The 72,089-nt window shown below is 42.4% G+C and overlaps 1 protein-coding gene across 1 annotated transcript; it reads right to left on the bottom strand.

The window, feature by feature from the left end:
* Positions 1-20,656: 20,656 nt before the first annotated feature.
* Positions 20,657-56,261, bottom strand: LOC311119231 (butyrophilin subfamily 3 member A2-like). The gene is made up of 18 exons (XM_084193957.1): positions 56,173-56,261; positions 51,453-51,527; positions 49,779-50,129; positions 49,353-49,634; positions 46,740-46,856; positions 46,542-46,574; positions 42,314-42,334; positions 41,515-41,544; positions 37,382-37,402; positions 36,493-36,525; positions 35,286-35,306; positions 35,112-35,144; positions 33,972-33,992; positions 33,791-33,823; positions 32,550-32,570; positions 32,223-32,243; positions 31,320-31,340; positions 20,657-20,898 (listed from the first exon to the last, which is right to left on the bottom strand). Exons 2-18 carry the CDS (start codon positions 51,520-51,522, stop codon positions 20,861-20,863), a joined length of 1,167 nt encoding a protein of 388 aa, XP_084050083.1. The 5' UTR covers positions 51,523-51,527; positions 56,173-56,261; the 3' UTR covers positions 20,657-20,860.
* Between the last annotated feature and the right edge of the window lie 15,828 nt (positions 56,262-72,089).

The raw sequence follows: 72,089 nt of genomic DNA, 5'->3' as shown, positions 1-72,089 counted from the left end.
GACAAATCCAACATGGCATTGACCTTCCGAGTCAATAACTCTCAGATAGGCTACCGCTCCTATGGCTACTGTAGAGGCATCCGAGAAGATGTGCAGCTCTCTTCTTTGAGTGGTAGACAAGGAGACTAGGATGTAGGGCCGCTGAATATACAGATGTTCCAACTCCATCAAAGATTCCTTCCACATTTTCCATTCCTCTTCTTTTTCTGTGGGAAGGGGGGCATCCCACTCACTCTGATCAGAAGAGAGTTCTCTGATTAAGGCTTTCCCTTGCATTGTTATTGGAGCCACAAACCCAAGGGGGTCATAAAGACTATTCACTGTGGACAGGATGCCTCTCCGTGTAAAAGGCTTCTCATTGTGGGACACCTGGAATGTGAAGCTGTCTGTTTCCAGGTTCCAGGAAAGTCCCAGGCTCCGTTGAAAAGGGAGAGGATCTACTCCGAGTTCCAAGTCTTTTAAGTCCTTGGCACGGTCCTCCATGGGGAAGGCTTCCATAACTGTTTTGCTATTGGATGCAATCTTGTGTAGTTTCATGTTGGACTCCGCTAACATTGCTTGTGTTTTTCTCATAACGTTGATAGCTTCTTCTGGAGTAGCTACTGATATCAGCCCATCATCGACATAAAAGTTCCTCACTACAAACTGCTTGGGTTCTGACCCGTATTCCTTCTCACCCTGTAGAGCTGCTCGTCTCATGCATTAGATGGCTACGGCTGGTGAGGGGCTGTTCCCAAATACATGGACTTTCATCCTGTACTCAGTTATGTTTCTATCTGGGTTGTTGTCTTCATACCAGAGAAACCTTAAGTAATCTCTGTGATCCTCACGTACACCAAAACAGTAAAACATTTGTTGCACATCTGTCGTTAGTGCAATGCCATCCTTGCGGAAGCGCATTAAGACGCCCAAGAGTGTGTTGTTTAAGTCTGGACCCCTGAGCAGGACGTCGTTCAGTGACACGCCTTGACACTCAGCGCTGGAGTCAAACACCACTCTTATTTGTTCAGGCTTTTGTGGATGGTAAACACCAAATATTGGCAGATACCAGCGTTCTTTGTCTCCCTCTAGTGTCGGAGAATGTTCAGCTTGGTCGTTATCCAGCATCTTTTGCATGAAGTCAATAAATTGAAGTTTCATGTCAGGCTTTTTGTCTAAAGTCCTACGAAGTGATGTGAGACGCTTCATGGCCTGCTCCCTGTTATTAGGAAGACGACGTCTAGTGGGCCGAAAGGGTAGTGGAGCCACCCAGTTGTTTCCATCATCCTGGAAAACCTGTTTGTCCATAATGTCCAAGAAAGCTTTGTCTTCCACAGATGGTGCTGGTTTATCATCGTCTTGTGTTTTGTTGAACACTGAACATCCCAGGCTGTCTGTGTTCACAGTTGTGCTTGGATCTCTCGAGTGCCCTGTAGAGAGAGAAATGTGTTGCTGAGCTACGCTGCTGTAGTTCTCTTTCACCTGGATGATGTCAGGGCAAGGGCTCAGATAGGACGTGCGACCATTTTGAAGTATGTTTGTCCTGAACACGTTAACACTGGCTGGTCGGTGAGCCGTTCCCAGACAAACTTCACCCACGATGACCCACCCGAGGTCGAGTCGCTGTGCATAAGGAGTGTCGTGGGGCCCATTGATTTGTTCTCGTACCTTGTGTACCCTTAAGATGTCTCGTCCTAAGAGCAGGAGGATGGGAGCGTCTGGGTCCACAGCTGGAATTTTGTCCGCCACTGGTTGCAGATGGGGATGATGATGCGCAATGTCTGGGGAGGGAATCTCCATTCTATCGTCTGGCATCATGTCACACTCTATCAGAGTAGGGAGAGTGAGCTGCTTGTGTCCGTCTATAGACTCCACCATGAAGTTGACGGCTCTCCTGCCTGAAGTCTCTGTTACCCCAGAACAGGTCTTCATGGTGTATGGAGCAGAGTTGTCATTGATGTTGAAGAGATTGAAAAACTCTGTCTTGGCCAGAGATTTGTTGCTCTGTTCATCAAGCACTGCATACATTTTGACAGCTTTCTCTCTTTTCCCAGCTGGATAAGCTTTGACTAGGCATATTTTTGAACATGATCTTGGATTGGCTGCCTCACCACAGATCTCGGTACACTTTGAGGTGACTGATAGAAGAGCATCTTCACCTTGCTCCCCGCCATGCTCTTTCTCTGCTGTAGCGGTGTCTATCGTTGAAGGAGCTGGACCTGGATGCAGAGCAGCAAGATGTCTGTCGCTGTCACACTCGGAGCACTTGATTGACACCTTACAGTCTTTAGCTCTGTGCTGAGTTGACCCACAACATCGGAAACAAATGCCATTCTCTTTGAGATATGATTTGCGCTCATCTAGAGTTTTGTATCTAAACCCGCGACACTTTTTAAGAGGATGAGGCTTGTTATGTATTGGACAGTGATGGTCAGGGCTTTCAACCTTTGTCTTACTGGGTTTGGTTTGGTGGTCTGAGGGCTCAGATGACACATCTGTTTTGTGTACAGTCACTGGTGTCTTGCTGCTGTACCTGACAGGTTTCTCACTTTTCACAGACACCTGGGTAGTTGAGGTGTAGAGGGTGAAGCTGGGGTCGTTTCTAATTTTCGCCTGGTTCCTGATGAATCTCGAGAAAAACGAGAATGGTGGGAATGCTACCCGATAGTCCTCCTTGTATTTGGATCCCTGTGCTATCCATTTCTCTTGTAAACTGAATGGAAGTTTCTCTACTATAGGGTTTACCCCACGAGATGTGTCCAGATAAGCGAGGCCTGGAAGGTACCCTTCTTCTTTAGCACACTCCAGTTCGAGAAGAATGTCACCCAGTTCTCTTAGTTTGTGATTGTCTTTGTTAGACAGTTTTGGAAATTCATCAATTTTCTTCAACAGTGCATTCTCGATCACTTCGGGTGTACCATAGCACTCTTCTAGTCGTTGCCAGACCATTTTAAGCCCTGCTGTTGCATTGAGAATATAGACAGATCTAATTATCTTTGCTTGCTCAGACGACTCTGCCCCTAGCCACTTGGTAATTAGATCTAACTCTTCCCTGGCTGATAGATTCAAGTCTCTGGTCGCATTGAGAAAATATGCTTTCCATGCCCAATAATTTTCAGGACGATCATCAAACTTCAGGAGTCCGGAACTCACCATCTCACGGCGCAGGAGGTACTTGGTGAGTTCTGGTGCCACTTGTGACTCAGGGAAGCTTTGTGTCGGTGACTGGAAGTGGGTCTGTTTTCCCTTTCCACCATGCTGCTTTTCATTTCTTTTGTACGGAGAGTCTCTGCTCATGCTCCGTTGTTTGCTACTTTCTGGATTGTGGCCTGTAGCTGGGTCAACACTAAGCTCTTGTGTCTCTACTTCAAATGGCATTTCAGCAAAGTAGGGCCTAGCATGTTGTTGCACATACTCACAAGTACGTTGGACTGGACTTAAGGGCTGTGTCCCTGTGTTAAATTCTCTGTGTAGCTCTCTGCGTTCAGACTCTACAGCTTCTTCAAAGGCTACAGCTTCAGCCAACGCAGCAGCAGCTGTTCTCTCAACTTGGAGAACATATAAACTTGCATCCAGTTCCGCTTTTTGTTTCATCACAGAAGCTTCCTTTTCAGCATAGGATACTCGAGCACGCGCTGCGTCCGCCTTGGCACGTGCTTTGATGGCTGCACAACTCGCCGTTGAGGATCTGCTTGACTGTTTTGATGACCTTGATCTTGCAGACTGAGACTTGGTCTCAATGTGCTGAAGAGGCTCCTCCATCTCTCTTACTCGCTCCTCTTCCTCTTTCTGTCGAACACTTGCCTCTGGTTGCTGCATCGTAGACTGCTGGTCATCCCTAGGATCAGAGGCTTTGTTGGCTAATGAACGTAGAATCATAACCACCACGTGCGATTATTCTTGTGCTTGAGCCCGCCGTGATGATGTTTTTTCACTATTCTGCCCTGGAATTGCGTTCCCGTGCAAAACTAGACAGATAGCTAACAACTGAGTCTTCAATAAAACTTCCAAGGCGTGACTTTTCTTGAACGAATGTATTGAAAATGTTTATGTTGTGAAACTGCAAATACAGAAAATAATATACTTTAGTATTCAATTCACATTGACATACTGTAGCTGTACATTATACATTTCAAGTTGAAGTTGCATAAATACAAAGCACGTGCCAAGTTACCATGTATCTGGCATGACGACAAACCAAATAGATAATTACTCTATGAGTAACAACTAGCCAACTCCTTTCATTACTCTAATAATGTACAAACACCTCTGTACAATAACAAAGCATATTACACTAGAAACAGTAACAAACTATAGTATGTTTTACACTTCTTTTACATGACGCACGAGCAAACTAATACAGCTGACGGCATCCATGAAAGTCAATGCAATTTGCGTGAGTAAATGTAACCAACTAACATTGATAAGTAAGCAATTCTGTCAATAACAATATTATCATCACTTGCAATATGCTTGAATTGAACTTACAAACAAATATTTTCCGAGGCTGAAGCGTAACAAGAAATAGTTGCACTGAAAGAACTGTACAGTAGCGTTGTTTCTAGCTGCTTGTCTGCGTGCAGAATGACTACTTTACTTCCGGTTTTTGTACATTATTCTAAGTACCAGAAAGCTCCACTAGGGGGCGCTAAACACCATGGAACACAATGAAAGTCACTCTTAATCACTATAATAAAATAATCTGTTACCTTCTAACAAGATGGCAGCACAAAAGGAAAATAATTTATGGCTCTGGTTCGCGGGGAAAAGAGAGACAGTCAAGCTAGTACGAATTGAGCTGTAAGTCTAAATACTTGACTGAAAAACAGTTATTTGACAAATTATAATTGTTATTACGTTATTTGATAGGTTGCTTAACACCAGTGGTGTATGCAAATGGGTGTTGAATTCTAAAACGATAATTTGTTTTCGTTATGTGAACAAGGGGATGCAAGTAGCTTTAGCTATTATGCTGAGGGAATAGCACCAATTTATAGTGGGTTCTAGATTTGTTGAATAAACAAACTTATATTTTAAACTGAAGTAATGCAATAGGCTACAATTATAACATTATCAGAAAAAGGCACAATTTAATGCGAAATAGTTATTACAAGTGTCATTGATCCAGTATTGATAGAAGGGTAGTAGAGGAAAGGCAAGGGATAAAATCTCATTTAAGGAAAGAAGAAGAGTATGAAGATATATTAGGGAGTTAAATACCATTAACTGAGGGATATAAAACGTTTAGCTGAGAAAGACAACAGGAATAATTTACCTTACACCCTAATATAGACACTGGACTACACAAGAAGTAGAGATGGCAGGAACACCAGTAGCAATCATGAAGAGAAGGTTCCCAAAAAATAGTAATATTGGTAATATCTCTGACAAATGGGGAAAAAAGGACCAGGAAAATAGTAACTAAATGGCCAAAGGAGGGAACATTTGGTGTAAGAATGGATAAGATAAGGGAACAAAGAATAACAAGAAAATTAGAAGAGAGAGAGAGAGAGAGAGAGAGAGAGAGAGAGAGAGAGAGAGAGAGAGAGAGAGAGAGAGAGAGAGAGAGAGAGAGAGAGACAAAAAAGGCTGGTTCAACTACACCACCACCATACGCAGAAGGGGGGCAGTATTTACAGGTGTAGTCTCAATAACAGGGAATATAGAGATAGAAGAGGAAGAAAAGGGGAAACAACAGGTTTCCACGCCTAAAAGAGGAGACAAATCACATTTATATACAGTGGGGGGAAAAGTATTTAGTCAGCCACCAATTGTACAAGTTCTCCCACTTAAAAAGATGAGAGAGGCCTGTAATTTTCATCATAGGTACACGTCAACTATGACAGACAAAATGAGGAAAAAAAATCCAGAAAATCACATTGTAGGATTTTTAATGAATTTATTTGCAAATTATGGTGGAAAATAAGTATTTGGTCAATAACAAAAGTTTCTCAATACTTTGTTATATACCCTTTGTTGGCAATAACACAGGTCAAACGTTTTCTGTAAGTCTTCACAAGGTTTTCACACACTGTTGCTGGTATTTTGGCCCATTCCTCCATGCAGATCTCCTCTAGAGCAGTGATGTTTTGGGGCTGTCGCTGGGCAACACAGACTTTCAACTCCCTCCAAAGATTTTCTAAGGGGTTGAGATCTGGAGACTGGCTAGGCCACTCCATGACCTTGAAATGCTTCTTACGAAGCCACTCCTTCGTTGCCCGGGCGGTGTGTTTGGGATCATTGTCATGCTGAAAGACCCAGCCATGTTTCATCTTCAATGCCCTTTTAAAAAAAATTTTTATTTCACCTTTATTTAACCAGGTAAGCCAGTTGAGAACAGGTTCTCATTTACAACTGCGACCTGGCCAAGATAAAGCAAAGTAGTGCAATAAAAACAACACAGAGTTACATATGGGGTAAAAAACATAAAGTCAGAAATACAACAGAAAATATATATACAGTGTGTGCAAATGTAGCAAGTTATGGAGGTAAGGCAATAAATAGGCTATAGTGCAGAATAATTACAATAGTATTAACACTGGAATGCTAGATGTGCAAGAGATTATGTGCAAATAGAGATACTGGGGTGCAAAATAGCAAAATAAATAACAATATAGGGATGAGGTAGTTGGGTGGGCTAATTTCAGATGGGCTGTGTACAGGTGCAGTGATCGGTAAGGTGCTCTGACAACTGATGCTTAAAGTTATTGAGGGAGATAAGAGTCTCCAGCTTCAGAGATTTTTGCAATTCGTTCCAGTCATTAGCAGCAGAGAACTGGAAGGAATGGCGGCCAAAGGAGGTGTTGGCTTTGGGAATGACCAGTGAGATATACCTGCTGGAGCGCAGACTACGGGTCGGTGCTGCTATGGTGACCAATGAGCTAAGATAAGGCGGGGATTTGCCTAGCAGTGATTTATAGATGGCCTGGAGCCAGTGGGTTTGACGACGAACATGTAGTGAGGACCAGCCAACAAGAGCGTACAGGTCACAGTGGTGGGTAGTGTATGGGGCTTTGGAGACAAAACGGATGGCACTGTGATAGACTACATCCAATTTGCTGAGTAGAGTGTTGGAGGCTATTTTGTAAATTACATCGCCGAAGTCAAGGATCGGTAGGATAGTCAGTTTTACGAGGGCATGTTTGGCAGCATGAGTGAAGGAGGCTTTATTGCGAAATAGGAAGCCGATTCTAGATTTAACTTTGGATTGGAGATTCTTTATGTGAGTCTGGAAGTTGAGTTTACAGTCTAACCAGACACCTAGGTATTTGTAGTTGTCCACATACTCTAGGTCAGACCCGTCGAGAGTGGTGATTCTAGTCGGGTGGGCGGGTGCCAGCAGCGTTCGATTGAAAAGCATGCATTTAGTTTTACTAGTGTTTAAGAGCAGTTGGAGGCTACTGAAGGATTGTTGTATGGCATTGAAGCTCGTTTGGAGGTTTGTTAACACAGTGTCCAATGAAGGGCCAGATGTATACAAAATGGTGTCGTCTGCGTAGAGGTGGATCTGAGAGTCACCAGCAGCAAGAGCGACATCATTGATATACACGGAGAAAAGTGTCGGCCCAAGAATTGAACCCTGTGGCACCCCCATAGAGACTGCCATAGGTCCCTTGCTGATGGAAGGAGGTTTTCACTCAAAATCTCACGATACATGGCCCCATTAATTATTTCCTTTACACGGATCAGTGGTCCTGGTCCCTTTGCAGAAAAACAGCCCCAAAGCATGATGTTTTCACCCCCATGCTTCACAGTAGGTATGGTGTTCTTTGGATGCAACTCAGCATTCTTTGTCCTCCAAACACGACGAGTTGAGTTTTTACCAAAATGTTATATTTTGGTTTCATCTGACCATATGACATTCTCCCAATCCTCTTCTGGATCATCCAAATGCACTCTAGCAAACTTCAGACGGGCCTGGACATGTACAGGCTTAAGCAGGGGGACACGTCTGGCACTGCAGGATTTGAGTCCCTGGCGGCGTAGTGTGTTACTGATGGTAGGCTTTGTTACTTTGGTCCCAGCTCTCTGCAGGTCATTCACTAGGTCCCCCCGTGTGGTTCTGGGATTTTTGCTCACCGTTCTTGTGATCATTTTGACCCCACGGGGTGAGATCTTGCGTGGAGCCCCAGATCGAGGGAGATTATCAGTGGTTTTGTATGTCTTCCATTTCCTAATAATTGCTCCCACAGTTGATTTCTTCAAACCAAGCTGCTTACCTATTGCAGATTCAGTCTTCCCAGCATGGTGCAGGTCTACAATTTTGTTTCTGGTGTCCTTTGACAGCTCTTTGGTCTTGGCCAAAGTGGAGTTTGGAGTGTGACTGTTTGAGGTTGTGGACAGGTGTCTTTTATACTGATAACAAGTTCAAACAGGTGCCATTAATACAGGTAACGAGTGGAGGACAGAGGAGCCTCTTAAAGAAGAAGTTACAGGTCTGTGAGAGCCAGAAATCTTGCTTGTTTGTAGGTGACCAAATACTTATTTTCCACCATAATTTGCAAATAAATTCATTAAAAATCCTACAATGTGATTTTCTGGATTATTTTTTCTCAATTTGTCTGTCATAGTTGACATGTACCTATGATGAAAATTACAGGCCTCTCTCATCTTTTTAAGTGGGAGAACTTGCACAATTGGTGGCTGACTAAATATTTTTTTCCCCACTGTAGATTGTAACTTCCATCAATGTAATTGTCTGCATCACTTCCAATCCCCCATATGTTTTTTTTCTCTCGCAAATATATATATATACACACACATATATATACATACATATATATACACATATACATACATACACATACATACATATATACACATATACATATCCTTTAAAAAATATATATATTTCCCTTTATTACTTTCCAATCCAACCACCCCTTCCCTAATTGGAGTAAACTAGTGAACAACAATGCTTAGGCCTCTACTTCCAGCTTATACATACTATATACATTTTATGGACACAGTCAATTGTACAATAATTCTATTTTGTTTGTTTTTACTCCTGAACTTCCTCTACCCTCAACCTCTCCGATCATTTTCATGATGTCCATCCGGTTTGCTTCTATATGCCATATCTTTCTAACTGTGCTCTTTCACAAAAGCTCTCAACCTATAACCTATATACTTATTATGGACACAGTATGCTTTACATTATTAGTTATCTTGTTGTTATTAGTTGTTGTTAGTTGTTATTATTCCCATCCTTCAACTTCCACCCATCTATCTCTTAACATCATCCATATTGGATTTCTATTTGCCATATCTTTTTCAACTGTACTGTGATGTTTTACAAAAGTTCTGAACCTTTCTGTTCTCATTGTTTCTACAGATTGTAAATTGAAAATATTTTTTTTTGCTAAAAGTATTATTATACACTGCTCAAAAAAATTAAGGGAACACTAAAATAACACATCCTAGATCTGAATGAATGAAATAATCGTATTAAATACTTTTTTCTTTACATAGTTGAATGTGCTGACAACAAAATCACACAAAAATTATCAATGGAAATCAAATGTATCAACCCATGGAGGTCTGGATTTGGAGTCACCCTCAAAATTAAAGTGGAAAACCACACTACAGGCTGATCCAACGTTGATGTAATGTCCTTAAAACAAGTCAAAATGAGGCTCAGTAGTGTGTGTGGCCTCCACGTGCCTGTATGCCCTCCCTACAACGCCTGGGAATGCTCCTGATGAGGTGGCGGATGGTCTCCTGAGGGATCTCCTCCCAGACCTGGACTAAAGCATCCGCCAACTCCTGGACAGCCTGTGGTGCAACGTGGCGTTGGTGGATGGAGCGAGACATGATGTCCCAGATGTGCTCAATTGGATTCAGGACTGGGGAACGGGCGGGCCAGTCCATAGCATCAATGCCTTCCTCTTGCAGGAACTGCTGACACACTCCAGCCACATGAGGTCTAGCATTGTCTTGCATTAGGAGGAACCCAGGGCCAACCGCACCAGCATATGGTCTCACAAGGGGTCTGAGGATCTCATCTCGGTACCTAATGGCAGTCAGGCTACCTCTGGCGAGCACATGGAGGGCTGTGCAGCCCCCCAAAGAAATGCCACCCCACACCATGACTGACCCACCGCCAAACCGGTCATGCTGGAGGATGTTGCAGGCAGCAGAACGTTCTCCACGGCGTCTCCAGACTCTGTCACGTCTGTCACGTGCTCAGTGTGAACCTGCTTTCAACTGTGAAGAGCACAGGGCGCCAGTGGCGAATTTGCCAATCTTGGTGTTCTCTGGCAAATGCCAAACGTCCTGCACGGTGTTGGGCTGTAAGCACAACCCCCACCTGTGGACGTCGGGCCCTCATACCACCCTCATGGAGTCTGTTTCTGACCGTTTGAGCAGACACATGCACATTTGTGGCCTGCTGGAGGTCATTTTGCAGGGCTCTGGCAGTGCTCCTCCTGCTCCTCCTTGCACAAAGGCGGAGGTAGCAGTCCTGCTGCTGGGTTGTTGCCCTCCTATGGCCTCCTCCACGTCTCCTGATGTACTGGCCTGTCTCCTGGTAGCGCCTCCATGCTCTGGACACTATGCTGACAGACACAGCAAACCTTCTTGTCACAGCTCGCATTGATGTGCCATCCTGGATGAGCTGCACTATCTGAGCCACTTGTGTGGGTTGTAGACTCCGTCTCATGCTACCACTAGAGTGAAAGCACCGCTAGCATTCAAAAGTGACCAAAACATCAGCCAGGAAGCATAGGAACTGAGAAGTGGTCTGTGGTCACCACCTACAAAACCAGTCCTTTATTGGGGGTGTCTTGCTAATTGCCTATAATTTCCACCTGTTGTCTATTCCATTTGCACAACAGCATGTGAAATTTATTGTCAATCAGTGTTGCTTCCTAAGTGGACAGTTTTATTTCACAGAAGTGTGATTGACTTGGAGTTACATTGTGTTGTTTAAGTGTTCCCTTTATTTTTTTGAGCAGTGTATATTATTGATCGATTGACTATGACTTTTCAGATCACCCAGTAATGCTATCTGCAGGGTTAGCTCCAGGTAAATATTGCAATCCTTTAGCCATTCCTGGACCTGTGTCCAAAAACAAGCTACAAATGGACAGTACCAAAACAAATGATCTAATGATTCTGTCTCTTCGCAGCAAAATCTGCAGAGCTGGGAAGATTGTATCCCCCATATCAATAACATTATATTGGTGGCAAGAATTGTATATAATAATTTAAATTGAAAAAGTATACATTTTGAATCCGGCGTCGGTTTGCGTATCAGTTCATAAACACTATGCCATGGAATCGGTACATCAAAAATCTCTTCCCAACTATTTTGCAATCTATATGAGACGGCTGTCAATCCTTTGGTCCTTAAATGAAACTGGTATACTTTTTTATTTATCACAGTTTTCTTTAACCAATTATGTTCTTTAATGCAAGGCCGACAGACAAGTTCCTTTCCTTTTCCCCCTTCCACTTTCCTCTTCCATTTTTGCGGTAATGCTGCAATTATTTGGTTGTAATTTTGGGTAGAGCAGACACTTCCATATGTTTTTGTTAGCTGCATGTGCGACATAACTCCACCAGTCCGACCGATGATATCATTTACGAAGATTATACCTTTTTTAAACATTTTGTCAAAAAAAATGTTTTTTGATCAATTAGTGTATTTGAGTTTAACCACAATATTTGTTGCATTATTTGTTCTGTCATTTCTGGAGGATTAAATTGAAATTGCAACCAACTTTCTATGGCTTGTTTTAGAAATAGTGATATTTGGGAGATTATTTCCTTTTCAAATAACTGAAAGTGAGAGGTTGTAATCTGAATAAAGGGAAAAAGGCCATTCTTGAACATTGGGTGTGTCACGCCCTGGCTCTGGGGACTCTTATATGTTGAGCCAGGGTGTTAGTTTCTATGTTTAGTTTTCCAGGTTTCTGTTCTAGTATGTTGTATGTTCTATGTTCATGTTCTAGTTCATGTGTTTCTATGTTGGCCGGGGAAGTTCCCAATCAGAGGCAGCTGTGGCTTGTTGTCTCTGATTGGGAACCATACTTAGGCAGCCTGTTTTGTCATTTGTGGGATCTTGTTCCGGAGAGGTTTGTGTTTGTTAACCTTAGGACTTCACGTATCGTTTATTGTTTTGTTATTGTCTTTTAAGTACTCATTAAAAGATGTACGCATATCGCGCTGCGCCTTGGTCCGCTTCTTACGACGATCGTGACAGGGTGAGACAATCTTACTAATTTGCTAGAGAACCAGTTCGGATTTAAGTATAACTTTTGTATGACTGAAGCGTTTAGTGATAGGTCTAATGCTTTAATATTTAATAATTTATGTCCTCCGAATTCATATTCATTATATAAATAGGCCCGTTTAATTTTGTCTGGCTTGCCGTTCCAAATAAAATTGAATATTTTTTTCTCATATAATTTAAAAAACTGTTCGCTAGGCATAGGCAAGACCATAAGCAAATAGGTAAACTGGGATAATACTAAAGAGTTAATCAGGGTGATTTTTACACAAATTGACAGGTATTTTCCTTTCCATGGTTGCAAGATCTTGTCTATTTTTGCTATCTTTCTATTAACATTTATTGGAATGAGATCATTTATTTCATTTGGGATATATATTCCGAGTATATCCACATCACCATCAGACCATTTTTATTGGTAAACTACATGGTAATATAAATTTTTTATTTTTTAGTGATCCAATACATAATATAGTACATTTATCATAATTTGGTTGTAATCCAGCGAGGTTAAAAAATGTATCTAGATCCTCTAGTTGTGGATTTAAAAGAAAACATGAATCATCAGCGTACAATGACACCTTTGTTTTTAAGCCCTGGATTTCTAATCCCTTGATATTATTGTTGGATCTGATTTTAATAGCTAACATCTCGATGGCCATAATAAATAGATATGCCGATAGTGGACAACCTTGTTTCACTCCACTTGACAGTTTAAAACCTTCTGAGAAATAGCCATTATTTACTATTTTACACCTAGGGTTACTATACATGATTTTAACCCACTTTATACGAGATACTCCAAAATTGAAATGCTGATTAGAATGAATAATGTCCGACAATACCTTTTTAATTCTATGCGCTATACATTTTCCTCCAATTTTTTTAATGGACTGGATCTTTATATTTTCCTGTTTCAGTAATAATGAAATCAGACCTTCTTCTTAAGGTTTTACATAGGAGTGGTTAAAACATGCTAATAACGGTCCTCTGAGTATATCAAAAAAGGTTTGGTATACCTCGACTGTTATGCCATCCAACCCTGGAGTAATCCCAGACTTAAAGTCTTTAATTGCATCCAGAAGTTCCTCCTCTGTAATTTCACCTTCACATGAGTCTTTCTGTATGGCTGTTAATTTGACATTATCAATAGAAAAAAATCTCTACAATTAGCTTGAGTTAGAGGAGATGGAGGCGACTGAAAGAAAACATATGCTTAAAGTACTTTGTTTCCTCTTTCAAAATATAATTTGGTGAATCATGGGTGACTCCGTCATTTGTAGCCAGTTTCAGTAAATTATTTTTGGTAGCATTCCTATGTTGAAGATTAAAAAATAATTTGGTGCATTTTTCCCGATATTCCATCCAGTTTGCTTTATTTTTATAATATATTACACTTGATCTTTCTTGAATAAGTTTCTCCATTTCTTTTTGTTTTTCCTCTAATTTATTCTGAGCCTCTATGTTACAGTTTGTATTGCTATCTATCTGTTCTGTTAGACATTCTATTTCCTTTGTTAGTATGGACTCTTTTGACCTAAATTGCTTTTGTTTTCGAGATGAGTACTGAATTGCATGGCCTCTAAAGGCACATTTATAGGTGTCCCATACAATAAGGGGATTTGCAGTACCTATGTTATGTTGGAAAAAATCAGTTATAAATTCCTCTGTCCTAGTTAAAAACAAGTTATCATCCAATAGGCTTTGATTAAATTTCCAATATCCTCGCCCACGTGGAAATTCAGTAAGAGTAATGTATATACCAATTATATGATGATCCGACCCCTATCAACACTTTTTAAACTTTCGGTGCCAACGAGAATGACATAAGAAAGAAGTCAAGACGACTAGCTTGATTGAGTCTCCGCCATGTATATCTCACTAGATCAGGATATTTAAGCCTCCATATATCTACTAGTTCTAATGTATCCATGACATTCACGATTTCCTTAAGAGCATGAGGGTGATTGTTTGTAATGTGATTTCCTTTACGGTCCATTGAGCTATTTAAAACGGTGATATAATCTCCCACCATAATAATATAGTCTTGAATTGCTTGCAAGGTTGATAATTTATTATATATATTGTCAAAGAAGTGTGGATCATCATTATTTGGTCCGTAAAGGCTCATGAGCCATATCTGTTTATGGTCCAATAACATATTTAAAATAATCCATCTACCTTGCGTATCTGTTTGGACAAATTGCACATTCGGATCGAAATTACTGTTAATTAATATCATCAACCCTTTTGAGTTTCTTTGCCCATGGGAGAAGTATATTTCACCCCCCCCCCCCCCATTCCTTTTTCCACGCAACTTAATCTAGAATTGTTGAATGAGTTTCCTGTTAACAATAGATATTATATTCCTTCTCTTTGAGCCATGTAAATATTGTTCTTCTTTTGTTATTAACTGCTAAGCCATTACAATTATAACTAGCTATACTTATTTCACCACATACCATAATGAGATACAAGTTTCAAATCTATTTATCATTATATATATGTTTGTAAATTTACCAATAAAAAATACCATAATGATTGAGTGTCCATATAGCTGTACCATGATATTTGCATTGCTACTAAGTAACCCTCCAATTGTTCTCCACTAATTCCCCCGCTAAAGCCCCTCCCCATCCCAAGTTCGGCCGTCATCCCAGTGATCGGCATCCCACCCCCGCCCCGAGAGGCCAGGACCCATCCATCGAAAACATCACACAGTGCCACCCACAAAACAGAAGCAGGTCAACCACCAAAAGCATTTCCAATGCTCTCACCTCAATATATATATATACAGTGGGGAAAAAAAGTATTTAGTCAGCCACCAATTGTGCAAGTTCTCCCACTTAAAAAGATGAGAGAGGCCTGTAATTTTCATCATAGGTACACGTCAACTATGACAGACAAATTGAGAAGAAAAAAATACAGAAAATCACATTGTAGGATTTTTAATGAATTTATTTGCAAATTATGGTGGAAGATAAGTATTTTGTCACCTACAAACAAGCAAGATTTCTGGCTCTCACAGACCTGTAACTTATTCTTTAAGAGGCTCCTCTGTCCTCCACTCGTTACCTGTATTAATGGCACCTGTTTGAACTTGTTATCAGTATAAAAGACACCTGTCCACAACCTCAAACAGTCACACTCCAAACTCCACTATGGCCAAGACCAAAGAGCTGTAAAAGGACACCAGAAACAAAATTGTAGACCTGCACCAGGCTGGGAAGACTGAATCTGCAATAGGTAAGCAGCTTGGTTTGAAGAAATCAACTGTGGGAGCAATTATTAGGTAATGGAAGACATACAAGACCACTGATAATCTCCCTCGATCTGGGGCTCCACGCAAGATCTCACCCCGTGGGGTCAAAATGATCACAAGAATGGTGAGCAAAAATCCCAGAACCACACGGGGGGACCTAGTGAATGACCTGCAGAGAGCTGGGACCAAAGTAACAAAGCCTACCATCAGTAACACACTACGCCGCCAGGGACTCAAATCCTGCAGTGCCAGACGTGTCCCCCTGCTTAAGCCAGTACATGTCCAGGCCCGTCTGAAGTTTGCTAGAGTGCATTTGGATGATCCAGAAGAGGATTGGGAGAATGTCATATGGTCAGATGAAACCAAAATATAACTTTTTGGTAAAAACTCAACTCGTCGTGTTTGGAGGACAAAGAATGCTGAGTTGCATCCAAAGAACACCATACCTACTGTGAAGCATGGGAGTGGAAACATCATGCTTTGGGGCTGTTTTTCTGCAAAGGGACCAGGACGACTGATCCGTGTAAAGGAAAGAATGAATGGGGCCATGTATCGTGAGATTTTGAGTGAAAACCTCCTTCCATCAGCAAGGGCATTGAAGATGAAACGTGGCTGGGTCTTTCAGCATGACAATGATCCCAAACACACCGCCCGGGCAACGAAGGAGTGGCTTCGTAAGAAGCATTTCAAGGTCTTGGAGTGGCCTAGCCAGTCTCCAGATCTCAACCCCATAGAAAATATTTGGAGGGAGTTAAAAGTCTGTGTTGCCCAGCGACAGCCCCAAAACATCACTGCTCTAGAGGAGATCTGCATGGAGGAATGGGCCAACAGTGTGTGAAAACCTTGTGAAGACTTACAGAAAACGTTTGACCTGTGTCATTGCCAACAAAGGGTATATAACAAAGTATTGAGAAACTTTTGTTATTGACCAAATACTTATTTTCCACCATAATTAGCAAATAAATTCATTAAAAATCCTACAATGTGATTTTCTGGAGAAAAACAATTCTCATTTTGTCTGTCATAGTTGACGTGTACCCATGATGAAAATTACAGGCCTCTCTCATCTTTTTAAGTGGGAGAACTTGCACAATTGGTGTCTGACTAAATCCTTTTCCCCCCACTGTAGCTATTTAACAATATATATCTATTCAAATATCTTGCATATCTTATTTTGTCGGCAGTTCATGCGTAGGATTTTAACCTATAACCCGGATTGCCATTGTATTACATTACATTTTTGACAAGCAATTATTATTTTAGCAAACAATTATTGTGGTTCATCCTATATTCTCCCTAACATCCTTACCCCCTTGCAACAGATGTGGGATAAACACACACGCACATACTCCAACACCCTCAACCCCTTTCCTCCACAATCAACCATAAGATCAGATGGTCAACGGTTGTTACATCCCAGAGCCCAACTCAAGAAAGGACCTGATTAACGAATGCATATACAGTTACCGCTGTTTGAGAAAGCATGCAAGATTGAGCAAAAATGGACAACAATGTGAGATTTGATTAATCTATTTAATCTATGTCAAGTCCTAGGTGATGGAGATCAGATCCACCCTCTTCACCTGAGACACAAACACTCTGGTCCCCCGTTGTAACCTTTTTCCCCAAGCATCTCTGTGCAGTCAGACCTTTGATTATTTTGTGCCACCTGGGCCACAATAATAAGCCCCCTCTGTGATTGTCCGAGTGTGACCCCTCCCCATGGGTTACTGAAACCCTTGTTGCCAGCACTGCCACTACCTGGGTGGGGGTACCCCACCGGAATCTCCACCGGCTAGGTACAAGGTCGTCAAGGTTCTCATTAGACGCTTTGATCATTTCCTTGTATATTATGCTCTCCCATCAGGGGGCTCTGGCTTTGTAGAACCAACCCTGCCAGGCAGGCTCAGAATCTTGAGGGGGCGGCGCTGCTCAAGTAGGTCTCTGACCGCATTTATTTTTCTGTTTTAGCTGCATATAGGCAACTCACAGCAGGTCCATAAAACAGATGGGGACTTCTCTTTGTTGTATGGGTCGCTCAGGTGGGTGTCTAGGATATAGGGTTGGGGATCGTTCCATCATGATAGGACAATAAAGAAATAGATTAGATGTATACTATATTTTAAAATGTATATCCCTCATCTTCACAAAATTGAAAGCTCTCTCTCACAACCCCTGCTCACAAACACACGTTGGTTCTGGGATATGCAACCATTTCCTTTCTCACTCATTTAACGCCACACTTTTTCAAACACAAAAACGCACACCACACCTTCCATCACAATTCATCCACACATACCCACATACTGTGCCTTCTATGTCTTCTGTTTGCTATGTTTTTATCTCCACTATGTTGATTGAGTACTTGTGTTCTAATTTAGTTGTATTTGAAGATGTATTATTTATAGCTTGTTATCTTTTCTTGTAATACCGTCTTATCCCTTTATAAAATACTATACATACTATAAATGTGCTTTATTATTACAATCCCTACCATGACTAGTATTGGGTGTTCCATTATTCGACTCCTCTATTAGAACTTTCAGAATAGCCATGGAGTAGTCTTTGTGTCGCGGAACATTTGGTTGTCAATATACAGTTTATCGACAACGAGAGCAACACGCTTCCCTTTTAATCTATTTTCCTTGAAGATTGGGTACAGAACTTTGCGCCGTTCTGCAATCTCCCTCGGGAACTGATCATTCATGCCTATTTTCGTGCCAGCAAGTCTTTTACCTAGGCTTTTAACCATTACTTTATCATTAAAAAAAGCACATTTGGCAACGATTAGACGCTCTAATCTCTGTCCTCTTTGTCCGAAACGGTGTACACATTCGAGTTGGATTTTATCGACAGCCTCGAGTGGGATTTGAAGCGCTGTAAGAGGAAGTCCTAACAATTTTTTCGGTAATCTCTCCTTTTTCCTGGATACCCGTAAATACTAGATTTTCTCTCATCGATCTACAGTTGAAGTCGGAAGTTTACATACACTTAGGTTGGTGTCATTAAAACTTGTTTTTCAACCACTCCACAAATTTCTTGTTAACAAACTATAGTTTTGGCAAGTCGGTTAGGACATCTACTTTGTGCATGACACAAGTAATTTTTCCAACAATTGTTTACAGACAGATTATTTCACTTATAATTCACTGTATCACAATTCCAGTGGGTCAGAAGTTTACATACACTAAGTTGACTGTGCCTTTAAACAGCTTGGAAAATGATGTCATGGCTTTAGAAGGTTCTGATAGGCTAATTGACATCATTAGAGTCAATTGGAGGTGTACCTGTGGATGTATTTCAAGGCCTACCTTCAAACTCAGTGCCTCTTTGCTTGACATCATGGGAAAATCAAAAGAAATCAGCCAAGACCTCAGAAAACAAATTGTAGACCTCCACAAGTCTGGTTCATCCTTCGGAGCAATTTCCAAACGCCTGAAGGTACCACGTTCATCTGTACAAACAATAGTACGCAAGTATAAACACCATGGGACCACGCAGCCGTCATACCGCTCAGGAAGGAGACGCGTCCTGTCTCCTAGAGATGAACGTACTTTGGTGCAACAGCAAATGACCTTGTGAAGATGCTGGAGGAAACAGGTACAAAAGTATCTATATCCACAGTAAAACAAGTACTATATCGACATAACCTGAAAGGCCGCTCAGCAAGGAAGAAGCCACTGCTCCAAAACCGCCATAAAAAAGCCAGACTACAGTTTGCAACTGCACATGGGGACAAAGTTCGTACTTTTTGGAGAAATGTCCTCTGGTCTGATGAAACAAAAATAGAACTGTTTGGCCATAATGACCATCGTTATGTTTGGAGGAAAAAGGGGGACGCTTGCAAGCCGAAGAACACCATCCCAACCGTGAATCACAGGGGTGACAGCATCATGCTGTGGGAGTGCTTTGCTGCAGGAGGTACTTCTGCACTTCACAAAATAGATGGCATCATGAGAAAGCAAAATTATGTGGATATATTGAAGCAACATCTCAAGACATCAGTCAGGAAGTTAAAGCTTGGTCGCAAATGGGTCTTCCAAATGGACAATGACCCCAAGCATACTTCCAAAGTTGTGGCAAAATGGCTTAAGGACAACAAAGTCAAGGTATTGGAGTGGCCATCACAAAGCCCTGATCTCAATCCTATAGAAAATGTGTGGGCAGAACTGAAAAAGCGTGTGTGAGCAAGGAGGCCTACAAACCTGACTCAGTTACACCAGCTCTGTCAGGAGGAATGGGCCAAAATTCACCCAACTTATTGTGGGAAGCTTGTGGAAGGCTACCCAAAACGTTTGACCTAAGTTAAACAATTTAAAGGCAATGCTACCAAATACTAATTGAGTGTATATAAACTTCTGACCCACTGGGAATGTGATGAAAGAAATAAAAACTGAAATAAATAATTCTCGCTACTATTATTCTGACATTTCACATTCTTAAAATAAAGTGGTGATCCTAACTGACCTAAGACAGGGAATTTTTACTAGGATTAAATGTCCGGAATTGTGAAAAACTGAGTTTAAATGTATTTGGCTAAGGTGTATGTAAACTTCCGACTTCAACTGTAGTTTGTATGTCTAGTAAGGCTTCTCTCAGAAAAAGTCGTTCTCCTTTTAAAGTTCCTTAACGTCCGTTTCTTTCTTAGTGACTGTCCATTTTAGTTTTTTTGTATCGTTCTCCATTATCGCAGCTTTTCCGTCACTCATTTCAAGACTCGCCTTCAACTCTTTTACATCATTACTGACCAACTCTAGTATGCCCAGTTTGTCATTGCTGTCTGCTGCTACATTCTTAACTAAATATAGAAGCACACAGCAGAATGGATACACAACAAATACTGTTAGAAAACACAGAGAATCAAAAAAGATATATTCTCCTGAAGACAGAACAGTCCAAGGAGCAGATTATCAACATTTACGTTATTTAGCAGACGCTCTTATCCAGAGCGACTTACAGGAGCAATTAGGGTTAAGTGCCTTGCTTAAGGGCACAGACAGATTTTTCACCTAGTTGGCTCGGGGATTAGAACCAGCGATCTTTCGGTTACTGGCACAACGCTCTTAACCAATAAGCTACCTGCCGCAAGAAATCTATTAACTGAGATAACTCATGTCACATATAAACTCATTATTTCATCATTCTTGTTTAACTGTTGTTTGTTTGTTATTTTTATTTTTTTTAAATACTTTTTTCATTCCATATATTTACAGCACATTGGCAGAATAACAAGCATTTCACAAACAGTCAATCAGTGACATCTACAGGACAGATGACCAGTGAGACACTATCTGAACCACCAGGCCTGAAGAATGGATCGAGTTTCTCAGTGAAGGTGCAGTCGTGTGTCCATGTCTCACTTGTTTCCTGTCCTCAGAGAGGATGATCTAGGGAGATGCAGAATCAGGGTCTAGAGTCACATCCACTGTGGAGAGAAAATTACACTATGGTAAACGCAATGACATCATGACATCAACATCAGTGGTATAATACACTATGGTAAACACAATGACATCATCATCAGTGGTATAATACACTATGGTAAACACAATGACATCATGACACCAACATCATTGGTATAATACACTATGGTAAACACAATGACATCATCATCAGTGGTATAATACACTATGGTAAACACAATGACATCATCATCAGTGGTATAATACACTATGGTAAACACAATGACATAATGACATCATCAGTGGTATAATACACTATGGTAAACACAATGACATAATGACATCATCATCAGTGGTATAATACATTATGGTAAACACAATGACATAATGACATCATCATCAGTGGTATAATACACTATGGTAAACACAATGACATGGCTCGGTAGCCATGGTCGGTGTGGTCGGGAGAGGTTGTGTTTTCTCTAAGCAGGAGGTAAGCTTGGCTTCTTTTATGGTGTTGAGTAAAGCTTAAACCATGTATTTAGATCGTAGGTAGGTAGTTGTAGTTAGGTATTGTAGGTAGTTTATTTAGGTAGTTATTTAGGTAGTTATTGTAGGTTTCCGTAGGTAATTATTGTAGGTAAGTATTGTTTACGGCGGAGCACGGCGAAGCACGAGGCTAGCTAGCTAGCGGGTAGCTACCGGTAACGTTTAGCAACGGCGGAGAGTTGTTTCCAATGTTAATGTGCCAGCTAGCCAACGTTTAATTTTTGCTGCGTTATGAAAGGAACTAGACACGGACACAAATTATCTGTTTAGTGTGTTAACACACTACTGGTAGTTTGTTGTAACCAAGTATTGGTGCTAAACTGTGTGTTATTGGATGCTAGCATGCTAGTTAGCTATGGCGTCATAGTTAGGCATCGTGGGCTGTTGTGGGTAGTTACTGTAGGTTAGCATTGTTTTTCGGCAGTGCCGGGCGTAGCACGAAGGTAGCTAGCTAGCCGTTCTTCAAACAAAGTCAACACAGTAGCCATTGCTAGCTAGCCAACACGACCAGCTAACTGTACTGTAGTAGCTAAATACAATATACTTCTCCTAGCTAGCCAACGTCTAATTATTGCTGCGTTATGAAAGGAACTAGACACGGACACGAATGATCTGTTTAGTGTGTTAACACACTATTGGTAGTTTGTTGTAACCAAGTATTGGTGCTAAACTGTGTGTTATTGGATGCTAGCATGCTAGTTAGCTATGGTGTCATAGCTAGTCATCGTGGGCTGTTGTGGGTAGTTACTGTAGGTTGGCATTGCCTTCGGCGGTGCCGGGTATAGCACGAAGCTAGCTAGCTAGCCGTTTTTCGAACAGAGTCAACACAGTAGCCATTGTGTGCTGTACTGTGGCAGCTAAATACAATTTATTTGTGCTAAGCTAGCCATCGTTTAATTATTGCTGCGTTATGAAAGGAACTAGACACGGACACGAATTATCTGCTTAGTGTGTTAACACACTATTGGTGGTTTGTTGTGACCAAGTGTTGGTGCTAAACTGTGTGTTATTGGATGCTAGCATGCTAGTTAGCTATGGTGTCATAGTTAGCTAGCTGAATAAAGTGGGTTGAGTCTATTCCTTTAAACATTGGACCGCTGTGGTTCACAACAATTCTGATTTCTAAAGGTGGAAGTTGGGAGAGTTTTTTGTTCGGGTGGTTCAGTGAAACAATTATAGTTTCTGAGGTGGAAGTTTTGGTGAGGGAGGCCCTGCTCTCTCCTCTCCCAGATGTTTAGTTCATTTCATTCCGATCTCCTCTGCATTATTGTAGCCATTTGCTACAGCCTGTCAACTATGCCTCTGCCTATCCCTGTTCTCTCCTCTCTGCACAGGCTACACAAACGCCTCACACCGCGTGGCTGCTGCCTCTCTAACCTGGTGGTCCCTGCACGCACCCCACACCTGGAGTTCCAGGTCTCAGGCAGCCTCTGGAACTGCCGTTCTGCTGCCAACAAAGCTGACTTCATCCCCGCCTATGCTAACCTCCAGTCCCTCGACTTCCTGGCGCTGACGGAAACATGGATTACCACTGAAAACACTGCTACTCCTACTGCTCTCTCCTCGTCTGACCATGTGTTCTCGCATACCCCGAGAGCATCTGGTCAGAGGGGTGGTGGCACAGGAATCCTCATCTCTCCCAAGTGGACATTCTCAATTTTTCCCCTAACCCACCTGTCTATCTCCTCATTTGAATTCCATGCTGTCACAGTCACTAGCCCATTTAAGCTTAATATCCTTGTCATCTATCGCCCTCCAGGTTCCCTTGGAGAGTTCATCAATGAGCTTGACGCCTTGATAAGTTCCTTTCCTGAGGATGGCTCACCCCTCACAGTTTTGGGGGATTTCAACCTCCCTATGTCCACATTTGACTCATTTCTCTCTGCCTCCTTCTTTCCACTCCTCTCCTCTTTTGACCTCACCCTCTCACCGTCCCCCCCTACTCACAAGGCAGGCAATACGCTTGACCTCATCTTTACTAGATGCTGCTCTTCTACTAATCTCACTGCAACTCCCCTCCATGTCTCCGACCACTACTTTGTTTCCTTTTCTCTCTCGCTCTCCTCCAACACTACTCACTCTGCCCCTACACAGATGGTAATGCGCCGCCGCAACCTTCGCTCTCTCTCTCCCACTACTCTCTCCTCTTCCATCCTATCATCTCTTCCCTCTGCTCAATCCTTCTCCCTCCAATCTCCTGATTCTGCCTCCTCAACCCTCCTCTCCTCCCTTTCTGCATCCTTTGACTCTCTGTGTCCCCTATCCTCCCGGCCGGCTCGGTCCTCCCCTCCAGCTCCGTGGCTTGATGACTCATTGCGAGCTCACAGAACAGAGCTCCGGGCAGCGGAGCGGAAATGGAAGAAAACTAAACTCCCTGCCGACCTGGCATCTTTTCACTCCCTCCTCTCTACATTTTCTTCATCTGTTTCTGCTGCTAAGGCCACTTTCTACCACTCTAAATTCCAAGCATCTGCCTCTAACCCTAGGAAGCTCTTTGCCACATTTTCCTCCCTCCTGAATCCCCCCCCCCCCCCCCCCCCCCTCTCTCTCTGTGGATGACTTCGTCAACCACTTTGAAAAGAAGGTTGACGACATTCGATCCTCGTTTGTTAAGTCTAATGACACTGCTGGTCCTACTCACACTGACCTACCCTATGCTTTGACTTCTTTCTCCCCTCTCTCTCCAGATAAAATCCTGCGACTTGTGACTGCAGGCCGCCCAACAACCTGCCCGCTTGACCCCATCCCCTCCTCTCTTCTCCAGACCATCTCCGGTGACCTTCTCCCCTACCTCACCTCGCTGATCAACTCATCCTTGACCGCTGGCCATGTCCCTTCCGTCTTCAAGAGAGCGAGAGTTGCTCCCCTTCTCAAAAAACCAACACTCGATCCCACTGATGTCAACAACTACAGACCAGTATCCCTTCTTTCTTTTCTTTCCAAAACTATTGAGCGTGCCGTCTTTAGCCAACTCTCTTGCTATCTCTCTCAGAATGACCTTCTTGATCCAAACCAGTCAGGTTTCAGGACTGGTCATTCAACTGAGACTGCTCTTCTCTGTGTCACGGAGGCTCTCCGCACTGCTAAAGCTAACTCTCTCTCCTCTGCTCTTGTCCTTCTAGACCTGTCTGCTGCCTTTGATACTGTGAACCATCAGATCCTCCTCTCCACCCTCTCCGAGCTGGGCATCTCCGGCGCGGCTCACTCCTGGATTGCGTCCTACCTGACCGGTCGCTCCTACCAAGTGGCGTGGCGAGAAGCTGTCTCCGCACCACGTGCTCTCACCACTGGTGTCCCCCAGGGCTCAGTTCTAGGCCCTCTCCTTTTCTCCCTATACACCAAGTCACTTGGCTCTGTCATATCCTCACATGGCCTCTCCTATCATTGCTACGCTGACGATACACAACTAATCTTCTCCTTTCCCCCTTCTGATAACCAGGTGGCGAATCGCATCTCTGCATGTCTGGCAGACATATCAGTATGGATGACGGATCACCACCTCAAGCTGAACCCTGGCAAGACGGAGCTGCTCTTCCTCCCGGGGAAGGACTGCCCGTTCCATGATCTCGCCATCACGGTTGACAACTCTGTTGTGTCCTCCTCCCAGAGTGCGAAGAGCCTTGGCGTGACCCTGGACAACACCCTGTCGTTCTCCGCTAACATCAAGGCGGTGACCCGCTCCTGCAGGTTCATGCTCTACAACATTCGGAGAGTACGACCCTGCCTTACACAGGAAGCGGCACAGGTCCTAATCCAGGCACTTGTCATCTCCCGTCTGGATTACTGCAACTCGCTGTTGGCTGGCCTCCCTGCCTGTGCCATTAAACCCCTACAACTCATCCAGAATGCCGCAGCCCGTCTGGTGTTCAACCTTCCCAAGTTCTCTCACGTCACCCCCTCCTCCGCACACTCCACTGGCTTCCAGTTGAAGCTCGCATCCGTTACAAGACCATTGTGCTTGCCTATGGAGCAGTGAGGGGAACGGCACCTCTGTACCTTCGGGCTCTGATCAGTCCCTACACCCAAACGAGGGCATTGCGTTCATCCACCTCTGGCCTGCTGGCTCCCCTTCCTCTGCGGAAGCATAGTTCCCGCTCAGCCCAGTCAAAACTGTTCGCTGCTCTGGCACCCCAATGGTGGAACAAGCTCCCTCACGACGCCAGGACAGCGGAGTCACTCACCACCTTACGGAAACATTTGAAACCCCACCTCTTTAAGGAATACCTGGGATAGGATAAAGTAATCCTTCTACCCCCCCCCCAAAAAAAATTTTGTAAAGTGGTTATCCCACTGGCTATAGGGTGAATGCACCAATTTGTGAGTCGCTCTGGATAAGAGCGTCTGCTAAATGACGTAATTGTGCCCTTGAGCAAGGCACTTAACCCTAATTGCTCCTGTAAGTCGCTCTGGATAAGAGCGTCTGCTAAATGACTAAAATGTAAATGATGTAAAATGACATAATGACATCATCATCAGTGGTATAATACACTATAGTAAACACAATGACATAATGACATCAACATCAGTGGTATAATACATTATGGTAAACACAATGACATCAACATCAGTGATATAATACACTATGTTAGTGTAGCTAAGTCGTTCAAAGTTGCTAAAGTTCTCTGTGATGAGATTCGAACATGCAACTCATAAAGAACTACCAAAGAAGCATTAGGCTCTTGGTCTGATATGCGCTTTTGAACACCTAAGAAAGCACTCTGGCGCTGTGGTAGCCTTGACAACAGCATTTGTTCACTGATTATCCCCTCATACTATCAATCAGTTTATTTCTTTTTTTATTGTCACATTCCTGAAGCCCAAGAAACAAACATTTAGCTTCCTAGTACATATGGAAATTAAAAAGGTTTATGAATGACTTTTTGGGGGGTTACTGTCAAAACGATTAATTATATATACACGTACATTTAAAAAATAGGCTCCCCACCTTGCGAGGGCTGCGGGGGTGTCCTGTAAGCCAGTGTCTCTCACCATATGTCAACTAAGATTAAAGTTGTAATAGGTCTGCATAGTTTGAGGTCTGGATTGAACAACACAACTGTACACTTACAATAGTTTGTGATTTCCATCAGTATTTTGCTCATTTTCATAACCAACAGACTCTTACTCTATATTTCAGATTTTGGAATCATCAGAAGACATGCAGGTGTGTTTTATACTACGTGACTCTAGCTGTATTTTAGGGAGGAATAGTGTCCTCCTCACTGTCCTGTTGATCTGGTCCAAACTGATCAATACACTACAAGCCAAAGTATTAGTCTGGCATAAATCAAATCAAATTTTACTTCAAGCATGCGCTGAATACAACAGGTGTAGACCTTACAGTGAAACGCTTACTAACAAGCCCTTAACCAACAATGCAGTTTTAAGAAAAATAAGTGTTAAGTAACAAATAGATAAGTAAAAAATATAAAATAACAAACAATTAAACAGCAGCAGTAAAATAACAGTAGCAAGGCTATATACAGGGGGGTACCGGTACAGAGTCAATGTGCGGTGGCACAGGTTAGTCGAGGTAATTGAGGTAATATGTACATGTAGGTAGAGTTAAAGTGACTATGCATAGATAATAAACAGAGAGTAGCAGCAGCGTAAAAGAGGGGGGGGGGGGGGGGGGGGGGGGGGACAATGCAAATAGTCTGGGTAGCCATTTGATTAGCTGTTCAGGAGTCTTATGGCTTGGGGGTAGAAGCTGTTAAGGAGCCTTTTGGACCTAGACTTGGCGCTCCGGTACCGCTTGCCGTGCGGTAGCAGAGAGAACAGTCTATGACTTGGGTGACTGGAGTCTTTGACTGTTTTTTGGGCCTTCCTCTGACACCGCCTAGTATATAGGTCCTGGATGGCAGGAAGCTTGGCCCCAGTGATGTACTGGGCCATACGCACTACCCTCTGTAGCGCCTTACAGTCAGATACCGAGCAGTTGCCATACAAGGCAGTGATCTAACCGGTCAGGATGCTCTCGATGGTGCAGCTGTATAACTTTTTGAGGATCTGAGGATCCATGCCAAATCGTTTCAGTCTCCTGAGGGGGAAAAGGTGTTGTCGGGCCCTCTTCACGACTATCTTGGTGTGTTTGGACCATGATAGTTTGTAAGTGATGTGGACACCAAGGAACTTGAAACTCTCAACCCGCTCCACATCAGCCTTGTCAATGTAAATGGGGGCCTGTTCGGCCGTCCTTTTCCTGTAGTCCACGATCATCTTCTTTGTCTTGCTCACATTGAGGAAGAGGTTGTTGGCCTGCCACAACACTGACAGGTCTTTGACCTCCTCCCTATAGGCTGTCTCATTGTTGTCTGTGTTCAGGCCTACCACTGTTGTGTCATTAGCAAACGTAATGATGGTGTGAGAGTTGTGCTTGGCCACGCAGTCATGGGTGAACAGGGATTACAGGAGAGGACTAAGCACGCACCCCTGAGGAGAACCAGTAAAAAGGTGAGTAGGACGGAGCCAGGCGCAGGAGGTGTGAATCATAGAATAGGGTTTATTTGGCCAATACAGCAGTCCGCAGCAATGTGTAAACCAAATACAGTGCAACTTAAATGCATACTGGGAAAACAAAACACACAGGTGAATATCCCGGCGATAAAAGTAACATAATGCTCAACACGAGCTAGCGACACCTCCACATGGAACAATAACACACAAAGACATGGGGGAGCAGAGGGAATAATTATACAGAGACTGATGAGGGGATATGTACCAGGTGTGTGTGAAAAACAAGACAAAACAAATGGAATGATGAAAAGAGGAGCGGCAGTGGCTAGAAGGCCGGTGACGACGGACGCCGAAGCCTGCCCGAACAAGGAGATGAGGCAGCTTCGGAGGGAGTCGTGACAGAACCGGTGTTGAGGGTCAGCGTGGCAGATGTGTTGTTGCCTACCCTTACCACCTGGGGGCGGCCCGTCAGGAAGTCCAGGATCCAGTTGCAGAGGCAGGTGTTTAGTATCAGGTTCCTTAGCTTAGAGATGAGCTTTGAGGGCACTATGGTGTTGAACGCTGAGCTGTAGTCAATGAACAGCATTTTCACATAGGTGTTCCTTTTGTCCAGGTGGGAAAGGGCAGAATGGACTGCGATTGATATTGCGTCATCTGTGTATCTGTTGGGGCGGTATGCGAATTGGAGTGGGTCTAGGGTTTCCGGGATGATGGTGTTGATGTGAGCCATGACCAGCCTTTCAAAGCACTTCATGGCTACCGACGTGAGTGCTACGGAGCAGTAGTCATTTAGGTAGGTCACCTTTGCATTCTTGGGCACAGGGACGATGGTGGTCTGCTTGAAACATCTGGGTATTAAAGACTCGGTCAGGGAGAGGTTGAAAATGTCAGTGAAGACACTTGCCAGTTAGTCATGCTCTGAGTACAAGCCCTGGTAATCCTTTTGGCTCTGCGGCCTTGTGAATGTTGACCTGTTTAAAGGTCTTGCTCACATCGGTAACGGAGAGCGTGATCACACAGTCGTCCGGAACAGCTGATGCTCTCATGCATGCTTCCGTGTTGCTTGCCTCGAAGCGAGCATAAAAGGCATTTTGCTCGTCTGGTAGGCTCGCGTCACTGGGCAGCTCGCGGCTGAGTTTCCCTTTGTATTCCGTAATAGTTTGCAAGCCCTGCCACATCCGACGAACGTCAGAGCCGGTGTAGTAGGATTCAATCTTAGTCCTGTATTGACGCTTTGCCTGTTTGATGGTTCGTCTGAGGGCAGAGCGGGATTTCTTATAAGTGTCCGGATTAGTGTCCCGCTCCTTGAACGCGGCAGCTCTAGCCTTTAGCTCGGTGCGAATGTTGCCTGTAATCCATGGCTTCTGGTCGGGATATGTACGTACAGTCACTGTGGGGACGACGTCCTCAATGAAGCCGGTGACTGAGGTGGTATACTCCTCAATGCCATTATATGAATCACGGAACATATTCCAGTCTGTGCTATCAAAATAGTCCTGTAGCTTAGCATCTGCGTCATAGGACCACTTCCATATTGAGCGAGTCACTGGTACCTCCTGCTTTAGTTTTTGCTTGTAAGCAGGAATCAGGAGGATAGAGTTATGGTCAGATTTGCCAAATGGAGAGCGAGGGAGAGCTTTGTATGCATCTCTGTGTGTGGAGTAAAGGTGGTCTGGAGTTTGTTTTCCTCTGGTTGCACATGTGACATGCAGGTAGAAATGAGGTAAAATGGATTTAAAGTTTGCCTGCATTAAAGTCCCCGGCCACTAGGAGCGCCGCTTCTGGATGAGCATTTTCTTGTTTGCTTATGGCCTTATACAGCATAACAACTGATCACAACCACAAAACTACTGACCATTAAAAACCACAACTATTGACCACAACTACTGACCACAACCTCAACACTACTGTCCGAAACTACTGAACACGACTACAAACCACAACTACTGACCACAACTACTGACCACAACCACTGACCACAACCACTGACCGGAACCACACAACTACTGACCACAACTACTGACCATAACTACACAACTACTGACCACAACTACTGACCACAACCACTGACCGGAACCACACAACTATTGATCACAACTACTGACCATAACTACACAACTACTGACCACAACTACTGACCACAACCACAACCACTGACCGGAATCACACAACTATTGATCACAACTACTGACCATAACTACACAACTACTGACCACAACGACTGAGCACAATTACTGCTCTGGTCTGCACTAGCTCTGGTCCAGCTCTGGTCCTCGGAGTAGCTAGCTAGCTCTGTTCTGCACTAGCTCTGGTCCAGCTCTGGTCCTCAGAGTAGCTAGCTAGTTCTGTTCTGCACTAGCTCTGGTCCAGCTCTGGTCCTGAGAGTAGCTAGCTAGCTCTGTTCTGCACTAGCTCTGGTCCAGCTCTGGTCCTGAGAGTAGCTAGCTAGCTCTGTTCTGCACTAGCTCTGGTCCAGCTCTGGTCCTGAGAGTAGCTAGCTAGCTCTGTTCTGCACTAGCTCTGGTCCAGCTCTGGTCCTCGGAGTAGCTAGCTAGCTCTGTTCTGCACTAGCTCTGGTCCAACTCTTGTCCTCGGAGTAGCTAGCTAGCTCTGGTCTGCAATAGCTAAAAATAACCCACCAACAGTAACTCTTGAACCATTCAAGCAAGATAAACCAAACCAACTTTCACATGTTCAGGCTATACTAACTTCAAATTCTTTAACTTTTATTAACTAATAACTCCTCATTACCATACATTAGCATAAAACAACCCACCAACAGTAACTCATGAACCGTTCAAGCTAGATACAGCAAACCAACCTTCATATTTTCAGGCTATTCTATCTTTTCATCTACCCACACTTTTTCAACTATAACCAGTCACTACCGTTACTACTGCAGACTACCACTACTATAACTATAACCAGTCACTACCACTATAATTATAACCAGTCACTACCATTACTATAATGTTTTTCAAAACCATACATACTTTAAAACTGTTTTGCTTTAAATAGTCAAGTAAAATGTTTTAAACTTCTACGACTATCACAAAAATACTTTTAAAGAGCTTAAGCAAGCCCCTAAACTTTACTAAAAAGTTACCATCTAGTATTATTATTATTATTCATAACAGAAAACATGTGACAGATGATATGATATAGCCATCTGATGATATATTTAACGATCAACTAACCACATCATATGATATACTGAACACCCTTCTTAAAAGGTTCCTCAGCGAAAAGGTACCTGTACGCACCTTTAGGGGTTCCACCGGTGTTGCAATCTGAGGAACCCCTAAAGGTGCCTCCAGGAACCTTTTATGTTTAGAGTCTAGTGGGCCTCTACAGTCTCAACACATCCTGTTCTATATGGTCTGAAGAGATTGACAATGATAAGACACTGGGATATCATATTTGTATGTACTGTACTTACCCCTCTCCTTCCTGAGGTCATCTGTAAACATGTAGAGTAGATGGAAGACAGTGAGAACATCATTAACATGAACACTAGAAGATGTAGTCTCTCTCTGGGACTCCTTGTCTCATATCACTACTCTAACATCAGAAATCCTAATTGACTTCCATGCACCTAAATGAGTCCAGCATACCTCTGAGAGACAACTTCTCCAATGAAGATATTCTACCATACCACCACTTCTTAATTTAATTAAATAAATGTGACTGGTCCATCAGTGATCCAGGTGTATCAGAGACTACCTCTCTCTAGTCTAGTGGTCCTCTACAGTCTCAACACATCCTGTTCTAGAACATCAACATTAATGTGACGGGTCCATCAGTGATCCAGGTGTATCAGAAACTAACCACTGGGCACACTACGTCATTTCAACGTGGATAATTGGGTAATATTTGGTTGATCATTGAGATTACAACCTACAGTATATTCACCCACTCAAAAAGACAGCCAAAAGTTAGTTAATTCAATTATGTGTTATCACTATGCTTTCAACCATCTAAAAGCACAACACATTTCCAGCTGAAAAAAAGTTTGATTTTTGGTTTTGTTGTCTATCACTGCACTTTCAACTAATATAAAGAACAGCAAAGCTCAAATGGGAATACAATGTCAGATATGTTGTTTATTTGTACAACACATTAATGTGAATATCCCTGTGCTTCATCTGATAGCAGAACCAAATGTAGTCTTTCTCTGGCACTCCTTGTCTCATATCAATGTTCCCAACATTAGACAAAAGTCAGGGAACTTTAATGTGAACAACTATGTGTTTTCTACTTCACTAGAAGTTACATCTATATAAGAGACATTGGTTTACATAACGTTTATAAATTGATGAATTGAGGATAGTAATGTACTTACCCTTCTCCTTCCTGAGGTCATCTGTAAACATGTAGAGTAGATGGAAGACAGTGAGAACATCATAAACATGAACACTAGAAGAGGTAGTCTCTCTCTGGGATAAAACAAGGTTATATGTTGGGTTCTGATGGGGTACAACAGTTAAACTAAGCTCTTTAATCATTTATAAGTTATATTCTTCAAGAATCATTGGGTACATTTATTCCTTTATAAGTCAAAAAATGAATGTAGTAACTACCGATTGCCCTTTTGTGCTCAACAACAAAAAATAAACATGAAATTATTTACGTAAATCTAGCAAAGTGATGATCTGAAGACACTACTTACCATTCTCCTTCCTGAGGTCATCTGTAAATATGTAGAGTAGATGGAAGACAGTGAGAACATCATAAACATGAACACTAGAAGATGTAGTCTCTCTCTGGGACTCCATGTCTCATATAACTTCACTAATGTCACAAATCCTAATTGACTTCCATGCACCTAAATAAGTCCAGCATACCTCTGTGAGACAACTTCTCCAATGAAGATATTCCACCATACCACTACTTCTTAATTTAATTAAATAAATGTGACTGGTCTATCAGTGATCCAGGTGTATCAGAGACTACCTCTCTCTAGTCTAGTGGTCCTCTACAGTCTCAACACATCCTGTTCTAGAACATCAACATTAATGTGACTGGTCCATCAGTGATCCAGGTGTATCAGAGAATACCTTGATGTATATTCTTTAATAAATTAGAAGATAGAACTGGGTTAATCACGAACATTGAGTTAGAATTGTTTGTTACTGGGCTAGGAATTTTATTGGGGCATTTCACTGTGTGTGTGGGGGAGTAGAGAGGAAAACTGCCCTAGGGTCAAAGTGCTTCTATTACTTGAATCCATGGCTGCATTTTGTCTCTCTCTTCAAACACAGTGAAGGGAGCAGCACCAGGGTTGAATAGAGTTTGGGCTAGACCTTTGTCTCCTTGGTATCTTCTTGATTGATTACAGCTTGAGGGGGTGAGGTACAGGGGAGCGGGTGATTGGTTGGAGTAATAGTTCAGCCGTCCTCAGGGACAAAGGAAGTGGGCGGGGCAATAAAAGAGCGGGAAAACTGAAGACGACTATATAAGCAGGAGGAAGACCTTAAGAAGGGGTGCCCCTCTGCAGACGGGTATCAGCTTTGTTGAAAACTTTAATAAAGTCATTTCTTGATACAACAAAAACTCTGTAAGACCTTATTTGTAATAAAGTATGGTGGTTATTTTCCACAACAACCTCTCTCTAGTCTAGTTGGCCTCTACAGCCTCAACACATCCTGTTCTAGAACATCAACATTAATGTGACTGGTTCATCAGTGATCCAGGTGTATCAGAGACTACCTCTCTCTAGTCTAGTGGTCCTCTACAGTCTCAACACATCCTGTTCTAGAACATCAACATTAATGTGACTGGTCCATCAGTGATCCAGGTGTATCAGAGACTACCTCTCTAGTCTAGTGGTCCTCTACAGCCTCAACACATCCTGTTCTAGAACATCATTCTATGGTCTGAAGACACAGGGAGATGAAGGACACTACTTACCCAGTTGACTAGTGAGATTCTTTTCAACCTCATCTGTAGACATAGATATTAAGATAGAAGTCAGGAACATTAATGTGAACAACTATGTGTTTTCTACTTCACTAGAAGTTACATCTATATAAGAGACATTGGTTTACATAACGTTTATAAATTGATGAATTGAGGATAGTAATGTACTTACCCCTCTCCTTCCTGAGGTCATCTGTAAATATGTAGAGTAGATGGAAGACAGTGAAAACATCATTAACATGAACACTAGAAGATGTAGTCTCTCTCTGGGACTCCTTGTCTCATATATCTTCACTAATGTCACAAATCCTAATTGACTTCCATGCACCTAAATGAGTCCAGCATACCTCTGTGAGACAACTTCTCCAATTAAGATATTCCACCATACCACTACTTCTTAATTTAATTAAATAAATGTGACTGGTCTATCAGTGATCCAGGTGTATCAGAGACTACCTCTCTCTAGTCTAGTGGGCCTCTACAGTCTCAACACATCCTGTTCTAGAACATCAACATTAATGTGACTGGTCCATCAGTGATCCAGGTGTATCAGAGAATACCTTGATGTATATTCTTTAATAAATTAGAAGATAGAACTGGGTTAATCACGAACATTGAGTTAGAATTGTTTGTTACTGGGCTAGGAATTTTATTGGGGCATTTCACTGTGTGTGTGGGGGAGTAGAGAGGAAAACTGCCCTAGGGTCAAAGTGCTTGCTCTTACTTGAATCCATGGCTGCATTTTGTCTCTCTCTTCAAACACAGTGAAGGGAGCAGCACCAGGGTTGAATAGAGTTTGGGCTAGACCTTTGTCTCCTTGGTATCTTCTTGATTGATTACAGCTTGAGGGGGTGAGGTACAGGGGAGCGGGTGATTGGTTGGAGTAATAGTTCAGCCGTCCTCAGGGACAAAGGAAGTGGGAGGAGCAATAAAAGAGCGGGAAAACTGAAGACGACTATATAAGCAGGAGGAAGACCTTAAGAAGGGGTGCCCCTCTGCAGACGGGTATCGGCTTTGTTGAAAACTTTAATAAAGTCATTTCTTGATACAACAAAAACTCTGTAAGACCTTATTTGTAATAAAGTATGGTGGTTATTTTCCACAACAACCTCTCTCTAGTCTAGTGGGCCTCTACAGCCTCAACACATCCTGTTCTAGAACATCAACATTAATGTGACTGGTCCATCAGTGATCCAGGTGTATCAGAGACTACCTCTCTCTAGTCTAGTGGGCCTCTACAGCCTCAACACATCCTGTTCTAGAACATCATTCTATGGTCTGAAGACACTGGGAGATGAAGGACACTACTTACCCAGTTGACTAGTGAGATTCTTTTCAACCTCATCTGTAGACATATATATTAAGATAGAAGTCAGGAACATTAATGTGAACAACATGTTGTGTTTTCTACTTCTCTAGAAGTTACATGGAAGAGTCATTGGTTTACATAATGTTAGCAGAGTGATGATCTGAAGACAGTACTTACCTCGCTGCTCAGTGAGGCGAACTGTGAATATGTAGAGTAGATGGAAGACAGTGAGAACATCATTAACATTTCTTTCTCTGGGACTCCTTGTTTCATATCACTTCTCTAATGTTACAAATCCTAATTGAACTCCACGCACCTAAATGAGTCCAGCGTACCTCTGAGAGACAACTTCACCAATGAAGATATTCTACCATACCACCACTTCTTAATTTAATTAAATAAATGTGACTGGTCCATCAGTGACCCAGGTGTATCAGAGACTACCTCTCTCTAGTCTAGTGGTCCTCTACAGACTCAACACATCCTGTTCTAGAACATCAACATTAATGTGACTGGTCCATCAGTGATCCAGGTTGTTACGGATACTGGTATCCTGTATGTGTTTTTGTGTTTTTCCTCTCCTTCTGCCCTAATCACAGGTGTCCTTTGTGTTCCTGATTGGTGGTCGTTGGGGTGTCCCACCTGTCCGACATCCGTTTGTCTGCTGATTGCTGAGGTGGACCAATCAGTGGACATTCCTCTGCATTGCACCACCTGTTTCTGGTTTTTCACTCACATCACACATCCCATTGTTTTAAAAGCCAGTCAGTTGTGTTTGCTGACAGAGACTCTTTTCGTTTGTGAGTATGGATACTGTGGTGTCCTGTTTTTTGTGTACTCACTCATATGCTGGTTACTCTATATGGTAACTATGTTGTGTGTTCCTGGGAAAAGGGGGATTTAGCAAGTTGCCCTTGGGCATACATTACCCGTAGAAAGAACATTGTCTAAAAACACTAGTTAGACCTGAGCGGACCACCCACTGTATTTTTGTATGGTTAGCAGTAGCTTAGCTGTTCTTGAGGCAGGCAAGATCAGTTTAGGTTTTTTTGACATTATTGTTTCATTCCTTGGGTCCTGCTCAGCCCTTTTCCCCAAACCTTTACCGTGTGTTCATAATAAACATTTTGTGTTTGATGGTAGCTTATGGTTGTCGGTGTTATTTTTGTCCTCACTGTTTCCATGTCACTATTCTAATTTGCATGAGTTATGTTACGGGTCTCTTTTCCATCCACCCTAGACTTTTAAAGCCACAGGGTTTGTAACAAGGTGTATCAGAGACTACCTCTCTCTAGTCTAGTGGGCCTCTACAGCCTCAACACATCCTGTTCTAGAACATCATTCTATGTTCTGAAGACACTGGGATATGAAGGACACTACTTACCCAGTAGACTAGTGAGATTCTTTTCAACATCATCTGTAGACATAGATATTAAGATAGAAGTCAGGGAACATTAAAGTGAACAACATGTTGTTTTCTCCTTCTTTAGAAGTTACATGGAAGAGTCATTGGTTTACATAATGTTAGCAGAGTGATGATCTGAAGACAGTACTTAACTAGCTTCCCACTGAGGTGAGACTGGTCCAATAACGATGTTCCTCCCTACCACCACCTCTAACCCTAAATGAGTCCTGGGTACCTCTGTAGAGGAGGCTGTTCCAATAACGATGTTCCTCCCTACCACCTCCTGACTTCATTCTCCAATGATGATTAACCTTGCTCTATTAATATCTAATCATTTCCATCATCTTACTCAATAGATCATACTGTAAGTGCATGTGAATCTGTGGAAGTATGCTAGTCTAGAGTCTATGCAGACAGGTGAGGCATCTAAATAATAGCTTATGCCTGTTAAATAGTATCAATTTAACACTTGTGTCTCTGTGACTGGTTCATCAGTGACCCAGGTGTATCAGAGACTACCTCTCTCTAGTCTAGTGGGCCTCTACAGTCTCAACACATCCTGTTCTAGAACATCAACATTAATGTGACTGGTTCATCAGTGATCCAGGTGTATCAGAGACTACCTCTCTCTAGTCTAGTGGTCCTCTACAGCCTCAACACATCCTGTTCTAGAACATCATTCTATGGTCTGAAGACACTGGGATATGAAGGACACTACATACCCGTCGACTAGTGAGACATAGATATTAAGATAGAAGTCAGGGAACATTAATGTGAACAACGTGTTTTCTACTTCTCTAGAAGTTACATGGAAGAGTCATTTGTTTACATAATGTTAGCAGAGTGATGATCTGAAGACAGTACTTACCTCGCTGCTCAGTGTGGCTATCTGTAAATATGTAGAGTAGATAGAAGACAGTGAGAACATCATTAACATTTATTTCTCTGGGACTCCTTGTCTCATATCACTTCTCTAATGTCACAAATCCTAATTGACTTCCACGCACCTAAATGAGTCCAGCATACCTCTGTGAGACAACTTCACCAATGAAGATATTCCACCATACCACCACTTCTTAATTTAATTAAATAAATGTGACTGGTCCATCAGTGATCCAGGTGTATCAGAGACTACCTCTCTCTAGTCTAGTGGTCCTCTACAGTCTCAACACATCCTGTTCTAGAACATCAACATTAATGTGACTGGTCCATCAGTGATCCAGAAACTACCTACTGGGCACACTACATCATTTCAGCGTAGATCATTGGGTAATATTTTGTTGAGACGTTAATCAATGCGTTTACAACCTATATTCACCCACTCAAAAAGACAGCCAAAAGTTAGTTGAATTTCCAATGTGTTATCACTATGCTTTCAACCATCTAAAAGCACAACCAAATTCCAGTGGAAAAACAATGTTGGATCTTTAGTTTTGTTGTCACCCAAATGTCTATCACTGCGGTTTCAACAAATTTAAAGAACAGCAAAGTTCAAATGGGAATACAATGTCAGATATGTTGTTTATTTTATACAACAGATTAATGTGAATATCCCTGTTCTTCATCTAATAGCAAAACCAAATGACCTGGATTGCAGTTGAGATTACATTAAAACTATATGGTGCAAGTGATCAATGCCGTTCGAGGTTCTGACAGATTATAACAGCAATTGTGAAGATCTCCACAGACCTGCAATGACCTATACATGCTATCTTCAACATGCTGGATATCAGAGCGGCGGTAACTCACCAGCATTACGACCAGGAATACGACTTTCCCGAAGCAGATCCTTTGTTTGCTCTCCCCAGGGCAACTGAACTGATTCTAGCATCTGAACCAAAACATCTCCGGCGGAGGAGAGGCACTCCGAGTGGCCTGCTGGTTCGACTTAGGAGGCGCGCACACCCCCCACCGCTTCCAAGCATACTACTCGCTAATGTTCAGTCTTTAGTTAACAAGGTCGACGAACTCCGGGCAAGGATTTCTTTCCAGAGAGAAATCAAGGCCTGTAACATACTTTGTTTCACAGAAACATTGCTCTCTTGGGATATTCTGTCGAAATCGGTCCAGCCAGAGGTGTTCTCAGTTCATCGCGCAGACAGGAATAAATATCTCTCTGGGAAGCAGAAGGGCGGAAGTGTGTGTTTCATTATTAACGACTCATGGTGTAATTGTAGTAACATACAGGAACTCGAGTCCTTTTGTTCACCCAACCTAGAATATCTCACAATCAAATGCCGACCGTATTATCTCACAAGATAATTTTCTTCGGTTATAGTCACGTCCGTGTATATCCCCCCTCAAGCCGATACCACGACGGCCCTCACAGAACTTCACTGGACTTTATGCAAACTGGAAACCACATATCCTGAGGCTGCATTTATTGTAGCCGGGGATTTTAACAAAGCAAATTTGAGGACTAGGCTGCCAAAGTTCTATCAACATATTGTAGTCTCCCGAGTGACGATCCTGATTCTGATCCTGGTTCGAATTCAGGCTCTGTCGTAGGCGGCCGCGACCGGGAGACCCATGGGGCGGCGCACAATTGGCCCAGGGTAGGGGAGGGAATGGCCAGGGTTGTGGGTTCGATTCCCACGGGGGGTATGAAAAAAAAATAATGTATGCACTCACTACCTGTAAGTCGCTCTGGATAAGAGCGTCTAGTAAAATATTGACTGTTGTACCATTGCTATTCGAACTTACGGGATGGTTATAAGGCTCGCCCTCCTTTCGGCAAATCTGACCACGACTCCATTTTGCTCCTCCCTTCCTATAGAAACTCAAACAGAAATACCCGTGCTAAGGACTATTCAACGCTGGTCTGACCAATCGGAATCAACGCTTCAAGATTGTTTTGATCACGCTGACTGGGATATATTCCGGGTTGCTTCCTAAAATAATTTAGACGAATACACTGAAACGGTGACTGAGTTTATCAGGAAGTGTATAGGTGATGTTGTGCCCACTGTGACTATTAAAACCTACCCTAACCAGAAACCGTGGATAGATGGCAGCATTCGCGCAAATCTGAAAGTGCGAACCACCGCATTCAACCATGGCAAGGTGACTGGGAATATGGCAGAATACAAACAGTGTAGCTACTCACTCCACAAGGCAATTCAACTGGCAAAACATCAGTATAGAGACAAAGTGGAGTCGCAATTCAACGGCTCAGACACGAGACGTATGTGGCAGGGTCTACAGACAATCACGGACTACAAAAGGAAAACCAGCCACGTCGCCGACACCGACATCTCGCTTCCAGACAAGCTAAACACCTTCTTCGCCCGCTTTGAGGATAACACAGTGCCACTGACGAGGCCCACTACCAAGGACTGTGGCCTCTCCTTCTCCGTGGCCGACGTGATTAAGACATTTAAGCATGTTAACCCCCGCAAGGCTGCCGGCCCAGACGGCATTCCTAGCCGCATCCTCAGAGCATGCGCAGCATGTCACCCTAGACCCACTTCAATTTGCTTACCGCCCCAATAGCTCCACAGACGATGCAATCGCCATCACATTGCACACTGCCCTATCCCATCTGGACAAGAGGAATACCTATGTAAGAATGCTATTCATTGACTATAGCTCAGCATTCAACACCATAGTACCCTCCAAGCTCATCATTAAGCTCGAGGCCCTGGGTCTGTACCCTGCCCTATGCAACTGGGTCCTGGACTTCCTGACGGGCCGCCCCCAGGTGGTGAAGGTAGGAAACAACATCTCCACTTCGCTGATCCTCAACACTGGGGCCCCACAAGGGTGCGTGCTCAGCCCCCTCCTGTACTCCCTGTTCATCCATGACTGCGTGGCCAAGCACACCTCCAACTCAATCATCAAGTTTGCAGACCACACAACAGTAGTAGGCTTGATTACCAACAATGACGAGACAGCCTACAGGGAGGAGGTGAGGGCTCTGGGAGTGTGGTGCCAGTAAAAAAAACTCTCACTCAACGTCAACAAAACAAAGGAGATGATTGTGGACTTTAGGAAACAGCAGAGGGTGCACCCCCCCTATCCACACCGACGGGACCGCAGTGGAGAAGGTGGAAAGCTTCAAGTTCCTTGGCGTACACATCACTGACAAACTGAAATGGTCCACCCACCCACGCAGACAGTGTGGTAAAGAAGGCGCAACAGAGCCTCTTCAACCTCAGGAGGCTGAAGACATTTGGCTTGGCACCTAAAACCCTCACAAACTTTTCCAGATGCACAATTGAGAGCATCCTGTCGGGCTGTATCAGCGCCTGGTACGGCAACTGCACCGCCCGCAACCGCAGGGCTCTCTAGAGGGTGATGCGGTCTGCCGAACGCATTACCGGGGGCAAACTACCCGCCCTCCAGGACACCTACAGCACCCGATGTCACAGGAAGGCCAAAAAGATCATCAAGGACATCAACCACCCGAGCCACTGCCTATTCACCCCGCTATCATCCAGAAGTCGAGGTCAGTACAGGTGCATCAAAGCTGGGACCGAGAGAATGAAAAACAGCTTCTATCTCAAGGCCATCAGACTGTTAAATAGCCATCACTAGCACATTAGAGGCTGCTGCTGCCTATTGAAATCCCTGGCCACTTAAAGAAATGGAACACTAGTCACTTTAATAATGTTTACATATCTTGCACTACTCATCTCATATGTATATAATGTATTCTATAATATTCTACTGTATCTTAGTCCATGCCGCTCTGTCATTGCTTGTCCATATATATATATATATATATATATATATATATATATATATATATATATATATATATATATATTCTTAAATTAAGATTACTTAGATTTGTGTGTATTGGAAATTGTTAGATATTACTTGTTAGATATTACTGCACTGTCAGAGCTAGAAGCACAAGCATTTCGCTACACCCACAATAACATCTGCTAAACACATGTATGTCACAAATATAATTTGATTTGATTTGAAATCAGACACATTTTAACTTTTGTGTTTCTAATAATGTTACCAAAGTGATGATCTGAAGACACAACTTACTTTTCTGGTCCAAGTGGTTCTTGACTGTCTCTGTAAATATGTAGAGTAGATGGAAGACAGTGAGAACATCATAAATATGAACATTAGAAGCTGTATCTCCCTCTGGGACTCCTTGGTCGGGATTCAATCCAATGTGCGCTATACCGCAGGGCACTTCACAACTGACAATGCATGTTTTAAGTACATTTTCCACTGGCATTCAGGGAGATCGCATTCATGGTAAACACTGCACATGTCGACCCAAGCGTAAAATACCTTTAAAAGTATGTTATAGTATGCTGCGTTACAAATGTGCCTTGAATTGAATCCCGGCCCTTGTCTCATACCACAGTTCTAACATCAGAAGGAGCACCTAGCACCAATCAGAAGTTGAAACATTGACAAAGCGTGATTCCCGCCACTGTTGTTTTGGTAAAAAGTTGAGGGAGGGGCTGGAGAAATAATATCACTCTCAAATTCGTAGACAGAGCTATGGATGATCATCCATGATACTGTATCAAAATTATAGTTTTAAATATGTGTTGAGGCTATATGGTGTTTGCTTACATTTACTTTGTTTACAAACATTGAGATAAAACAAGGTTATATGTTGGGTTCTGATGGGGTACAACAGTTAAACTAAGCTCTTTAATCATTTATAAGTTATATTCTTCAAGAATCAATGGGTACATTTATTCCTTTATAAGTCAAAAAATGAATGTAGCAACTACCGATTGCCCTTTTGTGCTCAACAACAAAAAATAAACATGAAATTATTTACGTAAATCTAGCAAAGTGATGATCTGAAGACACTACTTACCATTCTCCGTCCTGAGGTCATCTGTAAACATGTAGAGTAGATGGAAGACAGTGAGAACATCATAAACATGAACACTAGAAGATGTAGTCTCTCTCTGGGACTCCTTGTCTCATATCACTTCTCTAATGTCACACTATGGGACAAATCTAAATTGAGTTCCACACACCTAAATGAGTCTAGCGTACCTCTGTAGGTGAGACATCCTTTCTCGAATAAAGATCTCCCACACTATCACCACCTCTTAATTTCATTCAATAAATGTGACTGGTATCAGAGACTACCTAGAACATCAACATTAATGTGACTGGTTCATCAGTGATCCAGGTGTATCAGAGACTACCTCTCTCTAGTCTAGCGGTCCTCTACAGTCTCAACACATCCTGTTCTAGAACATCAACATTAATGTGTGTTCACTAGAAGTTACATATATAGAAGATAATATCCAGCGTTCCTCTGTGAGACAACTTCTCATTTACATTTACAATTTAGTCATTTAGCAGACGCTCTTATCCAGAGCGACTTACATTATTGAGTGCATACATTATTTTTTTCATACTGGCCCCCCCCTGGGAATCAAACCCACAACCCTGCCGTTGCAAACGCCATGCTCTACCAACTGAGCTACATCCCTGCCGGCCATTCCCTCCCTTACCCTGGACGACGCTGTGCCAATTGTGCGCCACCCCATGGGTCTCCCGGTCACGGCCGGCTACGACAGAGCCTGGATTCGAACCAGGATCTCTAGTGGCACAGCTAGCACTGCGATGCAGTGCCTTAGACCACTTATCCACCCTACCACCTCTTAAGTTAATTAAATAAATGTGACTGGTCCATCAGTGATCCAGGTGTATAAGAAACGACCTACTGGGCACACTACGTCATTTCAGCGTAGATCATTGGGTAATATTTTGTTGAGACGTTAATCAATGCGTTTACAACCTATATTCACCCACTCAAAAAGTTAGTTGAATTTCCAATGTGTTTCAACCATCTAAAAGCACAACCAAATTCCAGTGGAAAAACAATGTTGGATCTTTGGTTTTGTTGTCACCCAAATGTCTATCACTGCGGTTTCAACAAATTTAAAGCACAGCAAAGTTCAAATGGGAATACAATGTCAGATATGTTGTTTATTTTATACAACAGATTAATGTGAATATCCCTGTGCTTCATCTAATAGCAGAACCAAATGACCTGGATTGCAGTTGAGATTACATTAAAACTACATGGTGCAAGTGATCAATGCCGTTCGAGGTTCTGACAGATTATAACAGCAATTGTGAAGATCTCCAAAGACCTGCAATGACCTATACATGTTATCTTCAACATGCACGCTTTATATGATTACATAAGAAGAAATATATCAACATTTAGAGGAGATGTATCTATTGCTTGGATAGTTCCATTTGAGCCACTGGCTTAATCCCATTCTTTAACTTTTATTTTTGGGCGAGTTGGAGACATGAATCCAACATCTAATTTGTTAACAAGTTAATAGGCTATTTATTGTATTTCAAAAGTGATATTGAATTGTGTTTGGTTGGCAACGCAACCAGAAATCAACATTTGAAGGAGAATTATCTCCTGCTTGGATAGTTCCATCTGTGCCACTGATTTAGTCTGGCCGTAATTCCAGTTTGTATACAAATTAATAATATGTTGGATTCACGTCTCCATCTCAACCAGAAATCTAAGGTATAGAATAGGATTAAATCAAATCAAACATTAAATACACTTTAACTTAGATTTTTGGTTGAGATGGAGACGTGAATCCAACAACAAACTGGAATTAAAGCCAGAATAAGTCAGTGGTACAGATGGAACTATCCAAGCAGAAGATACAGCTCCTTCAAATGTTGATATTTGGTTCAGTTGACAACCAAACACAACGGGTGTTGTGCATTCGTAAATTAATCAGTTATTCTGCGCTCTGGCATACTCAGACTGAATTTACGAACGCACCCGAAATGGTTACTTGCATAGTGGAGTCTTTTGTTAAGACATGTAGCTAGCTAGCTAGGTAAAGAATGAACCTAGCTAGGTAAACAACGTGTAAGATCATCCACGTCATGTAACGTTAGCTAGCGAGCCAGCCAGCTAACGTTAGCTATTTAAACAATGAACCATAGTGCCAACTCATGTTGTTACTAACCTGCATGAATCTGCTGGTAGCTAACCAACCAGGTTCAATGTTAGCTAGCTAACATTAGGTTCTAACTAGCAAAGTAAATGGCTCTGAGATACGAATAATGACATCATACACGTAAAGTTAGCTAGAGAGCCAGCCAGCTAACGTTAGCTAGTTAAACAATGAACCGTAGTGCCAACTCATGACGTTACTACCCTTGCATGAATCCGTTAGCTAGTGTAGTGTATTAAGATTATGACTTTGATAAGGTTTTAAGTGGAACCTGAGAGGATGTTTATTTAGAAGAAAGGGAGCCGTTTTTAGGGTGACGCCCCATAGAAGACAGGGGATTGGACAGTAGAGGGAGCCACCCATATTTTGGGGAATATTATAAGTACTGGATGGAGACAAAGAAGAGCAGAGCGGACATCATAATTGGGAAAACACTGCTCTCCGGGTGATCATGACATCTGTAAACTTATGCTGAAATCTTGTGATATGAATAAAACTTATGATCAAAGTTCAGTATAAGCGGACTCCTTTGTTTAACAGCAATGATTAGCAACATTGACTCGACACTACACTAGTTAAACAATGAACCGTAGTGCCAACTCATGACGTTACTACCCTTGCATGAATCTGCTGGTAGTGGTAGCTAACCAACCAGGTTCAATGTTAGCTAGCTAACATTAGGCTCTAACTAGCCAAGCAAACGGCTCTGAGATACGAATAATAACATCATACACGTAATGTTAGCTAGCGAGCCAGCCAGCTAACATTAGCTAGTTAGCTAACAGTACACATTAACTTGAAACCACGTTCTGTCAAAATTAGAAACTGTAGCTAGCTAGACTATGTACTCCTGAGTGGCGCATTGGTCTAAGGCACTGCATCGCAGTGCTAACTGTGCCACTAGAGATCCTGGTTCGAATCCAGGCTCTGTCGCAGCCGGCCGCGACCGGGAGACTCATGGGTGGCGCACAATTGGCCCAGCGTTGTCCAGGGTAGGGGAGGGAATGGCCGGCAGGGATGTAGCTCAGTTGATAGAGCATGGCGTTTGCAACGCCAGGGTTGTGGGTTCGATTCTCACGGGGGGCCAGTATAAAAAAATATGTATTCACTAACTGTAAGTCGCTCTGGATAAGAGCGTCTGCTAAATGACTAAAAATGTAAATGTAAACTATCTTACCCGTATACATCATCATGCATGATGGACGTGTCTCCCTGTTACGGATGCCATGGTTACCCTTAGTTTGAAGATGTAATCCGGAGACAGGGGTTTTCTCCATCTCTTTAGTTATCATACTCTAATTCCACTGATTTTAAAACTCGATCCTCCAGAAAGTGGAGAGCAACACTTATGCAGCTCCACTACACAATAAAATGTTTTTAAAGCCGCGTTAGACAGGAATACCTACACATACTGACTAGCTCAAATAGACAGAAACCTTCTATATGGCAGACCAATCCGAACTCCTCTCTCGGCATGTCCAGCCCACTCATTATCTGTGGCTTAAAAAAACTAGGCTCGTAATTTAAATGTTGTATTCGTATTTACAGATGGCATACAAGTTTGTTATTAAGGCACATGAAAGTTCACATGTTCGAGAAGGCATTTCTGCCAAAAAACGCATTTTGATACAAAATAAAAGTTTATGTTCAAATGGCTCTCCTGTGAAGTAGTGACCCGCGACATACGGCTAGTTTCCTGAAACGAGTCACCTATGGTCTCAAGACACTAGCACTAATAAGGCATATGGACACTTCAAGTTTGTATGGACACCACTTCAAGAGTCAAGTTTGTATGGACACCACATGGAAGACAGTGAGAACATCATAAACATGAACACTAGAAGATGTAGTCTCTCTCTGGGACTCCTTGTCTCATATCACTTCTCTAATGTCACAAATCCTAATTGAGTTCCATGCGTATAAATGAGTCCAGCGTACCTCTGTGAGACAACTTCTCCAATAAAGATCTCCTACCCTATCACCACCACCTCTTAATTTCATTCAATAAACATGGCAATTATAAGGTGAATCTTTACGTTCGTGTGTGTAATCTGGGTTAAGGACTGGGACACTAAAACCACTACTTACCCCGCTGCAGTTTGAGTTGATCTATAATCACACCTGCAGATTAAAGTCAGTCATCAGTGTCAACATGTTAATCACCTGCAGGTTTAGTACATTATCCTGTGTCCATAGAATAGAACCACTGTGAATGTGTTGAGGTTGAAAAAAACATTGGAAACATTTATTTCTAACAATGAAACATTCATATAATCTCTCCATTACCTTTTTTCTTGTATATCCAGTAGATAGCCAGAGCTAACCCAATCACAGTGATGGCTCCCAGACAGCATAACACAATGAAGGACATTATCCATGGACTAGTGTGATGAAACAGCTCATCTGAAACACAACAACAGGGTTTGGTACTAATACTACCACACATCATTACACATCAACAACAGGGTTTGGTACTAATACCACCACACACATCATTACACATCAACAACAGGGTTTGGTACTAATGCTACTACACACATCATTAGACATCAACAACAGGGTTTGGTACTAATACTACCACACATCATTATAAATCAACAACAGGGTTTGGTACTAATACTACCACACATCATTACACATAAACAACAGGGTTTGGTACTAATACTACCACGCATCATTAGACATCAACAACAGGGTGTGGTACTAATACTACCACACACATCATTACACATCAACAACAGGGTTTGGTACTAATACTACCACACATCATTATAAATCAACAACAAGGTTTGGTACTAATACTACCACACATCATTACACATAAACAACAGGGTTTGGTACTAATACTACCACGTATCATTAGACATCAACAACAGGGTGTGGTACTAATGCTACCACACACATCATTAGACATCAACAACAGGGTTTGGTACTAATACTACCACACATCATTATAAATCAACAACAGGGTTTGGTACTAATACTACCACACATCATTACACATAAACAACAGGGTTTGGTACTAATACTACCACGCATCATTAGACATCAACAACAGGGTGTGGTACTAATACTACCACACACATCATTACACATCAACAACAGGGTTTGGTACTAATACTACCACACATCATTACACATCAACAACAGGGTTTGGTACTAATACTACCACACATCATTAGACATCAACAACAGGGTTTGGTACTAATACTACCACACATCATTACACATCAACAACAGGGTTTGGTACTAACATTACCACACATCATTACACATCAACAACAGGGTTTGGTACTAATACTACCACACATCATTACACATCAACAACAGGGGTTGGTACTAATACTACCACACATCATTACACATCAACAACAGGGTTTGGTACTAATACTACCACACATCATTAGACATCAACAACAGGGTTTGGTACTAATACTACCACACATCATTACACATCAACAACAGGGTTTGGTACTAATACTACCACACACATCATTACACATCAACAACAGCGTTTGGTACTAATACTACCACACACATCATTACACATCAACAACAGGGTTTGGTACTAATACTACCACACACATCATTACACATCAACATCAGGGTTTGGTACTAATACTAACACACACATCATTACACATCAACAACAGGGTTTGGTACTAATACTATCACACATCATTACACATCAACATCAGGGTTTGGTACTAATACTACCACACATCATTACACATCAACAACAGGGTTTGGTAATAACACTACCACACATCATTACACATCAACAACAGGGTTTGGAACTAATACTACCACACATAAACAACAGGGTTTGGTACTAATACTACCACACATCATTACACATCAACAACAGGGTTTGGTACTAATGCTACCACACACATCATTACACATCAACAACAGGGTTTGGTACTAATACTACCACACATCATTACACATCAACAACAGGGTTTGGTACTAATACTACCACACACATCATTACACATCAACAATAGGGTTTGGTACTAATACTACCACACATCATTAGACATCAACAACAGGGTTTGGTACTAATACTACCACACATCATTACACATCAACATCAGGGTTTGGTCCTAATACTACCACACATCATTACACATCAACAACAGGGTTTGGTACTAATACTACCACACACATCATTACACATCAACAACAGGGTTTGGTACTAATACTACCACGCACATCATTACACATCAACAACAGGGTTTGGTACTAATACTACCACACACATCATTACACATCAACATCAGGGTTTGGTACTAATACTACCACACATCATTACACATCAACAACAGGGTTTGGTACTAATACTACCACACACATCATTACACATCAACAACAGGGTTTGGTACTAATACTACCACACACATCATTACACATCAACAACAGGGTTTGGTACTAATACTACCACACATCAACAACAGGGTTTGGTACTAATACTACCACACACATCATTACACATCAACAACAGGGTTTGGTAGTAATACCACCACACACATCATTACACATCAACAACAGGGTGTGGTACTAATACTACCACACATCATTACACATCAACATCAGGGTGTGGTACTAATGCTACCACACACATCATTACACATCAACAACAGGGTTTGGTACTAATACTACCACACACATCATTACACATCAACAACAGGGTGTGGTACTAATACTACCACACACATCATTACACATCAACAACAGGGTTTGGTGCTCATACTACCACACAGCAGTGGAGTGTATCATAATAAACACTATCCTTTTGTATTGTTGTCTCAAAGCCTTTGGTTAAAACATATACTATACGTTAAAACATGAATGACTCCAGTGTTTCATGTCTAAATAATATTATGTTGTGTTACTCACTAGGGACGTGAACCATTGTCTCCTTCTTCTCATTGATCCGGCTCTGTTGGACTCTGCAGGTAAAGTGGTTGGCGTCAGTCTCCTGGACAATGACATGTTGTTTGACTGTGTACAATCCCTTGAAGTCTCTGTGTGTCTCAGGTGGTCCAGCAGAGAGATGGACTCCTTTACTGTCCAGCCACACCAGCTCAGGCTCAGGGTGCCAGCCTTCAGATTCACACAGCAGACCCATCCCTCCCTCTCTGTGTCCCTCAATGGACACCACTGGCTTGGATCCTATAGCTACAGACACACAGATAGACTGGATGTTAACTGGTGACAGGCTGTGAACAAATAGACCCATACTGTATCCAGTAATATGAAGGAAAGAGGTGATGTCATTGTACTGTAGATAGATTATTACATTAACATGAAAATCAACCTCACCTTTAACGCGGACTTGAATAGTGAAATCATCATACCAGCTCAGTGCCTTAATAAAGCATTTGTAAGTTCCCTCATCAGTGCCTTGTACCCTGGTCAGTTTCAAAGAGGCATTGCCCCTCCACAGATCCTCTTTAAACAGTGAAGTTCTTCCTCTATAGGAGGGAATCTGATCCTCTTGTATGATTCTGTGGTTTTGGTAACGATAGACACGCTCGTCTTTGAAGTCGAGGTTCAGCCAGTCCACTGTCATCTCCTCAGCACTGATGTTGGGTTTGATGTAACAGGGCAGAATGATGTCATCACCAGCCACAGCCAAAATGGGATCAGTTGGACCAAGGACCTTAAACCTCTCTGAAGAGAAGACAGACATTAAGGAGCATTTAGGACATTACCCATTACTAAAGAGACACAGACAGTCAAATGGAATTCATAGAAATGTGCCATTCAAAACATCCAAAGATCTAATTAATAATGCACACACACGAACACACACACACACACACACACACACACACACACACACACACACACACACACAAACACACAAACACACACACACACACAAACACACACACACACACACACACATAAAAAGGAAGCACTAGTTGCTGCATGAGTCACACACACAGAGGGAATTAGCACTGTAGTTACCAGACTCAGAGGGAATTAGCACTGTAGTTACCAGACTCAGAGGGAATTAGCACTGTAGTTACCAGACTCAGAGGGAATTAGCACTGTAGTTACCAGACACAGAGGGAATTAGCACTGTAGTTACCAGACACAGAGGGAATTAGCACTGTAGTTACCAGACACAGAGGGAATTAGCACTGTAGTTACCAGACTCAGGGGGAATTAGCACTGTAGTTACCAGACTCAGAAGGAATTAGCCCTGTAGTTACCAGACTCAGAAGGAATTAGCACTGTAGTTACCAGACTCAGGGGGAATTAGCACTGTAGTTACCAGACTCAGAGGGAATTAGCACTGTAGTTACCAGACTCAGAGGGAATTAGCCCTGTAGTTACCAGACACAGAGGGAATTAGCACTGTAGTTACCAGACTCAGAAGGAATTAGCACTGTAGTTACCAGACACAGAGGGAATTAGCACTGTAGTTACCAGACACAGAGGGAATTAGCACTGTAGTTACCAGACTCAGAGGGAATTAGCACTGTAGTTACCAGACTCAGAGGGAATTAGCACTGTAGTTACCAGACTCAGAGGGAATTAGCACTATAGTTACCAGACTCAGAGGGAATTAGCACTGTAGTTACCAGACACAGAGGGAATTAGCACTGTAGTTACCAGACTCAGAGGGAATTAGCACTGTAGTTACCAGACTCAGAGGGAATTAGCACTGTAGTTACCAGACTCAGAGGGAATTAGCACTGTAGTTACCAGACTCAGAAGGAATTAGCACTGTAGTTACCAGACACAGAGGGAATTAGCACTGTAGTTACCAGACTCAGAGGGAATTAGCACTGTAGTTACCAGACACAGAGGGAATTAGCACTGTAGTTACCAGACTCAGAGGGAATTAGCACTGTAGTTACCAGACTCAGAGGGAATTAGCACTGTAGTTACCAGACTCAGAGGGAATTAGCACTGTAGTTACCAGACTCAGAGGGAATTAGCACTGTAGTTACCAGACACAGAAGGAATTAGCACTGTAGTTACCAGACTCAGAGTGTGAACTGTGGAGGAGAAGCAGGAGGGTCACAAACAGACTGTCTGGTCCAGTCTCCATTATTCCTGAAAGAGACAATTGGTCTAACAAATAAATATAAATTATAAAGATCAGAACCAGATATCAACCAATAGACCTTCAGTAGCTTACTATGGCTCCTTTCAGTTAAAACCAATAGACCTTCAGTAGCTTACTATGGCTCCTTCCAGTTAAAACCAATAGACCTTCAGTAGCTTACTATGGCTCCTTTCAGTTAAAACCAATAGACCTTCAGTAGCTTACTATGGCTCCTTTCAGTTAAAACCAATAGACCTTCAGTAGCTTACTATGGCTCCTTTCAGTTAAAACCAATAGACCTTCAGTAGCTTACTATGGCTCCTTCCAGTTAAAACCAATAGATTAGACTATAGTCTGACTGAATATTGGTAGTGTAAAAACTATTGGTCGCTAAATCCGGAGAAATGACGGACCATGTAAAAAACTGTTGGTCACTAAATCCGTCTAGAAGGACCATGTAAAAACAGTTGGCTGGTATGCCCTCACCCGTATGAGCTCTCTTTTAAAACACACATTGAAAAACTGCCCAAAAAGCTGAGAATTAGGATTTCTTTTATAGAAATAAATCCTGCTGGCATCCCGAGTGGCGCAGCGTTCTTAGGTACTGCATTTCAGTGCAGTACATGGCCCCGTCCATCATCCCTTTGATGTGGTGAAGTTGTCCTGTCCCCTTAGCAGAAAAACACCCCCAAAGCATAATGTTTCCACCTCCATGTTTGATGGTGTTCTTGGGGTCATAGGCAGCATTCCTCCTCCTCCAAACACGGTGAGTTGAGTTGATGCCAAAGAGCTCGATTTTGGTCTCATCTGACCATAACACTTTCACCCAGTTCACCTCTGAATCATTCAGATGTTCATTGGCAAACTTCAGACGGCCCTGTATATGTGCTTTCTTGAGCAGGGGGACCTTGTAGGCGCTGCAGGATTTCAGTCCTTCACGGCATAGTGTGTTACCAATTGTTTTCTTGGTGACTATGGTCCCAGCTGCCTTGAGATCATTGACAAGATCCTCCCGTGTAGTTCTGGGCTGATTCCTCACCGTTCTAATGTTCATTGCAACTCCACGAGGTGAGATCTTGCATGGAGCCCCAGGCCGAGGGAGATTGACAGTTCTTTTGTGTTTCTTCCATTTGCAAATAATCGCACCAACTGTTGTCACCTTCTCACCAAGCTACTTGGCGATGGTCTTGTAGCCCATTCCAGCCTTGTGTAGGTCTACAATCTTGTCCCTGACATCCTTGGAGAGCTCTTTGGTCTTGGCCATGGTGGAGAGTTTGGAATCTGATTGATTGATTGCTTCTGTGGACAGGTGTCTTTTATACCGGTAACAAGCTGAGATTAGGAGCACTCCCTTTAAGAGTGTGCTCCTAATCTCAGCTCGTTACCTGTATAAAAGACACCTGGGAGCCAGAAATCTTTCTGATTGAGAGGTGGTCAAATACTTATTTCCCTCATTAAAATGCAAATCAATTTATAACATTTTTGACATGCGTTTTTCTGGATTTTTGTGTTGTTATTCTGTCTCTCACTGTTCAAATAAACCTACCATTAAATTTATAGACTGATCATTTCTTTGTCAGTGGGCAAATGTACAAAATCAGCAGGGGATCAAATACTTTTTTCCATCACTGTACTTATAACTGATTGGTTTGGTTCTGTCCTCTATAGTGCTGTCCGGTTAGAACATGATGTTGAGGTCCATCACTGTACTCTTGATAGTCACCACCTCACAGACACAGCTGTTTCCATTTGAGGATGTTTAAATGATTTTGGTAATCTGAATGACTTGGAATCTTATTGTTGTGGTTCTATAAGACAAAGATATGCACACATGTAAACAGTATTAGTTAAGGGTTATAACTATACAATATTTAAGTGATAATGCCTGAGAAGCGGTGTTATCACTTTTATACAACGGGTTACCAACATATTAAAATAATGATTTACATATTTTCATTAAAAACGTTTTTTAAATTAATTTATTCATACTATTTCATCCTCCCACAAGATATAGTCCAGACACAAATCTAGGGTTGCTAGAGACGCGACCCAGTCGTTCAGTCTTTTTGTTCTGTATCTATGGACGCGACCCAGTCGTTCAGTCTTTTTGTTCTGTATCTATTGACGCGACCCAGTCATTCAGTATTTTTGTTCTGTATCTATGGACGCGACCCAGTCGTTCAGTCTTTTTGTTCTGTATCTATGGACGCGACCCAGTCGTTCAGTCTTTTTGTTCTGTATCTATGGACGCGACCCAGTCGTTCAGTCTTTTTGTTCTGTATCTATGGACGCGACCCAGTCATTCAGTCTTTTTGTTCTGTATCTATTGACGCGACCCAGTCATTCAGTATTTTTGTTCTGTATCTATGGACGCGGCCCAGTCGTTTGTTCTAAATGTTCCATTGCCATACTGGCTGGCAACGTTCTTATCCCTTGCTTGCTAGCTAGCCAACTATGGCTAACTTAAAGTCACGTCAAAAAGTGCAGCCAGAATAACAGCAAAGGAGATGCATTTGCATTTGTTTAAGCTGTTTTCTAGTGACATTTATTTGGATGCATCCATAACAATGAGCTAATGAGGCGCGATCTCGCCTGGCATAGAAAATGTGCTCTCTCGTCAAGACACTGTTGTTCAGAGCGGCTAGCCAAGAACACAGCTACAGTAACACAATCACTTCAAACTGAAGCTGGAAAGACTGGTAATTAGCTGTGCTTCGTTGTACCTTTTTTCAAAAAAGATTTGTTGTTGTATATATCCATAAAAATGATGCCAGCTGATGTATGATTTCGACTGGCTGAGAAACGCTGCCTGCCTGTCTGTCTCGTCCCGACTCCCGACACGTTCATTACTATGGGACAGCAGGAGATCGAATGTCATTATTGGAACAATGTTGCAAATGACAGACAGCAAGGTTTATACAAATCTCTGCTGTTGAAAACAACATGTTAGTCTACAAGAAATGTGAGATAATGTCTAGACGCTTTTTATAGTGGAGATCAAGTTTATAAGTTGCCAGGCTGGGCTGATGAGACAGTGGATTGCACAGTAAGATAGAACAGAGTAAATAGACATTTTAACATCATAAATTTAGCCTGTGGCAATTTGTGTAATAGACACCGGCTGGAATGTGGTTTTGACCAATCAGCATTCAGGATTAGACCGGTTGGAATGCAGTTTTAACCAATCAGCATTCAGGATTAGACCCACCCATTGTATAAACATGTATGTACATGAATAAATGGCAAATGGCATTACACTACTTATAACAGGGTTTAAACACAGCATCAATATAAACATTAATTTAAACATTCACCTCTTGGAGAGAGAGAGAGACAAATGACTTGGATTGACAGTGTCAAGATGTATGGCACCCTCTCTCTCCAGCCTTGTGTGAGAATCTGCCAGGCTGAGATCTGATCAGATCTACCCTGTCGCCACAGGGAAGTAAACGAACCTCTCTCTCAACGTGATCAAGACAAAGGAGATGATTGTGAACTACAGGAAAAAGAAGAGGACCGAGCACGCCCCCATTCTCATCGACAGGGCTCTAGTGGAGCAGGTTGAGAGCTTCAAGTTCCAGTTTCAAACCGGTTACTCAACCCTGCACCTTAGAGGCTGCTACCCCATATACATAGATATGGAATCACTGGTCACTTTAATAATGGAACACTAGTCACTTTAATAATGTTTACATACTGCTTTACTCATTTCATATGTATATACTGTATTATAAACTGGGTGGTTCGAGCCCTGAATGCTGATTGGCTGACACTGTGGTATATAAGACCCTATACCACAGGTATGACAAAACATTTATTTTTACTGTTCTAATTACGTTGTAAATCAGTTTATAATAGCAATAAGGCACCTCAGTTGCTTCATGCGTCAGAACAGCCCTTAGCCATGGTATATCGGCCATATATCACACCTCCTCTGGCCTTATTGCTTAATTTTATTCCACTGTATTTTAGTCAATTCCACTCCGACATTGCTCGTCCTAATATTTATATATTTCTTAATTCCATTACATTTACATGTAGGTCATTTTGCAGACGCTCTTATCCAGAGCGACGTACAAATTGGTGCATTCACCTTATAGCCAGTGGGATAACCACTTTACAATATGTTTTATTTATTTTTTATTTTTTTTATTTTTTATTTGGGGTGGGGTAAGGGGGGGTAGAAGGATTACTTTATCCTATCCCAGGTATTCCTTAAAGAGGTGGGGTTTCAAGTGTCTCCGGAAGGTGGTGAGCGACTCCGGTGTCCTGGCGTCGTGAGGGAGCTTGTTCCACCATTGGGGTGCCAGAGCAGCGAACAGTTTTGACTGGGCTGAGCGGGAACTGTGCTACCGCAGAGGTAGGGGGGCCAGCAGGCCAGAGGTGGATGAACGCAATGCCCTCGTTTGGGTGTAGGGACTGATCAGAGCCTTTTAGATTTGTGTGTAATGTTGTGAATTGTTAGATACTACTGCACTGTTGGAGCTAGGAACACAAGCACTTCGCTACACCCGCAATAACATCTGCTAAATATGTGTATGTGACCAATAACATTTGATTTGACTGAAACTTATCAAAGTAACATGAAGTAATTAGAGGTAATTACCTATTATTACACAGCATGTAAAAAAAACAATAACCCCCCCAACTTACATTTCGATGCACGCACAACATTCAGACATGTGACAATAAAAAGTCCTCAGAAACATGCGTCTTCTCCCTTCAAACGATAATACCACTCTGACCTGAGTGGGCGGGTGCAGTGTTCAGAGGAGCATTTCCAAGCGCTCTGATTGGTTGGGAATGGCAGGTCTCTGATGAGTGAGGGATAACTTAGGTAAGACTGTGAGGGGAATTTAGGTAGAGAGGAGAGGAGAAGGACGGCCTTTTTTACAGGTAGGCTACCAACTGTAACAGTATACAGTTAGAAAATAGTGTTTTTTCAAAGGTTCTTTGGTAAGGTTGATGGTTCAAAAACAGACATTAACCAGTAGACCTGATTACATTACATTAGCCCATTTCAGCTCAAATCAACAGATTAGAGTAGAGTGATTATACAGTAGCCTAAATCCAATTCTAATTATTTGTGGTTTGGTAGTACTTTTTAAAAATAATCAAATTAATACCTTGGAAAATTACATAACATGGCAATTTACAGTTTGCTATTTCACAGGATGTTTAACTTTACATGATCAACTATGATTGGCCTAACTGTGCTATAAGCTCTGCTTTAGGTTGTAGTTTTTTAAGCATAGCTGACAAGGAAAGCCTTAATATAACCCACTTTAAACTGTATTTACAAATATTCTTACTGTCTTTACAGCACGTCAGAAAAGAAAAGGGTGTGGAGCGTGAAAATGAATGGAGCCTTTTAGGCCTCGAAACCGAAAGTAAGCTATAGCACCGTCTAACGTTGCCTATACGCTGCAATGGGTTTCCACTAGATAGCACAGCCACAAAGTCAAAATTGGCTATAGGCCTATCGTAAAAATGTTTTAAAAAACGAAGATTTGCTTTTTGGTCTTAATTTAAGGTTAGTGTTAGGCATAAGGTTAGCAGTGTTGTTAAGGTTAGGTTTAAAATCACATTTAAAGAAGATCAATTGTAGAAATATGCGGGGTTTATGACTTCGTGGCTGTGGTATCTAGTAACGACCGCTCCAATGGGCCGCGTCGCTCTTTCAGCGGATATGGCAGAGAGATGGAGGCGAAGCGAGAGACCTGTCCCAAAATCTGTCCACGTTAAGCAGATCCTTCATTATTAAGGAGGTGACGAGTTTTGTATGGGGGCGATGAGAGTGTGTTGAATATAAGCTAGTCTAGATAAACATAAATTGCTATTTTGGTACATATGAGGCTTATTTGCTCTAATAGAAGTTTCGTAATGCTTAGGTTATTATGAGTTGTACTGTAAATGAGGACTTGGTGGACTGTATGTTCTTTCGGTTTTACTTCATGTGTTCTCTCCCGTGTGCTGGTAAGGGAACAGATGACAGACAGGTAGGATTCCAGTTGAGGTGGTTTAATGACGCTGAAGATAGACAGGCACGGAACAGCACCGCACCGCACAGTGTATGTAGTATGGATGGGCTAAGGCACTTAGTGGCAGAGTATGTGAGTGGAGCAATTTGACTGGAGCGTGGGGCGAGTTTTAGCCCGCTCCAGTAGCGTTCCAGTAGCACTCACTTCATGAGCTCAGGACAGTAGCACTCACTTCATGAGCTCAGGGCAGTAGCACTCACTTCATGAGCTCAGGGCAGTAGCACTCACTTCATGAGCTCAGGGCATACCCGGCCCAACATGCATTTGTAGTCTACTTATGTGCCGCTATCTATAGCCTCTTGCTTTAGCTACCGTTACAGAATTCGCTAAATGTTTTCATAAAGAAACTAATAAAACACACAGGTGCTAAATCAAGGTGACTGACAAAGATGAGAACCAAGAGCAAGAGAGGAAGTGTGGTGATGTAGTGTCCACAACTAAATAATCATGATGGAATCTGAAGACACTTATCCCGAAAGCATGATGGTGTACTTACTACGTGCAACTGCTAAAAGAAAGGAACGAGGTAGGTAGATAACTAAGTTTGTCATTGTAGCAAAGTATTTATAAATTAAAAATCAGATCTCTTAAATGTTTCGTTCATTTTTGTTCTATTATCTATATAATAGGCCATAATTGATTTTGTCCCAATAGGCCTGGCATATTCCCACATTCAAGGAGCTTTCCGTTTTGATTGGGTTATTTTTCCTAAAAACCTTTAGGCCTACCTATAGAACAATTTATAAACAACTCTGCATCTCTGCCCAGCCTGGCGAGAGAGGCCAAAAGGGGTGTATAGCATCCCCAGTGGCTCTGCAGGGGTGGAGAGGATATTCTCCCCAGTGGCTCTGCAGGGGTGGAGAGGATATTCTCCCCAGTGGCTCTGCAGGGGTGGAGAGGATATTCTCCCCAGTGGCTCTGCAGGGGTGGAGAGGATATTCTCCCCAGTGGCTCTGCAGGGGTGGAGAGGATATTCTCCCCAGTGGCTCTGCAGGGGTGGAGAGGATATTCTCCCCAGTGGCTCTGCAGGGGTGGAGAGGATATTCTCCCCAGTGGCTCTGCAGGGGTGGAGAGCATATTCTCCCCAGTGGCTCTGCAGGGGTGGAGAGCATATTCTCCCCAGTGGCTCTGCAGGGGTGGAGAGGATATTCTCCCCAGTGGCTCTGCAGGGGTGGAGAGCATATTCTCCACTGCTGGCCTGCTCTCCAGGATCCATCGCACGAGCCTGAAGCCACAGACGGGACAAAATGGTGATTCTAAAAATGAATTCTAAAAAATAATTCAAAGGCACTAATAAGTCATTTATTGTTTTAATGTGTATTTAATTCTCAGTAAGTCATAGACTTTATGCACAATTTATAGACTATAATGATTTAAAACAACGAAATGTTGTTTAAATGCTGAGCCCTTTATGTTCCTACCAGCCCATTTTGTCACTAATGCTTCACAATGTATTTCTTTGTAGATTATAGAGTTGAAATAATTGAAATATTATAGCCTAAATAATTCGTTTTCGTTCCTTCTTAGGCTCCCTGTCTAGCTCCTGACCTATTTAGAGTGTTTATATGTTGTTTAATATGATTTGTAGCCTATTTGAAATGATGTTCGCTTCTTACGTTCACCTTTTCATGTTAATTCAAATATTTTTAATTGAAATCGATATGGTTTGGTTTCAATACTTAAAAACCAATTGGTAGGTACATGTAGTCACAAAAATAGATGGGTGTTGGTGATGTGTAGTTTTAATGGATTATCAGATTAAATTGAGTTAATCATGAACATATAGTTAAAATTCTTTGTGGCTAACTGAATTGGGCCGTTTGTTTTTGTCTCTCTCTTCAAACACAGTGAAGGGAGCAGCACCAGGGTTGAATAGAGTTTGGGCTAGACCTTTGTCTCCTTGGTATCTTCTTGATTGATTACAGCTTGAGGGGGTGAGGTACAGGGGAGCGGGTGATTGGTTGGAGTAATAGTTCAGCCGTCCTCAGGGACAAAGGAAGTGGGCGGAGTAATAAAAGAGCGGAAAACTGAAGAGGACTATATAAGATTGGAGGAAGACCTTAAGAATGTGTGCCCCTCTGCAGATGGGTATCGGCTTTGTTGAAAACTTTAATAAAGTCATTTCTTGATGCAACAAAAACTCTGTAAGACCTTATTTGTAATAAAGTATGGTGGTTATTTTCCACAACATTGGTTAAATTGTGATTTTAATGATTGGAGCGAATTTGGAGCAGCAGTTTCTTTTCCTGTGAGCGTGGAGCGGTTTTTAGCAGAGTGGTAGGAAAGGAAATGGAGAGTGCGCAAGCATCGCTCCATGAGCGGAATTTCGAACTGCTCAACTCTTCTCACATACTCTTTTATTTTATTTATTTTTTTCACCTTTATTTAACCAGGTAAGCCAGTTGAGAACAAGTTCTCATTTACAACTGCGACCTGGCCAAGATAAAGCAAAGCAGTGCGATAAAAACAACAACACAGAGTTACATATGGGGTAAACAAAACATAAAGTCAAAAATACAACAGAAAATATATATACAGTGTGTGCGAATGTAGTAAGTTATGGAGGTAAGGCAATAAATAGGCCATAGTGCAAAATAGCTACAATTTCGTATTAACACTGGAATGATAGATGTGCAAAAGATGATGTGCAAATAGAGATACTGGGGTGCAAATTAGCTAAAATAAATAACAATATGAGGATGAGGTAGTTGGGTGGGCTAATTTCAGAATGTCTGTGTACAGGTGCAGTGATCGGTAAGCTGCTCTGACAACTGACGCTTAAAGTTAGTGAGGGAGATAAGAGTTTCCAGCTTCAGAGATTTTTGCAGTTCGTTCCAGTCATTAGCAGCAGAGAACTGGAAAGAATGGCAGCCAAAGGAGGCGTTGGCTTTGGGGAAGACCAGTGAGATATACCTGCTGGAGCAAATGTATACAAAATGGTGTCGTCCGCATAGAGGTGGATCCGAGCGTCACCAGCAGCAAGAGCGACATCATTGATATACACAGAGAATAGAGTCGGCCCGAGAATTGAACCCTGTGGCACCCCCATAGAGACGGCCAAAGGTCCAGACAACAGGCCTTCCGATTTGACACATTGAACTCTATCTGAGAAGTAGTTGGTGAACGAGGCGAGGCAGTCATTAGAGAAACCAAGGTTATTTAGTCTGCCAATAAGAATGCGATGGTTGACAGAGTCGAAAGCCTTGGCCAGGTCGATGAAGACGGCTGCGCAGTACTGTCTTTTATCGATCGTGGTTATAATATCGTTTAGGACCTTGAGCGTGGCTGAGGTGCACCCATGACCAGCTCGGAAACCGGATTGCATAGCGGAGAAGGTACGGTGGGATTCGAAATGGTTGGTGATCTGTTGGTTAATTTGGCTTTCAAATACTTTCGAAAGGCAGGGCAGGATGGATATAGGTCTGTAACAGTTTGGATCTAGAGTGTCACCCCCTTTGAAGAAGGGGATGACCGCGGCAGCTTTCCAATCTCTGGGGATCTCAGACGTTACGAAAGAGAGGTTGAACAGGCTAGTAATAGGGGTTGCGACAATTTCGGTGGCTAATTTTAGAAAGAAAGGGTCCAGATTGTCTAGCCCAGCTGATTTGTAGGGATCCAGATTTTTCAGCTCTTTCAGAACATCAGCTGTCCTAATTTGTGTGAAGGAGAAGCAGGGGGGGGGGCATGGGCAAGTTGCAGCGGAGGGTGCAGAGCTGGTGGACGGGGTAGTAGTAGCCAGGTGGAAAGCATGGCCAGCCGTAGCAAAATGCTTGTTGAAATTATTGTAGATTTATCATTTACATTTACGTCATTTAGCAGACGCTCTTATCCAGAGCGACTTACAGTCTTTTTTTGTTACTGGCCCCCCGTGGGAATCGAACCCACAACCCTGGCGTTGCAAACACCATGCTCTATCAACTGAGCTACATCCCTGCCGGCCATTCCCTCCCCTACCCTGGGCCAATTGTGCGCCGCCCATGAGTCTCCCGGTCGCAGCCGGCTGCGACAGAGCCTGGATTCGAACCAGGATCTCTAGGAGCACAGTTAGCACTGCGATGCAGTGCCTTAGACCACTGTGCCACTCAGGAGCCCATCGGTGGTGACAGTGTTTCCTAGCTTCAGTGCAATGGGCAGTTGGGAGGAGGTGCTCTTATTTTCCATGGACTTTACAGTGTCCCAAAACTTTTTGGAGTTAGTGCTACAGGACGCAAATTTCTGTTTGAAAAAGCTAGCCTTTGCATTCCTAACTGATTGTGTATATTGGTTCCTGACTTCCCTGAAAAGTTGCATATCGCGGGGGCTGTTCGATGCTAATGCAGTACGCCACAGGATGTTTTTGTGCTGGTCAAGGGCAGTCAAGTCTAAGGAGAACCAGGGGCTGTATCTGTTCTTAGAATTTTTTGAATGGGGCATGGGGCATGCTTATTTAAGATTGAGAGGAAAGCACTTTTAAAAAACAACCAGGCATCCTCTACTGACGGAATGAGATCTATATCCATCCAGGATACCTGGGCCAGGTCAATTAGAAAGGCCTGCTCGCTAAAGTGTTTTAGGGAGTGTTTGACAGTGATGAGGGGTGGTTGTTTGACTGCGGGCCCATTACGGACGCAGGCAATAAGGTAGTGATCGCTGAGATCCTGGTTGAAGACAGCGGAGGTGTATTTAGAGGGTAAATTTGTCAGGATGATATCTATGAGGGTGCCCATGTTTACAGATTTAGGGTTGTACCTGGTAGGTTCGTTGATCATTTGTGTGAGATTGAGGGCATCTAGTTTAGATTGTAGGTTGGCCGGGGTGTTAAGCATATCCCAGTTTAGGTCACCAAGCAGTACGAACTCTGAGGATAGATGGGGACAATCAGTTCACATATGGTGTCCAGGGCACAGCTCGGGGCTGAAGGGGGTCTGTAGCAAGCGGCAACAGTGAGAGATTTATTTCTGGAAAGGTGGATTTTTAGAAGTAGAAGCTCCCTCATCACTGTCAAACGCTCCCTAAAACACTTTAGCGAGCAGGCCTTCCTAATTGACCTGGCCCAGGTATCCTGGATGGATATAGATCTCATTCCGTCAGTAGAGGATGCCTGGTTGTTCTTTAAAATTAATTTCCTCTCAATCTTAAATAAACATGCCCCATTCAAAAAATACAGAACTAATAACAGATATAGCCCCTGGTTCTCCTCAGACTTGACTGCCCTTGACCAGCACAAAAACATCCTGTGGCGTACTGCATTAGCATCAAATAGCCCCCGCGATATGCAACTTTTCAGGGAAGTTAGGAACCAATATACACAAGCAGTCAGGAAAGCAAAGGCTAACTTTTTCAAACAGAAATGTGCATCCTGTAGCACTAACTCCAAAAAGTTTTGGGACACTGTAATGTCCATGGAGAATAAGAGCACTTCCTCCCAGCTGCCCACTGCACTGAGGCTAGGAAACACTATCACCACCGATAAATCTACAATAATCGAGAATTTCAACAAGCATTTTGCTACGGCTGGCCATGCTTTCCACCTGGCTACCACTACCCCGGCCACCAACTCTGCACCCTCCGCTGCAACTTGCCCATGCCCCCCCCGCTTCTCCTTCACACAAATTCAGACAGCTGATGTTCTGAAAGAGCTGCAAAATCTGGACCCCTACAAATCAGCTGGGCTAGACAATCTGGACCCTTTCTTTCTAAAAATAGCCGCCGAAATTGTCGCAACCCCTATTACTAGTCTGTTCAACCTCTCTTTCGTAACGTCTGAGATCCCCAGAGATTGGAAAGCTGCCGCGGTCATCCCCCTCTTCAAAGGGGGTGACATTCTAGATCCAAACTGTTACAGACCTATATCCATCCTGCCCTGCCTTTCGAAAGTATTTGAAAGCCAAGTTAATAAACAGATCACCAACCATTTCGAATCCCACCGTACCTTCTCCGCTATGCAATCCGGTTTCCGAGCTGGTCATGGGTGCACTTCAGCCACGCTCAAGGTCCTAAACGATATTATAACCGCGATCGATAATAGACAGTACTGTGCAGCCGTCTTCACCGACCTGGCCAAGGCTTTCGACTCTGTCAACCACCGCATTCTTATTGGCAGACTAAATAGCCTTGGTTTCTCAAATGACTGCCTCGCCTGGTTCACCAACTACTTCTCAGATAGAGTTCAGTGTGTCAAATCGGAGGGCCTGTTGTCTGGACCTATGGCAGTCTCTATGGGGGTGCCGCAGGGTTCAATTCTCGGGCCGACTCTTTTCTCCGTGTATATCAATGATGTCGCTCTTGCTGCTGGTGACTCTCAGATCCACCTCTACGCAGACGACACCATTTTGTATACATCTGGCCCTTCATTGGACACTGTGTTAACAAACCTCCAAATGAGTTTCAATGCCATACAACATTCCTTCAGTAGCCTCCAACTGCTCTTAAACACTAGTAAAACTAAATGCATGCTTTTCAATCGAACGCTGCTGGCACCCGCCCACCCGACTAGAATCACCACTCTCGACGGATCTGACCTAGAGTATGTGGACAACTACAAATACCTAGGTGTCTGTAAATGAGACTGTAAACTCTCCTTCCAGACTCACATTAAGAATCTCCAATCCAAAGTTAAATCTAGAATCGGCTTCCTATTTCGCAACAAAGCCTCCTTCACTCATGCTGCCAAACATGCCCTCGTAAAACTGACTATCCTACCGATCCTTGACTTCGGCGATGTCATTTACAAAATAGCCTCCAACACTCTACTCAGCAAATTGGATGTAGTCTATCACAGTGCCATCCGTTTTGTCTCCAAAGCCCCATACACTACCCACCACTGTGACCTGTACGCTCTTGTTGGCTGGTCCTCACTACATGTTCGTCGTCAAACCCACTGGCTCCAGGCCATCTATAAATCACTGCTAGGCAAATCCCTGCCTTATCTTAGCTCATTGGTCACCATAGCAGCACCCACCCGTAGTCTGCGCTCCAGCAGGTATATCTCACTGGTCATTCCCAAAGCCAACACCTCATTTGGCCGCCATTCCTTCCAGTTCTCTGCTGCCAATGACTGGAATGAATTGCAAAAATCTCTGAAGCTGGAGACTCTTATCTCCCTCACTAACTTTAAGCATCAGTTGTCAGAGCACCTTACCGATCACTGCACCTGTACACAGCCCATCTGAAATTAGCCCACCCAACTACCTCATCCCTATATTGTTATTTATTTTGCTATTTTGCACCCCAGTATCTCTATTTGAACATAATCTCTTGCACATCTAGCATTCCAGTGTTAATACTAATTGTAATTATTTTGCACTATAGCCTATTTATTGCCTTACCTCCATAACTTGCTACATTTGCACACACTGTATATATATTTTCTGTTGTATTTTTTGACTTTATGTTTTTTTTTTTACCCCATATGTAACTCTGTATTGTTGTTTTTATCGCACTGCTTTGCTTTATCTTGGCCAGGTCGCAGTTATAAATGAGAACTTGTTCTCAACTGGCTTACCTGGTTAAATAAAGGTGCTTTTTTTTTATTTTTTATGATGCTGCCACCCCGGTGCTTCACGGTTGGGACGGTGTTCTTCGGCTTGCAAGCTACCCCCTTTTTCCTCCAAACATAACGATGGTCATTCTGGCCAAACAGTTCTATTTTTGTTTCATCAGACCAGGGGACATTTCTCAAAAAAGTACGATTTGTCTCCCCATGTGCAGTTGCAAACCGTAGTTGGGCTTTTTTAAGGCGGTTTTGGAGCAGTGGCTTCTTCCTTGCTGAACGGCCTTTCAGGTTATGTCGATATAGGACTCGTTTTACTTTGGATATAGATACTTTTGTACCTGTTTCCTCCAGCATCTTCACTAGGTCCTTTGCTGTTGTTCTGGGATTGATTTGCACTTTTCGAACCAAAGTACGTTAATCTCTAGGAGACAGAACGCGTCTCCTTCCTGAGCGGTATGACGGCTGCATGGTCCCATGGTGTTTATACTTGCGTACTATTGTTTGTACAGATGAACGTGGTAACTTCAGGCGTTTGGAAATTGCTCCCAAGGATGAACCAGACTTGTGGAGGTCTACACATTTTTTTCTGAGGTCTTGGCTGATTTCTTTTGATTTTTCCATGATATCAATCAAAGAGGAACTGAGTTTGAAGGTAGGCCTTGAAATACATCCACAGGTAGACCTCCAATTGATTCAAATGATGTCAATTAGCCTATCAGAAGCTTCTAATGCCATGACATCATTTTCTGGAATTTTCAAAGCTGTTTAAAGGCACAGTCAACTTAGTGTATGTAAACTTCTGACCCACTGGAATTGTGATACAGTGAATTATAAGTGAAATAATCTGTCTGTAAACAATTGTTGGAAAGATTACTTGTGTCATGCACAAAGTAGATGTCCTAACCGACTTGTCAAAACAATAGTTTGTCATTTGTGGAGTGGTTGAAAAACGAGTTTTAATGACTCCAACCTAAGTGTATGTAAACTTCCGACTTCAACTGTACATGCATGCAGCAGCTTCTGCTTTAAACCCTTTAGATTCAGACAGTCTATCACTCAACACTGTGTTTTATCACTGGGGACAATTTTCGTACACTGCATTTTGTATAGTTCTGATGGCTGGGAGTCTCAGCATTGGCTGCTTTTTGTATATAAAGCAGTTCTTCAGAGATACCTGTAAAAACTATTGGTCGCTAAATCTGGAGAAAAACCGTGCCAATATATCCTCCAAACACTGGCTTCGCGGGAATTATCACTTTTATACAACTGGTTACCAACATATTCAAATTATGATTGACATATTTTCATTAAAAACGTTATTCTTATTAATTTATTCATACTATTTCATCCTCCCACAAGATATAGTCCCGACACAAATCTAGGGTTGCTAGAGACGCGACCCAGTCATTCAGTCTTTTTGTTCTGTATCTATGGATGTGACCCAGTCGTTCAGTCTTTTTGTTCTGTATCTATGGACGCGACCCAGTCGTTCAGTCTTTTTGTTCTGTATCTATGGACGCGACCCAGTCGTTCAGTATTTTTGTTCTGTATCTATGGACGTGACCCAGTCATTCAGTCTTTTTGTTCTGTATCTATGGACGCGACCCAGTCGTTCAGTATTTTTGTTCTGTATCTATGGACGCGACCCAGTCGTTCAGTATTTTTGTTCTGTATCTATGGACGCGACCCAGTCATTCAGTCTTTTTGTTCTGTATCTATGGACGCGACCCAGTCGTTCAGTATTTTTGTTCTGTATCTATGGACGCGACCCAGTCGTTCAGTCTTTTTGTTCTGTATCTATGGACGCGACCCAGTCGTTCAGTCTTTTTGTTCTGTATCTATGGACGCGGCCCAGTCATTCAGTCTTTTTGTTCTGTATCTATGGACGCGACCCAGTCGTTCAGTATTTTTGTTCTGTATCTATGGACGCGACCCAGTCATTCAGTCTTTTTGTTCTGTATCTATGGACGCGACCCAGTCGTTCGTTCTAAATGTTCCATTGCCATACTGGCTGGCAACGTTCTTATCCCTTGCTTGCTAGCTAGCCAACTATGGCTAACTTACAGTCACGTCAAAAAGTGCAGCCAGAATAACAACAAAGGAGATGCATTTGCATTTGTTTTAGCAGTTTTCTAGTGATATTTATTTGGATGCATCCATAACAATGAGCTAATGAGGAGCGATCTCGCCTGGCATAGAAAATGTGCTCTCTCGTCAGGACACTGTTGTTCAGAGCGGCTAGCCAAGAACACAGCTACAGTAACACAATCACTTCAAACTGAAGCTGGAAAGACTGGTAATTAGCTGCGCTTCGTTGTACCTTTTTCAATGGATTTCTTTTTTGTATTTCTCCATAAAACTGATGCCAGCTGATTCATGATTTAGACTGGCTGAGAAACGCTGCCTGCCTGTCTGTCTCGTCCCGACTCCCGACATGTTCAATACTATGGGACAGCAGGAGATCGAATGTCATTATTGAAACAATGTTGCAAATGTCGGAGAGACAGACAGCAAGGTTTATACAAATCTCCGCTGTTGAAAACAAAATGTTAGTCTAAAAGAAATGTGAGATAATGTCTAGATGCTTTTTATAGTGGAGATCAAGTTTATAAGTTGCCAGGCTGGGCTGATGAGACAGTGGATTGCGCAGTCAGATGGAACAGAGTAAATAGACATTTTAACATCATAGATTTAGCCTGTGGCAATTTGTGGAATAGACACCGGTTGGAATGCGGTTTTAACCAATCAGCATTCAGGATTAGACCGGTTGGAATGCGGTTTTAACCAATCAGCATTCAGGATTAGACCCACCCATTGTATAAACATGTATGTACATGAATAAATGGCAAATGGCATTACAGTATGGAATACTACTACATATGATAAACAATAGGCAAAGCAGCATTGGCAACTCTAACATTTAAGAATACTAACATCCAGGGGTGCAACTTTGGTTTTAGAAGTGGGGGGGCATAATTTTTTTTATTCAGTCGGATAAACACTCCAAACAGCCTTCCCGACCACTCGGAGGCGTCCGCATGAGCCTAAAGCACACCGTTGCCTCGTTTTTTATCACATTCCAATTATAAACCTGGGGGGGGGACAAGAATGCAATTTCAGAATGTGGGTGGGACATGTCCCCCTGTCCCGAGTGAAAGTTGCGCCTCTGCTAACAACCGTGCAGTAGAACATATGGCTGAAACTTCTCTAAGTAACATGAAGTAAATAGTGATAATTACCTATTATTACACAGCATGTAAAATCCCCAATAACCCCCCCCCCCCCCTGCAATTTAGATTATGATTCAAAGTATCCTTCTGTGAAGTTCAAGGGTTGCCAAGTCTAGCAAAAAAATTTGCCCAATGACATGTCAAAACCTGCCCACAAGCCCTGAAAACTAGGTCAACTGTTTTTGCCCAGCAAGAGAGGAGTTGACACATTAAACCCAATAAAACCTTTTTCCATAACATAATACAGAGAATTAAGAAGGAATATCTATGTAACGACGTAATTATCAAAATTCGGTTTTCCATCAAAATAATAAATATTGCGAGCTAGTGTGAAGCAATAAAGGAATGTGAATATGTCGCAAGAGAAAATATAATTTGCCCTTATTAAACTCGCCTGATAATTTTCCATCAATGGATGTTCATTTTAATTTGTTTGACTGCTATGATTGTAAATACATCCCTTTTGGCATGTACATAACTAAATCCGACAGGAGAGTTTGAGTGATTAAAGTTGGACAGGATCTCGAAATCTCTGCGCAAGAAACACTTAGCCTAACGAATGTTAGGCAGTTATTCTGGCAATTGTGACTTATTATTTGCCAGATGTTAAGTCTATTTGCAAGACTGATTTGTAATTTCAATAGACATAGGCTACTGACTCATATCTGGGTTTATGATTGTAATTAAACTTTGCCATGGTTTGCTTAGCTAGATGCAGGGAGCCTATAGCCCCTGGTAGGCCTACATATCATTTAAGATAGCCTACAGCAGCCTAGGCAAGATGTAAACTGAACGATTTAGCAACTTGCTTAGTTAAAATTGACAGACTCTTTTATTCAACATGGATAGCAAGGCAATTTAGAGGTACAAATTATTTGTGTTGTCCAATAGCCTGCTGGAATAGGCTACTGAGGATGGGGTCGTAATTGCAATCACTGAGCAAATATTAATAATATGAACTGAATATGCTTGACAACATCAGCCAGTGTAAGTTTTTTAAAACCTGTATCCTAATCTGACTGACTGTTACCGTCAATCTAATGCATTCTAACAACAGCTGGCAATTGCGATAGAGCTGTGACCATGATCACAACCCACAACCCGTGACCAGTACATAGGCCCACCCACTGGGGAGCCAGGCCCAGCCACTGGGGAGCCAGGCCCAGCCAATCAGAATGTGTTTTTCCACACAAAAGGGCTTTATTAAAGACAGATATACTCCTCAGTTTCATCAGCTGTCCGGGTGGCTGGTCTCAGATGATTCCGCAGGTGAAGAAGCCAGATGTGGAGGTCCTGTGCTGGCATGGTTACACGTGGTCTGCGGTTGTGAGGCCGGTTGGACATACTGCCAAATTCTCTAAAACGACTTTGGACGCGGCTTATGGTAGAGAAATGAACATTCAATTATCTTGCAACAGCTGTGGTGGACATTCCTGCAGTCAGCATGCCAATTGCACACTCCCTCAAAACTTGAGACATCTGTGGCATTGTGTTGTGTGACAAAACTGCCCATTTTAGAGTCACCTTTTATTGTCCCCAGCACAAGGTGCACCTGTGTAATGATCGTGCTGTTTAATCAGCTTCTTGATATGCCACACCTGTCAGGTGGATGGATTATCTTGGCACAGGAGAAATGCTCACTTACAGGGATGTAAAGAAAATAGTGCCCAACATTTTAGAGAAATCAGCTTTTTGTGCGTTATGGAACATTTCTGGGATCTTTTATTTTCAGTTCATGAAACATGGGACCAACACTTTATATGTTGCATTTATATTTTTGTTCAGTATATGTTATTTTCAGAGGCAGACTGGCTCTGGCAGCCAAAACGGCCAAATACTCCATCTAAACATGAATCGATTCTGAATTGCGATACGGTTCTAGAAACATAAAGCCCTTTACTGTCATGTCACATAAAATAATTTCACAAATGCTAAATATACACGTACAGTACACTGTTTTAACCGGCTTTATCACAGTTGCAGCCAACAGTATTTTTCAGTGACAACATGTTTCTGCTGACCTTCTTCCATTACACACAGATGTTCAAAGCATGCTAGATAGATAATTAGCACAGGTGGTCCCTCTGTCTTCCATCTGTCATCCATAAACGTGCTGTAACATGGAGATATAGCAGAGTGGGAACACTCACCCTAACCCTATAAAAGGTGTGTATCAATTTAACCCTTTGTTATTTGAAAATAATTTATTGCTGCTATGAAAGATAAGGTCCTCATGCTTTCAAAACCGTACCACAAGTGATGCATGTTAATGTTCAGACCGAGTGTCAGAGATCTTAACAAAACTCTCCCCTACAGAAGACACCTTCCTCCAATGACTCTTATGTGTAATGTAATGGAACCGAGAGTCATGATCCAGGGCTAGACGTAATGTAGCCTCAAAGACAGTGCAGTGTGGTAGCCTGTAGACTTGCTTTAGGGCACAAGTTCAAACTGTAGATTCCAACATCCATCCCTACTAGTCTATAAGGGTGTATTAGTTTCAGCTCGCCGGAGGCCTGGGTGTGAGCGGGGATTTCACAATGGAATATAAAGCGTTTACATTTTTATGAATATTCAATATAAAGTGGATATGGAAATAACAAAATCACTGTTACATCAAAAATGATCATCAGACAGGGAGATAAATCAGCCAACCTGATCAAGATGATCTATGTGTAAATCTGGAAGGTGATTTATAGGCAACATGACCGTCTCATATAAAATATATAACATGCAGATCAAAATGACCTATTCAGTTTGTTCATTCATTTAAGTAATGTAGGCCTACCACACTAGCCATTTAGCTAACTGACAGATTTGGTAACAAAATGACTTTCTGTTATATAAGTGACTGTTATTTAGGCCTAGTTCTTCTTATTAGAGAGCTGCAGCATGTTTTAAAACTTTTCAAACTGGCAGTAGGAATATTGGGAGGAGAACAGGAATCTCACTGACTCTGAGAAAAAAGGCACACGTTTCCCAATAATAACCGTTATTATGGCGCCATCTAGTGGGGTTCTAGGAGTGATGACAGTCTGCCCCTGTGTCACTCAAAGTAGGCAGAAGTCCACATAAAAAACCTCTGAATAATCAATAATTCACAAAAAGCCTATAGGCAATACACTGAAGGTACTGCAGGCTATTTGGCCTAGCCTATATCTGTTATCATGCATTACGTCTGTCATGGCACTGTGTGCCATATTCACATTTCATAATTTTTAATTATTTTTATTTTAACTTTATTTAACCAGGTAAGCCAGTTGAGAACAAGTTCTCATTTACAACTGCGACCTGGCCAAGATAAAGCAAAGCAGTGCGATAAAAACAACAACACAGAGTTACATATGGGGTAACAAAACATAAAGTCAAAAAATACAACAGAAAATATATATACAGTGTGTGCAAATGTAGCAAGTTATGATAGCCTATAGGTTACAACATAATATACACGACACAACACAAGATCACCAGAGATCGATTTGTAGCCTACACTTTATTCATGTTTGGCCTATAAAATAACATTGCTGCAATTTTCAATTTTATAGGATAATTGACATTACATAATATCTGAAGATGTAAACTACTGTGATCTACGCAGACTACTCTGCCTTTAAAAGGCCTGTCCGCTCGCATACAGTCGTGGTCGAAACCTTTGAGAATGACACAAATATTAATTTTCACAAAGTCTGCTGCCTCAGTTTTTATGATGGTAATTTGCATATACTCCGGAATGTTATGAAGAGTGATCAGATGAATTGCAATTAATTGCAAAGTCCCTCTTTGCCATGAAAATTTACTTAATCCCCCAAAAACATTTCCACTGCA

This window comes from Coregonus lavaretus (assembly GCF_964263955.1).
Source record: "Coregonus lavaretus genome assembly, contig: HAP1_SCAFFOLD_347, whole genome shotgun sequence".
In the NCBI taxonomy this organism is placed as follows: Eukaryota; Metazoa; Chordata; class Actinopteri; order Salmoniformes; family Salmonidae; genus Coregonus; species Coregonus lavaretus.
Note: the sequence above shows the minus strand (reverse complement) of the source record. Positions and strands in the feature narration are given on the sequence as shown.

What these genes read in the sequence shown, in the direction of transcription:
- LOC311119231 (XM_084193957.1), bottom strand. Translation starts at nt 51,522, where the DNA reads ATGGAGACTGGACCAGACAGTCTGTTTGTGACCCTCCTGCTTCTCCTC. An exon ending in CAGTTCACACTCTGAGTCTG is followed by an intron (nt 50,130 to 51,452) that starts GTAACTACAGTG and finishes TCTTCTCTTCAG; the next exon opens with AGAGGTTTAAGGTCCTTGGT. An exon ending in GACAATGGTTCACGTCCCTA is followed by an intron (nt 46,857 to 49,352) that starts GTGAGTAACACA and finishes GTTGTGTTTCAG; the next exon opens with ATGAGCTGTTTCATCACACT.